A 72,089-nucleotide genomic window follows, 5' to 3' on the forward strand; every position below is an offset into this window, starting at 1 on the left:
TGCTATAGATTGTGACTTTATACGGTTGTAGCGAGAATCGATGTAAAAAAATCCAATTTCTCCATTAGTTGTGGATAGAACCGATATAAGAAAAATTATTTTTTAAAAACTATAATACAACTATATTTCATGTAACGCAAGTAGTATTCCAATTCAAAAACTAAAAAAAAATGAAAAAGAAAAACACAACAATTTTATTTCATATTATATATACTTTTATATAGAAAGAAAACTGAAATTTCCCTATTATAATAACAATTGAATGTATTCAAAAAAAAATTTCATATCAAGGTTATGGTTATAAAAAAATTATAAAAATAAAAAGGCTTCAAAGAAAAAGAAATTTGTTTTAAACGTAGGTCTAATAAGCTTTTTTCTCAACCCAAAGGAGTTTATAATACCCTTTTGTATTGTTTAGTCTCTTCAAAACCTCGTGTAATTAGAAACACATGTTGAAGAACAATGATCTCAAGGAAATAATGACAACTTTGCACCCTTGTCTTTGTAAGGGGATTTTCCAAATAAGGAGAGTAAGTTACCTCGTTCATGAGTGTAGATCAAAATATGGGTAGTAAAATTGATTCTCAACTCTATAAATTTTCATGTTAATTTACTGTTGAGATGCCTTGAATTTATATCTTGTTCGTTACTATTTCTATCTTTATTTGGGTTGTAATGAGGTTGTTATATTTTATCCTTATTATAAGGCTAAAACGCATCTGTATCATAATCTCTATTCATTCAGAAATAAGAAACTCTTGAACTGCCCGTGGACGTACGTCACACTGACTGAATCACGTAAACCTCTTTCTTTTACATATTGTCATAATAATTGGTATTAGAGCTCTAGGTTATGCTAGGGCCTGATTTGAAGAAACGCAATGTCTTTGTACAAATTCGATATTTGATAAATTCAATGGATCGAATGATTTCACTTTGTGGAAATTGAAGATGAAAAGCGGTTCTTGTGCATCAGGGTTGCGCTGCAGCACTCGAGGGTGCGGATAAATTACCCACAATTATGACTGATGATGTAAAGAAAGCGATGTTGGAAAAGGCGCACAGTTTGATTCTCTTGAGTTTGACTGATGAGGTTCTGCGAGAGGTAGGTGAAGAGACAACGACTGCAGGGATGTGGAAGATGTTGGAAGATAAATTTAAGAAGAAATCCCTAACCAATCGGTTGTATCAAAAGCAACGTCTCTATACCTTGCAGATGTCTGAGAATATGTTTGTGAGAGATCATCTTGATAATTTTAACCGAATTATCTTGGACCTACAGAGTATTGGAGTTAAAGTTGATGATGAGGATCTAGCTATTATCTTGTTATGCTCTCTGCCAAAATCATATGAGAATTTTATTGATACTATGTTGTATGGCAGGGATAGTATTACTCTCAACAATGTGAAGAACAGCTTACAATCTAAAGAATTGAAGCGAAAAGTAGTCTCTAGTTCTAATGTGGATGATATAGGTCTGACAGTTAGTAGAGGCAGAAGCATGGAGAGAGGAAATAGTAGCAAGGGTCATACATACAGTAACTCACTTTCAAAGTCAAAGAAAGTGAGATGTTACAAATGCAAAGAGGTGGGGCACATAAGAAAGAATTGTCCACAACTGAAGAAAGACAAAAATAGTAACGCCAGTGCAGCTGTTGTTCGTTCTAGTGCAACTGTCTCTGGTGAGAGTTCAGATGAAAGAGATGGCGGAGATGTTTTGACTGTCAATACTACTGGTTTTGCTAATACATGGGTCATGGATACCGGAGCTTCTTATCACATGACTTTTAATAAGAAGCTGTTCAATTTATTTAAAGAATGGAATGGTAGTGTAAAGTTAGGTGATGATGAAGAGCTTGGAGTAAAAGGTAGTGGCGCTGTACAGATAAAAATGTATGATGGCATGGTCAGAACGTTTGATGCTTGGTATGTTCCTAGCTTACGGAAGAACCTGATTTCTATTGGTACCTTAGATAAACAAGGGTACAGTTTTTCAGGAAATGATGGACATATTACAGTTTCTAAAGGTGCTCTGGTTGTTATGAAAGAAAAGTTACAACATGGAATTTATGTTATGCTTGGCAATTCCTTTCAGGGAACGGTGTCTATATCCCATTCCTTAGAGCAACATGTTGATAATACAAAATTATGGCATTGTAGGTTGGGACATATGAGTGAGCGTGGACTTGCAGTGTTGGGTAAACAAGGACTGTTGGGTGGAGCGGTGACATGGAAATTGAAGTTCTGTGAATCTTGTGTTATGGGTAAACAACGCAAGCTAAAATTCAGTCACGGTAAGCACACTTCAACCGAAATATTGCAATATGTTCATTCTGATTTATGGGGTCCTTCCCCAGTTCAGTCCCATGGAAGGAGCATGTATTTTGTGACGTTTATTGATGACTACTCTAGAAAGGTTTGAGTGTATTTTTTGAAGTCCAAGGATGAAGTGTTTGGCATTTCAAAGAGTGGAAGACTATGGTTGAGAAACGAATCGGGAAATTAGTCAAGACTCTAAGAACAGATAATGGACTAGAGTTCTGCAATGCATTATTTGATATTACTGTAAAGAAGCAGATATAGTCAGGCACCTCACAGTGAGACATACACCACAACAGAATGGCATTGTTGAACGAATGAATCAAACATTTAAAAGCTGGTCTCTCAAAAGAATTCTAGGCTGAAGCAATTAATACTGTTGCCTATTTGGTGAACAGGTCTCTATCTACTACAATTGACTTAAAGACTCCTTAGGAGGTATGGTCTGGTAAACCTTCTGATTATTCTGGCTTACGTATATTTGGTTGTCTTGCTTATGCTCATGTTAATGATGGTAAATTAGAGCCTAGGGCAATGAAATGTATATTTCTTGGGTATCCTACGGGTGTCAAAGGATATAGATTATGGTGTACTGAAAATAACAGAAAAAAAAAATTGTTATTAGCAGAGATGTTACTTTTAACGAGTCTGCTATGTTTGGCCAGAAAGAGGAGGTTGAAAATCTTGCAGGAAATAAAAGTACAAATAAGGGAGTTCATCAAAAGGTGGAGCTTGAGGTTGAATATTCAAATAAAGAAAATTTGAATCCTATGGAACAATCCAGTAATGTTCAAGAAGAGCCTCAAAGCATAGAAACAAGGAGAACAAGGAGGGAAATCAGAAAACCTACGAGGTATGCAAATGTTACTAATGTTGTTGATACTAACTCTGTTGCATATGCCTTGGTAGTTGGTGAAAATCTTGATTCTGACGAGCCTAAATCCTATAAGGAGGCAATTCAAAGTAAAGAAGCATCGAAATGGCTAATTGCCATGGATGAGGAGATGCAGTCACTTAAGAAAAATCAAACCTGGGAGTTAGTAGCATTACCTAGAGGTGTGAAGCTAGTGGGATGCAAATGGGTGTTAAAAAGGTAAGAAGGGATTCCTGGTGTTGAACCATCTAGGTTCAAGGCAAAACTTGTGGCAAAAGGTTTTTCACAGAAAGAGGGAATTGACTACCATGAAGTGTTCTCGCCTGTGGTAAAACATAAGACTATTCGAGTTCTGTTTGCTATGGTGAGTGCTTTGGATATGGAGTTAGAGCAGCTTGACGTGAAAACTGCATTCTTGCATGGAAATTTAGAAGAGTAGATTTACATGTCACAGCCAAATGGATTCCTTGAGGTCGGAAGAGAGATCCATGTGGAAGAGAGGCTTCCTAGTAACATGGAGGGTTAGGAGGCGTGTCTCGCTGTCATGAGGGAGGTCATGGTGGAGCGGCGGTGCAAGCACTCTGAGCGTAAGTGAGCTTTGTAGGTCCATAATCGGATAATACTCGTAGTTTTCGCTGCAAGGGAGGGTAAATCGTGCTCCTTTGTATGAGGGGAGGATTGTTGGGATACAAGCAAAGTCCCACATCATTCAAACAAGAGGATGGACATGGGTTTATATACACGCACTTGTCTTCATTGGTTGAGAGGCCTTTTGGGTGATGTCCAAAAGTAAAACTGTGAGGGCTTGGGCCCAAAGCGGACAATATCTCACCAATGTGGAGACATGTGTATATATGTGTGCAAACCTCCTCCGGTGCACAACAAGTGGTATCAGAGTCGATGGTCTGAAGTGACCGGCTCGACGAGTATGATGGATGGCAGGTGGATCCAAGTTTGGGATCTCTTGTGTCGAAAGTCTTCCTAATGGTGGGTCCATGTGGAAGAGAGGCCTTTTGGGTGATGTCCAAAAGCAAATCCGTGAGGGCTTGGGCCCAAAACGGATAATATCTCACCAATGTGGAGACATGTGTATATGTGTGTGTAACCCCCTAGTGCTCAACAAGTGGTATCAGAGCTTGGTTTATAGTAAACCATGTGTGTTTGCTGAAAAAAAATCCTTGTATGGTTTAAAATAGAGCCCGAGGCAGTGGTACAAGAGGTTTGATGCTTTTATGATTTCTTGTAATTTTTTTCGAAATGAGTTTGATAACTGTGTTTATAGTAGGAAGTTATCAGATGGTTCGTATATATATTTGTTGTTGTATGTGGATGACATGCTAATTGCAGCTAAGAGCAAGACTGATATTGATGCTCTTAAAGCTATGTTGAGCAGTGAGTTTGAGATGAAGGATTTGGGTGCTGCCAAGAAGATTTTAGGAATGGAGATTTGGAGAGACAAAAATGCAGGTCTACTTTATGTATCTCAGAAGAAATACATTGAAAAGTTGTTGCAGTCTTTTCAAATGGAGAATTCTAAGCCTGTTAGTACTCCTTTGGCAACACATTTTAAACTTGATGCTAGCATTCTTCCTAGTACTGATGAAGAGAAGGAGTATATGAATACGGTTCCTTATTCTAGTGTTATTGGGAGCTTAATGTATGCCATGGTTTGTACAAGACTAGATTTGGCTCATGCTGTGAGTGTGGTTAGTAGATTTATGAGTAATCCTGGAAAGGCTCACTAGGAGGCTGTGAAGTGGATTATGCGATATTTGAAAGGTACTAGTAATATCTGCTTAGTTTATGGTTCTAATGATATTGGGTGTGGTCTTATTGGCTATGCAGATTCTGACTATGGTGGAGATCTCGTGATGAGAAGATCTTTGACATGTTATATCTTCACTCTTTATGGTTGTGTTGTTAGTTGGAAAACAACACTTCAACCTACTGTTGCCTTGTCTACCACTGAAGCGGAATACATCTCCTTGACAGAAGGGGTTAAAGAAGGTATATGGTTGCAAGGTCTTTTTGATAGTTTGGATTTGAATGTGCAGAGACGTATACTTTATTGTGATAGTCAAAGTGCTTTATATTTGGCAAAAAATCCAGTCTATCATGAAAGATCAAAGCATATTGATGTCAGATTGAATTTCATACGAGATGTAATTGAAGACAAATTGTTCTCCATAGAAAAGATAGCTACTGTAGACAATCCAACAGATATGTTGACTAAACCTTTGTCTTTTGAAAAGTTTAAGCATAGCTTGGACTTGGTGAATGTTCGCATCGCTTGAGACCCTTTGGGGAGAATAAGCAGGAGAGTTGTTCTTGGTTACTGGTAACTTGGGAAAATTCAAGTCAAGGTGGAGAATTGTTGAGATGCCTTTATGAATATGTTTTTTTGGATGATTCTGAATATCCTAAGCAATTCTTTATAAATGTCTTTATGAATTGATTGAAGTTATTTGATAAATGGTAGTTAGTTAATTATTTGACATTATATATCTTAATGAATGTATCTAATGATTGAATTAGATTGATGAATTTTTATATGTAATTGAAATTATCAAACGCTTCTATAGGTATATTTGTACTATGTGAATATGAGGGCGAAAGATGGGCCAAAACAGTGAGATATGACCCATTTTGTAGAGGAAAACCAAAGGGTCTTCATCGGTAAAAGAAAAATCAGAAAAAATCAAAAGAAAGGGAACCGAAGAAAATTGAACATATTGTGGTCATGAGAAAAAGAGAACAACATGGACATGGAGAGAAGAAAAAACGAAAGACGAAAAAACAAAGGAGGGACAATCCTTGAAATTAATTTCCCCATTCAAATGCAAATGGTCACTAGCATGAGTAATTGAATAAGTGGTTTTAAGCCCTTTGCATCCCCTATTCTTTCTTTTCCCTACCTTATACTATAGCCTTAGCTCCATCAACATATTTTAAAGCCTCAATTCTTTGCATGTAAGTGAACTATTTTGTTTTGACATGATTGATTAACAAGCTTAATTTTAGCAATGTGCTCTCTTCGGGAGATTTGAGTATACTTTTTTTTTTCACTAGACACCGAGAGTGGTAAGATGAGTGAACGGTGATTAAAGGAAGGTTTGAACTTTAAGGGAATTTATGTTCTAATTAGGCATCTTGTTGCATGAACCATATGGAAGGTTGCAATACCCATTTTTACTATTTTTTGAATCGAACAATATTGGTTCTCTTCTTGGTTGGTTTCTTGTTTTTATTGAAATCATCCCCAAAGTTAGAATAATTGCTTGAAGGAATGTTCAAGTGTAGAGAGTTTGATATATGTAGGAGTGATAAATGCATCTATTTATTTATTATTCATTTGATTCATTCACAAGTAAGTTCTTTTAATTCATCAATTACAATGAAACTAAATTATAAATCAGATTTAATCCATCAATTATTTAATTTATGGATGATTAGTGATCCATTTACTAGTTTTTCAAAATCCATTTGATTACAATATAAGATGTTTATTAAATTGAGATTTTAAAAGATTATTTTGACATTAAAAAAAGTCTTGTGAAAATTTTTAAAAGAAAAGACAGCTTATCCAAAAGGAGGGCATGAATTGGATTTTAAAAACTTCTTTATTTTCCCTGGATAAAACCTTTTTAAATACTTTTTAATTGAACCAATTGGTTTAAAGCCAAAGTGAAATGGATTGTTCAAAATACTTATTAATGCAAGTCTAAATTTTACTATCCTACATACAAAACTTAAAATACAAGAAACATATTATCAAGCATGTAATCAATTTAACAAGAAAGTAAATTCAAGTTAAAGGATAAGAGAAACTTGCACAAAAATCTATTATGGTTCAACCACTTCCACTAGTGACTTACATTCAGTTTCCAATCAACTCAATTGAGTATTTTGATTATTCTTTAATTCTTATAAGTTTTACAATCACATAACACATGTAAAACACTTCAAGAAAATTAAAGATACCACTTCTTGAACTCCAAGAAGCACCCTTGTAGCATCCCACTACAAGTAACATTTCTTTCTTGAGAAACCTACTAAAAATCCTATCTACCTTGAGAAAGCCATTCAAGAAATAAAAAAAATTAAGGAAAGATATAACCTAAAGTATAGAACACAAAGAATAGGTGTATTAAAACTAAATCACTTGGCCATAATCCTTCAAGTAGATGATAATGACAATTCAACTCTCTTAATTCATATTAGAGACTCCCAGAAAGGGTTACAGACCTCTCTTTAAGAAATACTTTCTTAAAGCTTACTCAATGATCAATTTTCATAAAGTTTCAATTCTCTACAAGTTTTGAGAATGAAAATTGATATATAGAATTTTCTGTCTAAAATAATCGATTATTTTGCTCTTTGCAAATTTGAAAGTCTACTAAGAACAATTTAATTGGTTATTTGACTAAATAATCAATTATTACAACAACTGTTTCTCAAGTTACTAAAAAAACAAAATAAATAATTGATTATTACTAAAGATATTTGATTATTTTGAGTAAAAATTCACTACTTCAATTTTTCATACCATATCTTTTTTAAATCAATTTTAAAAGGATCATTTGGAAAAGAGACTAAATCTCATACATCATTCCTTTTGAACTAATTAATTCCTCTTTTCATTGCAACTGACCAATTTTCATCTATAATATCTTCTTCTATAGTTTTGGGTTCTATTTGTGACACAAAAATCAGTGTTACAAATATTCCTAAAGGAATGCCTAGTGGCTACTCCTTTCCCAATGTCTCCAATAATATTGTCCATTGATAGGTCACGGGTAGTTTTCCACTCCTTAGGTAGTTTACCACTTGGTTCACTCACATTTTTCTTATTTTTAGGTTCACTATCAATGTACATGCATACCATCTAACAAATCTCCAGTATCATCTATGGTTACACATTTATCTATTTGAGGGTCGGTTCTATCAAACACAACATGCACAAATTCCACAACAAAAAGAGTTCTTTTATTAAACACTGCCTTACTATGCAAATAATATCCTGATTGTTCCTTTGTTATCCTTTCCATGCTATTATTGAGTAACATCTTTGTCGCAAATACATCTTGTTTATTAAGGGTTAATGGATGAGGCTTAGAGTGAATATTTAAAGGGAGAAGAGAAATGAAAGAATGTTATGGCATTTAAAACAGTACTTCCAATTTACACGTGCCCCTTTAGCAAAGCTTGGAGGCCCGGGCATGCCCTGAGTTCATGATTCGTACATAGAGAGATTAACCGAGGTTGCCCCCTAGAGAGGATGGTTGACGATTGGTTGAACTATGTTAGGAATGAATTCCCACTTGCTTAAATGTGAGTGTTTCGACTTCGGTGTCAAACCTTTATAAATTCTTGCTTTCTAAAGGGAATACTCAAGCCGCCTTTACCCTAATTTTTTCCTAGGACCCCCTTTACGGGTTTTCGTCCTAGCGAATTTTTGTCATGCAATGCCTTTATTTTTCAATTGGATTTTGTCTTGTAATTCCCTAGAAGCAAGGATTCGTCCATTCTTGATCATTCCTCCTATCCCGGAGGGCAATTGTCATTTTCGCATGGGAAAGTCTCGGTGTTTGAATCGTCGATTTGGGCGTGTTATGCACCCCAATCTTCTTGCGTAATTACTGGTTTCTTAAGTGCTTCCAATTGATGTATCGAGTTTGCACTTGATTACCAGTGATCTCATTATTTGATTAACACGCACATGTTAGGTTTCCCTTTTTATTCTTATTTATTATTTACAAGGAAGACATATTATCTATATGAAGTGCAAAATAGGATGCAAAGGTGATTGAGAAATTCAACAAATATCATTCTCATTGATTTGTTTGTTTAGAGAACACTCTTTGTACAAATCTTTCGGTGCACTTTGACGATGTTGTAACAGGCTACAAAAGCTAATGCTTGAATAAGTCCCTATAGACATGCTTGCTCGTTCGTTGATTTGCAATTAGTTCTTATTTCTTCTCAGATTCTCTTCTTTCTATTCCCATCAGAAGTAACCGTCAATAGGATCTTCGGGTTTACCACTATTTTGGTGATTGCCAAAATTTTCATCTTTATTGACGAGGTTGATGAGTCAGAGAAGAAAGAAGCAGTTTGTAGTGATTTGATAACGAATTGGAGGTGTAAGGGAGCTTATCATCAATTTTTTTTAAACTCCCTAGGTTCATGATTTCTCTTTCATCAGGGGAGTTTTCTTTAGCTTTCCAAACTATGTTCTTTTGAAGCAAATTCCTTTTTTTTTTGTTTCAATTTACTTTTTTGTGTGCCTCCTTTTCGAAATTTCAAATAATATCCTATTTGAATTGAGGAATGACATCTTTCTAGATTGGAAGAAGTCTGAGAAGATGTAGACTTTGCCTTCTGTTGAAAGGATGTCAAGAGTCCAAAGTCTAGTAGGCCTCCTTAGTATAAGAGCACACGATTCTTGTACTTTAGAATGTTCTCCTTTCTCAAAAATCTTTGCATACTATGTGCCTTCCATTTTCTAATGAATGCTAAACTAAAAGATGCATGATATTTGTTTTCTGCCTAAATTTTATCATTTTTTTACTAAGGTTATGATGCATGATTTTTGCTATATATATATTTATTTGTTTTTTTTTTTTGAAATAAACTATCCTATATGATGTTTTGAGGTTTAGGTATATAGAAGGGAGTTAAATTTTTTTTTCATATTTTTTTTATTAATATCTATTTGTTTGTAATTCTTATCCATTTGAAATAAATAAACATAAACAAATGCAACACACATATGCTCAAACAAATGTACACCCGCGAACAGTCACGTTTAAATCCTTGGTCTGTGGTCCCTACAAGAAAAGTGCATTGTATAGGACAGTTCTAATCTCACTGGTCTTAAGGCCCCCAAGGTGCCCCCATTATAGGGACCCAGTATCTCTGTCACCGTCACCTGGAAAACTCTAAGGTTTGTCGTAGTATTTTGGGCTAGAGTAACCGGTTATCACCTTGAGTGTGATTTTCGACAAGGCTCGCAGGCTCCAAGGCCAAACTTGGGCCAGTCGTACGTCAACCACTCCCTATGCTTATTACCCTCATGCCCCCGGGTGTAGGGGGAACTGTTGTGTGCAAAGGATTGTGTATAATTTTATTCAAACAGGTGCAGAATTTAAACAAGCAAACAAATATTAAAGCCAAACAAATAAAACAAATAAAATAAAGGGGAAAATATTTAAATTATTATTTTTATTTTATTAACTTCATCAATTAAATGGGCCTGACCCTCTTTAAACGTCCCTAGTGGAGTCGCCATCTGTCGCAATTCGAAAATTTTTGATCTCGCGACCTATGGTTTAGACATCCTTTTAAAGATCTCATCAATTAGGGAATGCCCGGACACCAGACTAATCCCTAATTAATGGTTTTGAAAATAGGTTCATGGAGTCGCCACCAATGTTTTACTCAAAATATTGGAAAAAGAAAAGGTTTTTTTAAAAGTTCAATAATGACCTTGATAACCAGAATTGGGTTCGGGGGTCGGTTACGTGTAGGGAAGATATTAAGCACCCCTACAACGCCCTTAATCGGTACCCTATGATGAAGTTAGCATTATAAACAATAATAATATAAATATTAAATTCCCTTTTATTAATGACTATTTACATGCTTGAAATTTAAATTATACAATTGACCCTAAAATGTCTACATGATTGCTTTTATTATAATAATGTTTATCAAATATAAGAAATAAAAGGGAGAGAAGAAGATTGACTGAAATACCTCTTGAATGAGCTCTATTGAATCTTCAAATATGGAGATTTTAGGTGCTTTGTGGCAACCTTTCACACTACAATAAGCCTCACAAAACTCAAGAAATACAATAAGAGAGAGAGAGAGAAATTTCGAGCTCTAAAGAGTTTTGGACGAAATTTGAGATCTTTGAGAACTGTACCCGAGATTTCTATCTATAGGCATCATATGTGGGCCGGAATGGCCCGTTCTGAATTCAGAACGGCCCGTTCTGGATCCGAACGTTATGTCTTAATTTTGCACCCTAGAATGACCCATTTTGAAATCAGAACGGTCCATTCAGGAAACCAGAACGGTCCGTTCTGAAATGAGAATGGCCCGTTCCGGGTACAAATTAACACTAAACTCCCTTCCTAGAATGGCCCGTTCCAAACTAGGTTTGTTAGGTCTTTTAACCTTTTGGAACGGCCCGTTCTAGTTTAGGAATGGCCCATTTCAGACCAAGTTTTTAGGCCCTTTGATTGGTTTGGAACATCCCGTTCTGGTCTGGAACGGCCCGTTCCAACCTACAATTGTTAGGCCTTTTAGGAGTCTCGGAAATGCCCGTTTCAATTCAAGAACGGCCCATTCCGGACTTGGGAACGACCCGTTCTGATTTTGGAACGGCCCGTTCCAGGTCACTAAAAATAGTTGATTAGGACTTTTGGGCCCTCTGATGTCTTATCTTGTTGTTTGTATGCCCCCGAACGAAATTAGGTGTCTACAGGGGGCAAAAATGTCTGCTTACCATGAATTTGCTAAGCTAATTGTTCTCTTATACCTATGTCAACTATATCTAAATGAGCATTTACACCATCCTTTGTCTTCCCATGAATTTTTAGAAGTGCTTCAATAACATTATCACAAACATTTTCCCCCAGGTATGAAATATATACAATGTCTAACATCTATACAATGTTTGACATCAAGTATCTTCCAATATGGTAGATAAAAAAGTAACAACATTTTCTTCCATATGTATTTATCAATTGGTTGTTTTTCATTCTTCCCAATCACCACAATTAAATTCTTCACCCATTCATAAACTTGGTTACCAGTTGAGGGTGTTGGAGCTACTTCATTTTTCTAAAGACCATTAAATGCTTTCTTTAATCCGTGTCAATGATGATTACAACTAAGAAATCTTTGATGTCTTAGGTAAACTAGTTTTCTTTTATAATACAATTGATGGTGACATGTGCCATTTTCACATATAGGGCAAGCTTTGTGTACCTTAACATTGTAATCATTTAAGTTGTCATAAGTAGGAAAGTCATTGATTGTGCAAAACAACATGACACACAGCTTAAAAGTTTTGCCAAAAAAACCATCAAACACATCAACTGCTTCCTCCCACAACATCCTCAAATTCTCAACCAAGGGTCTTAGATAAACACGACTATCATTTTCTAGTTGTCTTGTACTCAAAATCATCATACATACCATCACATATTTACACTTCATGCACAACCATGAAGGTAAGTTGTAAATAACTACCAATATAGGCCATGAACCATGTTTACTGCTTAGGTTACCATATGAATTCATCCTATTTGTAGCAAGTCTAAGCCTAAGGTTTTTTGGATTTATCTCATCATTTCCTGGTTGTCTTGGACCTAAAATTATCATAAATAACATCATATATTTAATCTTCATGCACAACCATGGAGGTAAATTGTGAATCACTATCAATATAGGCCATGAACTATGTTTATTATTTAGGTTTCCATATGGATTTATCCCATTTGTAGCAAATTCAAGCCTAAGGTTTTTTGGATCATTGCCGAAATATGGAAACATCTAATCTATTTTTTTTCATTGCAAAGAATTAATTAGATGCTTCAGTTGTCCATTTTTCTTTCATCCATTTGCATGTCACCTAATGTTTTTGGTATCATGGACATTAGCAAATAAATGCTTCAACCTTGGAAAAATAGGAAGATACCATAATATCTTCGTAGAAGGACCTTTGCTCACCCCACTTTTAGAGTCACTTTCCTTTAGTTTGTATCGTATCGTGATACCCCACACTGTAGACACTCATGTAAGCTATCAAACTATTTTTTGTACAAAGTGCAATTGTTGGGACATGAATGAATTTTTTTTTACACTCCATACCCATCAGACATTATCTTTTTTTGCATTATAAGTATGTGTTGGCAACGTGTTACCTTCGGGAAGCATGTTACTCAACAACTCAAGTAATTATGTGAAATTTTTATCAATCTATCCTTTTTTATTTTAAGATTGATCAATATTAACATGATAGACAATCGTGAAAAACTAGCACAATCTGGATACAATGGTTTCTTAGCATTAGTGCACAAACTATCATGCAAATGTGTGTGTTTGAAAGAATCAGGCCCAACATCACAAATCATGTTCTCTAATCGATCATCGATCTTTAAATAGACTTGTTCTTTTGTGTTTGATGAGCTTCTATGCATGGCATGTCTAATAATTCACCACACCATGTTTATACTATGTAGTTTTTTAGAAACCCATCATACAAAACATGTATAATGTCTATTGGTTGACTTTGCAAATTGAAACAATTTACACAAGGACAGTATAACCTTCCATTACTATCTATAATATTCCTTTGTGCAAACTAAAGAAACTTTTCCACTCCATTCTCATATTCAACACTTATGCGTAAACATTTCATCCAGAAAGATAATTATTTATACTTGATTAATACCTAAAGGTAAAGTCTTATAAATTAAATTTGACAAAGTTTTGATAGTATTTTGCATTGGTCTCTAAGTACACAAAATGAAATTGATGACATCAATTTCACCACAATTAAGCATGTACCCTGAGAACAACAAGAAATATAGTCAATTGAAATCTTATCAAATTTAAAATGAGACTTAACCTCTCTCTCTCTCTCTCTCTCTATCTCTCTCTCTCTCTCTTTCTATATATATATCACTACAAGAAAAAATAGAGTTAACGTGGGTTATTTTTGGCATTACCCGCGGTTAAAACCTCCGGAAAATGCATTTCCTGCAGTTGTGATTTTCGCCGGGAAAGCATCCGTGGCAAGCGATTTACCAGCGGTTTTTAACAACCCCCGGAAATGCATAGAATACCCGCGGTTTTGAAACCCTCGTTAACGACATAGTCTACCAGGGGTTGTAAACCCCCGTTAACACCATCATCAATTTTGACTGTTAATTTACTACGGGCTTTAAACCCCCGTTAATGTTGGCACATAACCTGCTGTTTATATAATTCCATAATTTATCAGGGGTTGTGAACCCTCGTTAATGCCACACTATATTTTTAATATCTTGTTTGTATTTGTAATTTTTAAATCCCTGTAGCTTATAAATGGTTTTTAACCATGTATAATATTTCAATCTATATATAAATTTTGAAATGCACAAGTTATATAAATATTAAAAAATAAAATGAACAAACAATCCACAAATTTAATATATTAATAAGCAAATGTACATAAACAAGTCATCCAAAAAAATTCCTAACAAGCAACATCCATAGTTTAGTAACATTCAAAATGACTTTTTAAGAAGTAATAAAAACATATCCAACAAAATATTGATTTTCCTAAAACAAAAAGGTCAACATCTTTCCCTAACAAATATATCCCTATTTTCTATCTTGAGAATTTGTTGGAGAATGATTAGGGACATTAATTGGTTGTGCACTTCCTTGGTCAGATACCTATAATTAAATATAAAACTTAGTTAGAAATATAAAGTATATTTTAAAATATTTATAAAATTAATTCAAATTTAAAATATTACCGGTGAAGATTGAAATACAGGCAAGTCAGGAAGCCTTTGCCTTGATAATTCTGTGCAAAAAAATTCATCATTGTCTCAAATCTTTTATTTTGTTCCTCTATTTTCTGATTTTGTTCAGCCATTTGTGATTTCAATTCAATAACCTGTTTCAAAAGAAAAATCAACACAAATAAAAACATAAGTAGAAATGAAAATCATACCAATATTAAACGTGACATTTTATTTGTTTTCTTCAAAACTTTAAACCACAATAATGTTTTAATTATACAGATAGTTGACAACATGAAAAAAAGTCTCATAAATTCCAACAAGATCACCAAAGTATACCTAAAATATTACAAACTTTGTTAAAATTGACTTCAAATTAGATCTACAATGAAAAATTCTTATTATACAAATATTACCTTTTTAGGAATCAAAAGAAGCTAAAGCACAACTTGGGAACAATAAATTAGGTGATTATCAAGGAGCACAACACAATCAATGATGTTTATCTAGATATTATTTCAAGAAGAAAGACAAATATGAAATTAGAAAGCAAGAATTATAGAATGGGACATAAAACTAATCTTTATTTTAATGAATAACATCTAATTAGTTAATGATAAATGATTTATGCAAGTAGGTACCATTCAATATTCTAATTTTTTGAGATCCAAAGAAGCTAAAACAACAATTTAAAGGAGTTAAAACCTAACATTGAAATTCTAAAGGAAATTGTAGCATACTACTAACCTCATTTTGTAACTCTCTACAAGAAGGAGAAAATGAGGATATCCCACTATATGAGCGTACAGTGTGTCCAAACACACGGGATGGGCAAGGTCCTAATCCTAATCCTCGAACACGTCCACAATGTTCTTGACTTCCTAAAGTTTGAGCTAAGGAATCTTGACTTGATATGTCTTTTGAAATGCTTCCACTCAATTCATATGATTCAATTTTTTCCTACATAAAACACAAAGAAACATGTTAAGTTAACCTCAAAAAAATATTGAGCATTTTTAGCATTAATATAGTTGAACTTACTCCAATTTCTTTGGCTTCATCATTCACGAATTCCCCATTAGCATGTTTATGTGTTGCTATCCATATTTCTCCCCTACTAACTTTGCGGCCACACTCTAATTCCTACAAAATCCAAAAAAAAACAAGAATTATATTTAAAAAAGAGAAAGTATTATTTCATTATTAAAAATTAAGAAGCATATGCTTACCATCTTTTGCTTCTTGCGTGCAATGCTCATGGAACCACCTGTGTGGGGAATTGTTTGCTTTTTTCTATTCTCTTTATTTTTTTGGGCTTTTTCCTAATATTTGACATAAAAACAATTTGTAAATACAAGTAAAAATCAAACATAAATTAAAATTTAATTTTACCTTAGTTTTTGAATCTAAACGATAGTCTACAAAAGATGCCCATTGATCTTTATTTAATCCTTCTGGGACCATTGCAATCAATTGATCTCTATTATGAGTTCCATCATCCCTTTGTTGCCACAATTCTTAACGATGCTCTCTCTATTTTATGTTAAGTGATTTGAAGATATAAGCCACGTGAAGATCATGCTCAACTTCAAACTTAGCCTTCAAAGTATGCGACGATCAAAGTTAGAGACAATTTGTAGCACAATTGAATATATAATGTAAGTAAAATGCATAACCACTTACTTGAATGATGTCCTTAAGTACATTTTGCTTGTAGTCTTTAGGAATCTTCTTCCAACTAGTATAACTGATAGGGAATACATCAGAGTCTCTTGCAAGGTGACCTAAGAACCTATTTAACAATGCTCCACTATCTGCAATTGCTTGGTCTTCATCATTCCATTCTACAACAACCCTTTCATTAGAAGGCAACGACCAAACATCATTCACCGTAAGTGACTTTGTGTTCTTTGTGCCTTGGTCATCTAACAAATTATCAAATATGTTAAAAAAAATTAATTTAATGGTATATTTTTATTTATTGACCCAATTGATTGAATAAATGTTGCTAAACTAGGTCATACAATAATCTTGTAAAATGCTTACCAATCACATCAACTGTCTAGGCTCTCTTACGAGCTATAGGTTGCGATTTTTGAATTTCAATGTTTTCATTTGCTTCCACTTCACTATCAAAGTCAGACTCTGGTTCATTACTAAGTATAGGCTGAGAACCAAATGGTGATGCAAGTGAAGGTTGAGAATCAGGCTTAGAAGCATGTGTCGGTTGACTATGAGATTGAGGTGGATGTGTAGGATGAGAATCAAATTGAGATTCAGGTGGAGGTGGCAGATTTAGTTGAGGTGCAGAGTTAGTTTTGTTGGTGGAAAATAACCTCAACTTTAAGGTTCCTGTAAAGCCATGAGAATAATAAAAGTTAAGAATCATATCACATGCAATTAATGTAACTGAATATTGAAAACTAAATTAAAATGTGACGTGAGATATCTTACGAGGTTGACATGTCGGGGAAGGTAATGTTCTACATTGATGTACAAGTGGGGGTGGAGGTTCAATACTAGGTTGTGGATGATGTGCATGCAACAAAGGTGTTGAGTTATTTTTTTTTCAATGTGTTAGGCTTCTTTAAGGTTCCTAACAACCAATAAATATTATAAATAAAATATTAAGGTGTTGTATTTAAATGGAAGTTTTTAAAATATTAATAATTAGTAAGGAAACCTACTTGTGTGAAGTGTGGAGGAAGGGACTGATCATGTAACGGATAAATCCAAAGTTAACCAGCATGGTGATCCAGCTATGTTCCGTCAAAAGAAAAGGCAGCTGGCTGGTGAAGCAGCTACTGATTCAGCCACTAAACTGGCGCAGTTTGGTACAGTAGGAGGCTTGGATGATGTGCATGCACAGCATGTTGGTGCAGCAGGAGCTGGACTGTCTCCACCGAATGGAACAGCTCATACTGCACATGCACTGTTTAAAGGGACTTCTAATTCCAATGCTGGACAGCAAGGGCGTGAACTAGCTAGTTGGTGCTTCTCCAGCTCAATCATGCGATGATGCCACAAGTAACCAAGCTGCTGATGTAGCTGTTGTTGCAACCTCAAAGAACGTCCTGGTCAAGGCTAATCAATTAAACATATTATCTCTTTCAAATCAATTATCTTTCCATTCATTTTTCTTTCCGAGTTTACTACTTTTCTTTAACTTTTTTAATTGCTTTCTTTTTTTACCTATCCTTAAATTTTTTTTTTCAATTTCACCTACCAATCAAATGCTTTCTATGAGTAATTGGAGGACCCACGATTAGTTAAAAGGCATATTTCCCTTTTTGACAGTTGGATCACATGATCTAATGCTTAAAATTTAGAATTGTGTTGGAGAATTTAGACTAGTTTAGTAGCTAGGAGCCAAGAGAAAATATTCTGAGAGGACAATATGCAGCATCACCATGTTTTAGTGAAAACAGAATTGAAAATGACAAGCTTAACAATATTGGTAACAAACACTGTATCAAAAGTGTTTACAACAGCTCACACACTTTGCTCAACCAACCAAGCTAGACCCCTTAGATTTCAATTGCTCATTTAAGTTTTAATGAGAAAAATGGTGAACACAAAAAAAAAAGTATATATTTCTTCAATTTATATTGACCTATCAATAATGGAGAGAATTGTTTAACACGTTTTATAAATGAATAATTTGCTAACTTCCAAGGCAAGATAAATGAATAATTAACTCATAATTTTAATAAAAGCTTAAAGTTGTGCCTTGAGATTGGGGACTCTACTGTATTTTTTTATCTCCCACTCTCTCTCTCACTACTGTTGAAAGGTTTTGGGGTTCTGAGTTTTTTTCGGTTCCTTCTCTTTCTCACGTTTGTGAATGCTGATAGGTTCACCAATTTCTGAGTTTCGAACAACAAGTGCAAAACCATCTCCTGAGAAACACAGGTTCAAAACTCACTGTCCAATTTCAGCAACCCGGTGCACAAAGGTACTACAAACTGATACTAGCGAATTGGCTTGCAGTTCCCTGATGAAATGTGTGAACTCTGTTTCTATGCACACAATACGTGTTTAACCGATCCAAATGGATCAACATCGTGTGATCCATGTGGCCTACCCCATCTAGTGTGATAAGGCCTTTTGTTGTTTGTATTGTCACTACCCACAATTATATATCAAACTCTTAAGAAAGCGAGTTTGAGCATAACTCAAAACCGGTTTCTAAATTGAGGATTACCCTTACAAACCAACGTATACATATAACTAACCAACAAATCGAGAACGCTGAAAAGAACAACATCTAAGCAACACATATATCATACTCAAAAAAGTAAAAACTAAAGCATAGGGTTTGCTGATGAAGTAATACCTGCTGCACTAATAATGCAAAACACTTTCACATTCCACTCTCACAAAGTTTGGCAATTAACAGTATTGTCACATCCCCCTGTTTCTTCCTTGTACATGAATGTGCTCCCCTGTTTGAATACCAAACAAGTATAACAGGGCTAAAATATAAATTAAAACTTGGAGACTTTGGTTTCTTTTTATAAAATTAGTAAAAAAAAAAAGATACATATATTATTGCCACCCAACTTCACACACTAAGTCTGAAACCATATTGGTAAAGAATCTCTTAGCTAAAAATATAGATTCTTTTTGTTTTCGCATTTTAATGACATTAAAATATTTGAGTATGTCTAAAAAAGAATGATGTACGTAAAAATGGAGCAACAAAGGGCACCAACTATTACCTTCTATGTTGCATCTCCAGCAAAGCAAACAAAGGTACTCTCGTTTGTTGTACCGTGAATTAGGATCGTTCACCAGCTAGGTCAAAATGGAGCAACAAAAGATTATGAAACTGAAAGTGAAAATAATCCGAAAAAACCCCAAATGAACAACGATCAGGGAATTTTTCCAATATTAAATCTCAAGAGTGTGAGTGGAAAACATACCTTGTTCGGTGCTATAGAAATCGCAGGCAGTCGGAGAACGTCGAAGAGCGTCGGAGAGGGAGGCTAGGTCATTTGCATTTTTCTGATGAAGGAGTGTTCTTAGTTACAAAGCCTTACGGTCTTCAAATGATAAAAGATGAGCGGAAAACATACCTTGTTCGGTGCTATAGAAATCACAGGCAGTTGGAGAGCGTCGAGGGAGGCTAGGTCATTTGCATTTTTCTGATGAAGGAGTGTTCTTAGTTACAAAGCCTTACGTTTTCGTGAGAGAGGGAAACCAAAAGATAAGTGAGAGGGAAATGAAAAAAAAAATTTATCATTACAAAAATAAAAAAATTAAAAAAACAATATATTATTAAAATATACCAACGGTTTTAAATTTTAACCCCTGTAACTTAATAATACTTAACAAGGGTTATTGAAACCCCAGTTAATTACTTATGTTCCCGAGGGTTAGCATAACCCTCATTAAAAAACCCAGTTAAATACATATTTTTTGGTAGTGTATATATATATATATATTAATCAACTATAAAAATGTATATCTTTCCATACTGTCCAAACGAACAATTCAAAATTCAATACAATGATTATATATTAATTATATTCAATCTCAAAATTCAACACATTGTATCACAAGGCTTGAGTACCAAAGCACAAGAACAAACTTGAGAGCAAGACAATGGTTCAACATTTTTGCTCGTGTTGGCTATTGGACGCGAATAAGAGTGTTCGTCTTAGTCATGGTGGTCACTAGAACCATCAAAAGTGTCAATTGAAGGAAACGTTAGAACAATAAATAGTAAGAACGTGTACAAGTTCATCAGAGAGAAAGAAGAAGAGTAAATAGTGAGAATACGAATGGGTCCATGCCCTCTTGTGTCCTAATAACAAAACATTTTATGGTGGGTGACGATTTATCCGTCATAGAATGTCAACTTTCTATGATGGATAAGTCAACACTCGTCATAGAATGATTGGAATTGTGACACCAATTCTACCCAGACAAATAATGTAATTAAATGAGGACGAAATTCAATTAAAAACTTGCAGGTAAAATAGGTTCACATATAATCTGCCGCTAAACCTCCAATCAAATTAAAACAAAATTATGAAACATAAGATTTGCAATTGTATCTAAACAAGAAGGAAAAATTAAATGAAAATGAATTATAAATTCCTACACTAATCCCATTGCCCCGATGTCATATTATCAGAGCAAACCCATCACTTCAACTCTCAGACCCCATTACGTACACAATTACTTAAAACAAACATAAAGTACACGGGTGAGAAAAAGAAACATTCACATGTACGATACAAGGAAAGAACTCAACTCAAACATAGAACCAACCCTTATGAAATTCATAGTAGAAACCAATCACAATAATATTATCATTTCACATATCCATCAACTAGTATCATCATACAACTCATGCGTAATGCTCATGTTCATGTCAATGCATATGCAATGCAATCTTCTAAGAAGCATCAACTTAAAATGGCACACAATGGACAAACTTTGTCAATCGATCTCCTCAGGTACCGCCACACATGGCCACACTATTTACACCACTTATGATTGGTGTCACAAAGTTAATCACCAGTTATGGTTAGTGTATAAATATTGCATCCCACACTGTTTACATCACTTATGACTGGTGTTACACTGTTAATCACCACTTATGACTAGTGTATAAGGATACATCCCCTTTGAATCACTATACTTATGGCTAGAGTAAATGTGTATGCAACGTACACCAATGCTCATGCCATGTCACCTCATACTTTCATCCTTTCTATCAATGCCAATGCGCACAATTGATAATAATAAGCCACATTCAGCCACACTCGTACATCAATTCATCCAAACACACACCATCCATACTTAATCGTACCATAGCCATCTATGAACACCACACAACTCACAATCATCATCAAACACATCAATACACATAGCACATATATAAATTGTGTCGGGCTTCACCAAGTTGTGCCCGACTTTAAGCCAATATAGAGGGTACATATATAGTTTTACACCTGGAGAAATTATAATTTTGCCCGACGCTAAGAAGCCACAAAGAGAACTAGGTCTCTCTCCTACCCGGCACCAGGAATTCACACCCGGCACTAAGGAGCCACAAAAGCACCACCACATTATCATGCCCGACGTGATTCTATCTGGGCTTCGTATTCATCAATATGAATGTAAGCCTGACACTAACGCATTTTCCAGAAAATGCAGTACGAACAGAACATCCCCAAGAGATCATAATCAAACATGGATGCATCCTTTTTCAATCCAATTGGTTAGAAACATTTATTTTTACACAAAAACACATTATGTAACATCAATTCATGGATTCACATATTGATTAACAAGATCCTAATTATTTAAGAACCTAACCCATCGAGACATTCCAGTGAATTCAATTAACTGTCAAATCTTCAATTTTACCATTTCATATAATAAACATGTTCACAAGTTAATATAGAACCTAATTAAATTGTCAATTTCAACTTTAGGGATTTCTCCCACTGCCCATTCTCTCTTATAATCCCACATATGAAATACTCATTTTCCCTCGTACCTTATTATGTTGATCTAAAACAATTGATGCAGTTTTGGGATGATTTGAATACTTCTCCTTAGAGTTCCTTCCTTCTCCTCCTTCTCTCTCTCTTAATTCTTCCAGAATGCCAAAATGAGACAGATTTCTACTCTGCCTAATCCTTTCTCATAAATTCACTGAACCAGGTCAACCTGCCCCATTTTCCCTTCTCTCATTAAATTAAATAAATAAATATAATAAATAATTTTCCATGTATAAAAATAAGAATAATAATTCTCAACGTAGAAAATAACACTTTAATAATAATATTATTAAAAAATAGGACGTTATAGGAATAAAAGACTAATTAACACATTATTCTATGATGATTATTGACTTATCTACCATAAAAAGAAATTTTTATGAAAAGTAAATTAACACCTTTCATATAATATTTTAACATATGTACAAATATGTCATCACACTACTTTCTATGTCGTGTGGATAACACTTGACATTGAAAGTTTATCAAGAAATATATATTTTTCACTAGAGTGAGATATGTCACGAGTATGCGACATGTCACTATAAAAAATTCATAAAATAAAGACTGGTATAGGGTTTACATTTATTAGAACACTATAGTATCTAATTTTAAAACTCCTTTAGAGATTGAATATTTTTGTTCCTAATTTTGTCTGTATAGTCATTGAAAAATACGAATCTAATTAAAGGCTACATTATCGGTGGCTAATGAACTAAAAAAATATTTATTTATTTGGATACAAGTTTTTCAGTCTATGACTAAAATGCTATTAGAGGCATAGTTTTCGGTAACCATTTGCAAACTTAAGACACATATTTTAGTCTCAAGATGCAATAAAATTAGAGACAAAGTTTTTAGATTCTAACTTCTTGCAACAAGAGACTAATTTTTGAGCATTGTTAACTTGCTTTGTATAGCATGCTTTTAATGTCTAATTGCACACATTAGAGATCAGTTTATCAGTCTCAAATAGAAATATTAAAGACTAACTTTTAGTCACTATTAATTTATTAGGTACCAAAAAAATTGGTCTCTAATTGGAATAGTCTAGAGACAAAATTCTAGTATTAACGGAATTTAGAGATTAAAAATTGAAAATAATTTTAAAGAATAGTTCAATGATCTCTAATTAATATATAGTTGTAAATTATTAAAATAATATTATAAATACTTTATAAATAACTAGTATTTCTTTAAAATTATTATTCTATTAAATTATATAAAAAATAATATTAAAAATATTTTATAAATAACTAGTGTTTTTTTAAAGAATTATTATTCCTATTTTACGTCCACTAGTTTTTATCATTATTTTATCTTTATTTTATGAATCAACTCTATATATTAAATACAAATCTTTATGTTGTGTAAGAGATTTTTTTAATATTTTTCTTTGATAAGAAGAGTTTTTAGAGACTTTTTAACTTCTTATCTAATTTAGTATTTATTTATCATTTATTTATAAATTAAATTTTAATATTTTAAAATAAATTATCAATAAATAAAATAATATTATACTATAATATAATTTATTTATCATAAATTTAAAATATAATTTATATTTAAAAACATCTATTTATATAAATTTTAAATATAATTTATATATTTAAATATAATGTTCATTCACATATATAATTTATTATAAATTTTAGTTATATATAATAAATATTTAATTTATATATTGCACATATTAAAATAGTAGTATACTTTATCACCAAAAGTTATTTATACTTCATTATTCATGTGGACCCGTGAGTTCAATCTGAAAGTTATATCTACTTTCAGTATTCTTCTAAATCCACCCATTATTATTATTATTATTATTATTATTATTATTATTTAATATATTAAATTAAAATTATAATAATTATCTTGAATCAGAACATATAAGGTGTCGTTCTTCAATAAAAATTTATTAAATTTTATAATTTATAATTTTTATTTAGTTTTTAAATTAAATTTATCCCAAAATATAAAATATAATTTATATGTTTAAAATATCTATTTGTATAAATTTTAAATATGTTAAAATATCACATATATTTATATACATAATTTATTATAAATTTTAATTATATATAATAAATATTTAGATTGTGTATTGAACATAATAAAAATACTAGTATTTAAAAAATAAGTTATTCAGAAATAATAATTATTTCTTTTACCATAATATAATTTGTATGCCTGATGATTACTTTTAGTATTTATAATATTAGTAGCATAACCTAGTAATATATAAAATTTAAAATACTAACATTAAAAACAATAAATAAAATTTAAATATATTAACGTCTTAGTTAACCCGCAAAATATGAGTAACACTTTGAGAGTCAAATACACTCTAGTTAAATATGACAACTAAATTCGAACCCGCAAGTATTTTTTCAACCTTAACTTGATTTTGATGGAAAAAATTCACTTTTATCATGTACGAATTTTCTTCGACTTTAAAAATCTAAATTCCAAGTCCTAAACACACATATATAATACAATATACAATACACACATAAAAATATAAGATATAAATTAATTATTTTAATAATTAAATAATTTGAAATTATTGTAATAATTAAGTAACAAACTTCAAATTATACATTTAATTAAATTTTATACTTCAGGAATTATTTAAATAGTTTTTTATCACTTTAGAGACTATTTAAAAGAAAAAGTAATATTTTCAATAACGGTTTATTCTTTTCTAAATCTATTCAATTGAGAAATTGGGCAAAATTCTTCTCTTGGAAATTCCATCTAATATAATAGAAATTGTTGATAGCAAAACACTTTAAAGCTTATGCATAATCTATAACAAATAGGTCAGACCAAGAATTAGCTTACGTCAACACCCTCTTAACCAATTACAGTAGAAACTCTTTAAATTAATAATGTCAGGACTGGAGAAATTTATTAATTTAGAGAGTTATTAATTTATTGATAAATTAATAATTATTAATTTAAAGAGGATGACAACGAAGATGATACAACGAAGATGATACAGTGTCTTTAGAGTCTGTTACGCGAAAGGAAGCACTTAAGGCGTCGAACACTTTTCACAACTTTATGATACAATACAAAAATACAACACCTGAGCTATTGGATGCAATAAGAAAAGTTAGAGATGAGCTCCAAATAACTTGAACTTTAAAGAAAAACAGATAACTATTGAATCATATTTCAATAGAGTGTAATATATTTTTTTTCAGTTTCTATGAATTATTAATTTATGATTTTCTTGGGACCGAAAATTATAAAAGGATCTCCCGAAAAATTATTATCTTATTATTTTATCGAGTTTTTCAATTTTTTACATTGGCCCAAGTCGAGACCGGACAAATTTATTATTTTAGAGAGTTTATTAATTTACCGAGTATTAATTTAAAGTGTGACACCCTTACTACCCCAACCCCAACACATATATTGTAATAATATAAACTAAGAAAATCAAATTTTCAAAATAGGTAAAAGGGTTCACATGAAACCTTTAGAAACATTCTTCAATATCCAAAATATTCTGAAAGTGAAACTTGGAAAATAAAACGTAAGAGGTTACAAAATATTTTCAAAATAATAGGTTCAACTCCGTATTCAAATACAATTCATGTACTAGAAATTCACTGCCCCGATGTCACAATATCAGAGCATACCCATAAATCAACTGTTGACATTCTAGATGCCACTCATAGCCAGATCTTCCTCACCTAAAATATCCACAAATTGTACGGTGAGAAAAGAAAATATCTATATGTAAAACACATAAGGAAAACATAACATAATCTCATCATTATTCATTACTTAATGAAATATTCACAAGCATTTATGTATATCATAATTAACAATCCTTTATCATCTTCACATCTCAATCCACAATTTCATCAATCCATCACAATCCACACAATCTTACACTTCACACTATGTCAAGGTCACGCTACCCATTTAACAATCTCAGGCCATGCTCGCCCCTGATATAACACTGTGCCAAGGTCACGTTATCCCTATCCCAGGGCCGTGCTCACCCCTGACATGTTAACCAAGGTCACGATATCCACGTAACAATTCAGAGTCGTGCTCACCCCTGATATAACACTGTGCCAAGGTCACGTTACCCCTAACCTAGGGCCGTGCTCACCCCTGACATGTTAACCAAGGTCACGATACTCATGTAACAATCTCGGGCCGTGCTCACCCCTGATATAACACTGTGCCAAGGTCACGTTACCCCTAACTCAGGGCCGTGCTCACCCCTGACATGTTAACCAAGGTCACGATACCCATGTAACAATCCCGGGCCGTGCTCACCCCTGGTCATAGGTGTGAAGAACCACAATCACATTTCATTCACATTCCACACAACATCTCACAGTTCAATTCCATACCACATACATAACAGGCAAGTCCAACAAAATAAGGGTTTACACACCTTTCGAGCAATTTACATCTAGATCATCAATTCTTATCAAATAATATACCAATAACATTCATAAATTAATATTATAAATAATGGAATTATCAATTTAATATAACTTTAACATAAACAATAAAACCCTCAATTCTTTCAAAACTTACTCACAGGCACTTTTCTACAGTTTCGTTCTCCCTCTCAGATCATCATTCTTATAAATTAAATATATATTTCTAATCCTCAACACATACAAAATCTAATGGTATCATTAATTCCTCAAACAGAAATATTTCAATTTTTCCAAAGCCTAGCCTACAGGCACTTTTCTATAATTTCGTTCTCTCTCCTAGAGCATCATTTTTACAAATAAATCATATATTCATAATCCTAAATTCATACAGAATCAAATAAGACCAGTAATTCTCCAAATAGAAATAATTATAAAATTGCTCATAATCCTAATGGATTCTTCCTCTACCCAATTCTCTCATGTAACTCTACATATAAATAATTCCCTTTTTCTCCCGTACCTGGATAAGCAGCAGTTGAAACTACAACAGGGATCTCTTGGTCTCCTCCTCTAAGTGCCCCATGGTCTTCAGAGAAGAAGAGGGGAAGAAGAAAGAGCAGAAGAGAATAGGAAGAGAGAATGAGAGATGTGTGAAAATGAGAGGTGAGGGGCGCTATTTATAGGATTTTAGGCTCACCTACCGGAACGGCCCGTTCCAAAAGTGGAACAACCGTTCTGGACCCTTCAAATCTACGCAAATTTTTGAACTGGAACGGCCCGTTCCAAAACCAGAACGGCCCGTTCCCAATCCCAGCAGAACGGCCCGTTCTCCCTCCGGAACAACCCGTTCTCCAAACCAGAACGGCCCGTTCTCCCTCTGAAACGGCCTGTTCTCAAAATCGGAACGACCCGTTCTCCCTCCAGAACGGCCCGTTCTGCTTCTCAAATTTTGGGCCTTTAACTTATTCCAGAACGGCCCGTTTCACTTTTGAAACGGCCCATTCTGGGCAATGAATTGGGCCTACGGCCCATTGAAAATTGGGCTGTTACATAAAGAGTTTCTACTGTATAGAGAATCTCCAACAAACAAGGGCAAAAAGCATACATACTGAGCGAACATGTAAAAAAAAAACTGCTACAAACCAAATAAATGCAACATAGATATAGAATCAATAAAGAAACATACATTATGAATGTCTTCACAGTAGAACCACCCGATTCAAACTTCAAAGCCTTCAATATATTAACATCCATGTTAACAACTTTCAATACCAAACAAACAAAAGTTACAAAAATCAGCAAAATCAAAGCTAAAGTCTGCACAACATTACAACCATCATCAACTCGCTTGAAAGCTTGAACTAATTATGTGGCAGTTACATTAAGAGTTAAGGACAAGGGTTATGGGAAGACTTTTTTCTTTCCTTTCATTAATTGATGTTGACTTTTGCCGTATTGGATGCTTTGGACACGTGGACCCTTGGTCTCAAATTCTTTGAACTAGTTGATAAGAATATCATATCCTTAATTGATGAACGTGCCTATATGTTGGGGACATATATTCTTAAAGGCACTTAAGAGTATTTATATATACCAAGGTTATTTATTTGAAATAAAAAACCTAGAGCAACAAAATTTAGAAGTGTTTTCAAGGATACTACTACTAGTCTTAAAGTGTGTTTGACAAAGAGAAAAGAAGTATATGAGAAATAGAATGAAAAAATAAAGAAAATAAAAATAGATAAATAAAAATAAGTTAAAAATAAGGTAATTACTACTGTTGAGTAATTGGACATATGATTCACTTGAGCTATAGTGAATACCAAATATCTCTAGTAAAATTAATTTTATCGGTTAAATTATTTTTTAATAAAATATGTTAAATTATTCACCTCGAACACGGAGATCGAGCTCGATATCCAAACACTACATGATATCGGTTAACACGCATGCCCACGGTCCATTGGACCACAAGCAATCATAGGCCCAGATCAACCCTATTCTCGTTTAGGGAGAAAACCCTAATTCACACCAAGGTACGTGTATTATATAAGAGACCCACACATCTACAAAGACTAACTTTAGCATCGTAGTCTCTTTTGCAAGTACCACCCCCATCTCGGCATGACCGACGCACCCAGTAGGAGAGGCTCATCAATCTCATCGGAGTGGTCGCCCCTTGACCAATCTCAGGTGAGAACATCTGGCTCCCACCGTGGGGCAGATCAAGAATTCTCTTTTCGGCCAATCTTATAGTTTTCACTCGAAGCCATAACAGAAGAGTGACAGACGAGGAAGATCTGGACGTATCAAGAATGGAAGGAGAAGCGACGCTAGTTGTGACAATTAATCAAGCAGGTCGACCAACTGCAACAACAACACACCGCGGACCTGGAGAACATGCACACCCAACATGAAGCCAGGTGGCGCTACGGGAAGAGAACGAGCACATCCGCGCTCAGCTCCATAAATGACCTCCAAACCCACCTCCTCAGCCAAGCAACCACCATGAGGAGGAGCACCAGTCGGTTTCCCCACCACTGACAGCGCACATGACAACCACTCATCGGTCAACGACGCATCGGTCACGCGTGCTAACACAAAGATCAGACCACGAAGTCAGCAACACGCTGCCAGGCTCTAGCACATCAGACAAGCGTCCTTCGTCATCCCTTCGTTGATGGCATTATGGAAACACCCCTTCGGATGGAAGCCCCTGAATATCGCTTGTATGATGACACCACTAACCCAGACGAGCACGTCGATATCTACGTCACACAGCTGAACCTATACACTAATGACGATGCTATCCTGTGTCGGGTCTTTCCGACCTCATTGAAAGGCCCGACACTTGCTTGGTATACCCAGTTGCCAACAGGATCGATCAACAATTTCGATACCTTGGTAAGACGATTTACGGCACAGTACGCAACAAGCCAGCCTCACCACATTACATCCGCTGCCTTAGCCAACCTCAGACAGGGCGATGACAAGCTGCTACAGAAATTCATGGAACGATTCGACAATGTCTCCATTCAGATCCGTAACTTGAATCCCGAAGTCACCCTACACGCCATGCTCATGGCACTGAAGCCGGGCCCCTTTGTTGACAACCTCTGCTAGCGACCTCCTTCTGACATGGATGAGTTATGCGCTCGGGTCACTGGATACATCCAGATGGAAGAACATACTAAGTTTTACAACCAAGTCTGTGGAATGTCGTAGGGGAAACAAGACCAAGTTCACAAGGATAAGTTGAGAATCTCCAACGACAACCAATTTAAAAAAGTGCGACAAAACAAGGGCGAGAATTACGACTTCTACACTCCCCTAAACACACCTCGGGTGCATATACTGGAAGAAGCCAATAATGTCGACCTGATCAGCCTACCACCACCCGGGCATAGTCCCAATAGTGTTGACAAGATAAAGCATTGTCGCTACCACAGAAATTACGGCCACACCATCGAGGAGTCCTAAACACTCAGGGACCGCATCGAAGAACTTGTCCAAGGGGGACACCTCGGGTAGTACGTCCAGCGGTCCCAGTCTTAGAGAAGCAGCTACTAGGGGCAGGGTAGAGGACGAGGGCGAGACTCCAACTCCATAGTGGACCAACCTTCTAGATCCCAGAAAAACATCGGCAGGATAGTACAGGCTGAGGTAAGTCATGACACAGAAACCCCTCCCTTACGAGGAGTAATTAATACAATCATAGGTGGATTCGCTAAAGGAGGCCCAAGCAACTCGGCATGCAAATGACACCTACGGAGTATCAACATCGTTCACCTTGACACCTCAACTCTGTAGCGCAACACATTGCCTGTTACCTTCACAGATGATGATTACACCAACATTTGTGCAAACCAGGACAATCCCATGGTCATCGCGGTTGAAGTAGCCAACTAGGAGGTCCACAAGGCATTGATTGACCAAGGAAGCTCGGCTGACGTCTTATATTGGCCAACATTTCTGAGGTTAGACATCCCCCATACTCTTATCTAACCTCATACCGAACCCCTAGTCAGTTTTGTAGGCGAACGAGTCGACACTCGTGGCTACATAGAGTTGTTGACAACCTTTGGAGCACCCCCCAACTCCAAAAGAAGAATGGTCATATACCTCCTCGTCGACGCCAACACATCATACAACATCATCATAGGCAGGATGACGTTGAATCAACTCGAAGCTGTAGTGTCCACCCCACATTTGGCGATGAAGTTCCCGAGGACCAACAGACAGATAATCTCCATTAAGGCAAATCAAAGAACAGCTCAGCAGTGCTACGCCGAAAGTTTGAAAACGTCGCCACCAACTAAGGAGCGGCGCAAAGGTGACACCCCCATCGTGGTTCACATAGCTTAGGCTAAAGTCACCAACCTCGATCCAAGGTCAGAATCCAATGAGAACTGCTTAAATCCTATTGACGATTTAGTCGATTTTCTAATCGGCAAACTACTAGAGCAATGCACAAAGATAAGCCAACGGCTAAACCCAAAGCTGCAAAAACAACTTATGGCTGAGATCTCTAAAAATGCTGACCTCTTCGTATGGTCAAGCACCGACATGCCAAGCATAGATCCTAGTCTTATCTGTCACAGGTTGGCGATCCATAAAGAAGATAAGCTAGTGGGTCAGAGAAAAAGAAAAGTTGGAGGAGAAAGATGAGAGGCTATCACGACCGAGACATAGAAACTGATGAACGCAGGCTTCATTCGAGAAGTCAGATACACCATATGGCTGGCCATTGTAGTACTCGTCAAGAAGAGCTCAGGGAAGTGGCGTATGTGCGTCGACTACACCTACTTGAATAAAGCCTGCCCGAAAGACGCGTACCCCCTACCAAGCATTGATCGGTTGGTTGATGGAGCCTTCGACCATGCTCTTCTCAGTTTCTTGGACGTGTACTTGAGGTACAATCAGATCATGATGTATCCACCAGACAAGGAAAACACAGCTTTCATCACCGACCAGGCCAACTTCTGCTACCGCGTGATGCTATTTGGCCTCAAGAACGTAAGAGCCACTTACCAGAGGTTGATGGAAAAGGTCTTCGATCAACAAATTGGGAGGAACCTAGAAGTCTATGTAGATGACATGGTCGTAAAAACCACATCGGCCGAAGCTCACGTCGCCGACCTTGTCGATGTGTTCAACAAGAAACGGAAGCACAACCTGCGCTTAAACCTCGAGAGATGCATCTTCGGGGTCCAGGGAGGTAATTTTCTCGGGTTCATGATCACCAACAGGGAAATTGAAGCCAACCTAGAAAAATGCGAGGCCGTCATACAAATACGAAGCCCCCAAACTATCAAGGACGTTTAGAGATTGGCATGCAGGTTAGTCTCTCTCTCACGTTTCATACCCAAGTTGGCAGAAAAGGCAGGACCCATCTTCACCCTACTACGGAAGCCAAAGAACTTTGAGTGGACTGACCAGTGTGAAAAAGCTTTCAAAAGTTTCAAAAGCTTCCTCCCCACCCCACCGGTCCTACAAAGGCAGACCATCATTTCGACCTCCTACTCTACTTGGCTATAGTAGAGGATGCTATCAGTGCAGTGATAGTGCAAGAGCGCCACAGTGAACAAATCCCCATATACTTCATCAGTCGAGTTCTCCAGGACATAGAAAGACGGTACCAGACGATTGAGAAGCTAGCATTGGCACTAGTCACTTCCGCCCAGCGTCTTCGACCTTACTTCCAAAGCCACTAGGTCGTCGTAAAGACGGACTACCCAATTAAATAGATACTAAGAAAACCAGAACTCGTGGGATGCATGATCCATGGTAAGTCGAGCTATCTGAATTTGGCATCAGATACGAAGCCCGAGGATCCCTTAAAGCTCAATGCCTAGCAGATTTCGTGGCCGAGCTCACCCCGACCTCTACAGATGCAAACCTAATTTGGACCTTGCACGTCGATGGATCCTCCAACACTAAAGGTGTAGGCGCGGGAATTATCCTTGAAGGCCCTAACCAAGTCACCATCGAATAGTCTCTCAAATTTGGATTCAAAATCACCAACAACTAGGCAGAGTATGAAGCATTGTTGACAGGACTGAGGTTGGCATGAGACATCGGAGCGCAAAGGGTAAGCTGCAACAGCAATTCAAAACTCATGGTAGAACAGCTCAGCGGTGCCTACTAGACCAAAGACGCGCTACTACAAAGATACTACCACCAAGCATCCTAGTGGATATCATCCTTCGAGGAATTCACAATACACCACGTGCCTCAGGAGTAGAATGTTAGGGCCGATCTCCTATCCAAGTTCGCCAGTACGAAGCACCTTGCACAACATCGGACCATCTAAAACTATCCACCTCGGACACGGAGATCGAGCTCGATATCCAAACACTACATGACATCAGCTAACATGCATGCCCATGGTCCATTGGGCCATAGCCAATCATAGGCCCAGATCAACCCTATTCTCGCTTAGGGAGAAACCCTAATTCACACCAAGGTACATGTATTATATAAGAGACCCACACATCTACAAAGACTAACTTTAGTATCAGAGTCTCTTTTGTAGGTACCACTCCCATCTCGGCACGACCGACGCACAAAGTAGGAGAGGCTCATCAATCTCATTGGAGTGGTCGCTCCTAGACCAATCTCAGGTGAGAACACATGTAATTTGGAAAATTTACCCCTATAATATTATTTAGTTTAAAGTAATCAAAAGTGCGTGTCTAGATGTAAGGGTTTTATCCCCTTTCGCGAGCACATGTCTGATTAGGTTGCAATTTGTGCTGCTTGTAGTCGATGAAGGAGCACGACGTTGATGAAGGAGCACAACCATGATAAAATTGCACGGTTTGAACCACTTAATATGTTGATAAAGTAAAATTTTGATTATTTAGTTTAATGATATATGAATTGTTCTTAGTCTCTTTCACCTTTGATGTAGTTGATCAAGTGACCATGAATTCCTTTTCTATTTGAAAACTCGTTGTTTTTCAAACCTTAATAACTATTTGAGAGGTATTAATCGAGGTCTATACAAAATGAGGCACTAGACTTCATTTAGACGAAAAAAATATATCATTGAATTTCTTTAATCTGTACATAAAACACGCTATTAAAAAAATGTTATTTTCTTGCAAAAAAAAAAAAAATATTCGCAATTTTTTTTTGCAAATTTTCCTGCAAAAAATTATTCACAGAAATTTTTTGCGAATTTTCTTGCAAAACAATATTCGCAATTTTTTTTTGCGAATTTATTTACAAAAAATAATTTACAGATATTTCTACAAATTTTCCTACAATTTTAATGATCATAGAAATTTTTTTCATGGTAAAAATTTGCAGAAAATATTGTAAAAATTTTATTTTATTTCTTGCAGATTTTCTTGCAAAAATAAATTCGCAAGTAATGTTTACTAAATGATAGAAAAATTTTGCAGGTAACTTTTCTTGCGAATTTTCCTGCAAATTTTAATTTGTAGGAAAAATAAAAAAATATATTTAAATTTATAAGTTTAATATTTTAAAAAAACTTCAAATCCCACATCGATTAAAAATAAAACAATTAAATAGTATATAAGTTGGGGCAACACAAGTTGATTAGTATGGTTGAGTGTTAGGCTTATAATCTACAATCTTAGAATTTAAAAGATTATGTATCACATGTTGGAGGCATGAAAACAAATGCTTCGGATGAATTTATTGTGAACATTTAAAATTTGAAGAATTATTAATAGAATTTATAGTAATTTCTTTAATTTTTTTCGTAAAAAATATTCATGCAGAATATCTTGGAAAAAAATTCACAGGAAACTTTCCTGCAAATTTTTTTTTGCAGGAAACTTTCCTGCAAATTTTTTTTGTAGGAAACTTTCCTGTGATTTTTTTTGCAAGAAATTTCGCAGGAAAATTTCCTGCGAATTTTAAAATTCACAAAAATATATTATCCACGAAAGTATTACCTACAGATAAAACGCAGAAAAAATTTGTAAGAACAACGTTTCCTGCGAATTTTTTTAAAAATTCGCAAAAAAAATCGCATGTAATAAGAGAAATTCTAGTAGTGACAATATTTTAATTAATATTAATTATCCCATTTTTTTTTATAGGGCTCCTTATTCACTTTGATTTTCTATAGTACACTCCAGGATACATAGGAGTAAGAGACCACTTGTGTAGTTAAAAATATTTCTGTAATTTTATGTTTAAAAAATATTATTCGTTTTAAATAATAAAGATTCTCTTGGGAGAAATAAAAAAATATTTAATTTTTTAATTAAGTAATAAATTTTTAAGGAATTTCAGTTTTTTCATTGAAAGGATATTAATAAAAAAAGCACTTGTGATCTTAGAAAAGTTTTATTGAACCTAAACATGATTTTTTTTAATTTCCATCGAACATGTTTAAACATTTCAATAAACATTTATAGCTAACTAATTAATTTTTAATCATTTCTTACAATAATATCCAAAACTCATGATTCTTACTATTCCGGCCAAGGGGTGCGCTAGGGTTTCGTCCTAGGTCGAACCTCAAAGCTATAACATTCAAAATTGTGATCTGCCTTCTCAACTCTAGGATTTTGGGTTTTATGGTATGTCGTTCATGGGCCTCTTGGGCCCCGAGAATGAAGGGATTTCCCTAACCGTTCTTATCTTGATGGCGCGGGGTTAAAGGGAACAAGTCTAGTCGGGTTCTGACCGACTGGGTCCATGCCGAGGACCTAGTCGGATTAATGCCGAGTAGTCTCCTTAGTCCTTATAGGTGAGAGGAATCGAGTTCGCAGGTCGAGTCGAGTCATGACCGACTAGGCCTGTGTGTGAGCCTTCAGTCGGGTTAATGCCGAGTAGAAGACCATGATTGCCCTACTGCCGAATGGAGGTGTAGGTCCGATACATTCGTCGGGGATTACCCGAGCGGAAGGTCAAGTCGGATTTTGACCTGGACGGTACACTTGCCTTCCAGCCTTGAGCCTATAAGGCGAGAAAGCTTGTGGCCTGGTAACCTAGTCGGGTATTATCCGAGCAGATCTTCAAGTCGAATTTTGACCTGGACGGTACACTTACCTATAAATTTTTTTTCTCCCATCAAACATTCTCTTAAAGATATTTTTTTTGTTGATTTATAAAAAAAAAAACTAGTATTGAATTTCTGAAGCTTGTCGAAATGAAGACATGTTTTAAAGTTCGTATATATATATATATATATATATAATATTTTTAATTTCTTTTATCAATGAAATTCTCACATCCATATTAAGGTCTAAACTTATATTTTTACATGATAACTTTTTAATCCTTACAAATTATACTTTCAATGACTTTTAAAGCATCATTTTATTTATGAGGCAACACCCAAAAAACAAACCCTTGTAGAAATGGAGTTATTTTTCTTTTTATAAACGGATCTTTTTCTTTCTATTCTAATAATATTGAGTTTTTATTTATATTTTTAATAATTTCCTTCTCAAATAAAAGACCATGATTTTATCATCCCTTTCAATGAAAGCCATCATTTTTTAGTCTATATATTGAGAAAAACTCAAGTCCCACATCAACTAGAGATTAGGCTATTAAATAGTATATAAGTGGAAAGTAACCCTCACCTTACAAGCCGATTTTGTAGAGTTGAGTTAGGCTCAAATCCACCATTCTAAGATGATATCAAAGCTATTATAGATCCTTAAAAAGGGCTGCCTATCCTAGATCATTCAAAAGGGTCACCCACATGTTATCCATACCAAGCCTAATAGTACTGGACGTGAGAGGGTGTATTGGAAAAAATCAAAGTCCCACATCGACTAGAGATTAAGCTAAAAATAGTATATAAGTGGAAAATAACCTCCACCTTACAAGCTGGTTTTGTAGAGTTAAGTTAGACTCAAATAAGGGTCGAGTTAGACTCAAATTCACTATTCTAAGAATATATAAGTATTCAATAATGACCTTAATTAAGTTTAGTCATATTCTAGATATTTGCCGCTCCATTGTTAGCTTAGGATAATGGTACACTTTGCTTGACTTTCATATATATATATATATATATATATATATATATATATATATATATATATATATATGTTATCAAAAAGGCTTTTAAATTTTATGTATATAAACTCATTGTTATGAAGTCTTTTAATACAAGTGCTTTTATGTCTAGATCACCAATTTCATTCCCAATGCTTGTAAAATAGCCCCGTTGAGACCTGTATCGTTTATAGAACTAATTCCTAAAATTAAATTATTCTTTTTTTTAAAATTATGTTGACCAAGAGATGATGAAGCTGCATAGATTATTTGAATTGAACCTAATAGCATTAACCAGGGACAAAATATAGAATAAGCGCGAGATAATAATTCCATATTAATTCGAATCAACCCATATGCTCGCATTTTTAATAATATTCCGGCTAAAAGCATACAAGTGCTGTAATGTGCCTCTCCATGGGTATCTGGTAACCATGTATGTAAGGGTATAATTGGTAACTTAACAGCAAAAACAATAAGAAATCCTATATACAATATTATTTCCAGCAACAACAAGTGTTGTTTGGACTATTAGTTGAATCATTTGTTCTAATACCACTTGTTATATGTAGGATTTACACACATATTTTCATATTAATATAATATTATTTATTTTAAGTTTAAACATGTTTTTGAATCCCTATTCCCAATAAAACACGTATATTTGATTCCGTATAATAGAAGTAGATTAAAGAAAAATGTTATTAAATTTTTAAACAAATTATACATATAACATTAAAATTAAATTTTAACATATTTATTTATAGATAATTTTACCTTACAACTACTCATAACCCGACGCAGGGTGCGCAACTGTTAAAATAGAAAAAACTTTTAAAATACAAACAGCAGCAAAATCAAATATCCAAACGTGAAGATATTTGTTAGAAACACCTTTTCATCGATTTATCTAAAAATTTTATTTTTATATATATGTAACCTGAAAATTGTAAGTAGTTCATTACAAAATAAAGCGATTTTTTTTATTTATTAAAAACACATTAAAATTTTTGCATATAAAAAAGGAAAGCTAGGGAAAAAAAAAAGATATCATAAAATTGAAGGGAAGATTGTAATAATAATGCATGTAATTTATCTGAAGCCAAATGATATTCAAAACGAATGACGTTTCGTACAATATAATAATACTGGATGGGATCTGTCGTATGACCCATATACTTTTCTCGTCCTTCTTCCTCGTTGCAACCATTGTTGAAGTTTCCGAATGGCATGCTCTAGCATTGAAAGGTGGTAACCTTCTCACATTATTAAAAAAAAAAAGGAGAGATTTTATTTATTTATTTCCAACTCTTAATTAGCTATAACTTATGTTTTTGCTCCATCACTCTTCTAGCTTAATGCATAGCACTATATATGCTATCAACTCTTACCTTATTAATACATAATACCTAAGATATATTTGATGATATTTGCTTATTATTATATCTCTTGTCGCATTTGATCTCTCTAATGAACAAGAATGGAGGAGTACTAGAATGATCTTAGGAGTATCTCCTTCCACCGCAACCACGCTCAGGGACGGAGCCAGGATTTCAATACTGGGGGGCCGAGAATAAATAATATATAATTTATAATAAATGAAAATTAAAGTATCAAAAGCATATTATCTGACAAAACTAGATAATAATTAACATAATTTAATAAAAATTATTTCTCATATTTACATTTGATAAATATATCGAACATATTGCAAGATCAAGTTATTCAAGTATGTACCTTTATTTCTTAAGTTGTGCCCGTCGTTGTTTCATGAAGTAAAAATCATCAATTATCATATCAGTTGTAAATCTTCGTGCAATCTCCTTCTCAATATAAACAATCATGTAGTCAGTAAGAAAACCATCTTCCATCTTGTTGCGCAAACTTGTTTTTATAATCTTCATAGCTGAAAAAGCACGTTCTGTAGTTGCTGTTGACACGGGCAGAGTAAGAACAAGTCGTATCAATCGATCAATTAAAGGATAAACATTTGATTTGCCAACCTCTACTAGTTTTTGACATAATTCACCAAGAGTTGACAAATTATGAAATTTGGGATCCTTTGGCACATCAAACTCATAATGTTGCAATTCATATTCCATATGAATCATTTCTTGGTCAGAAAAATCTGAAGAGTAAAATTTCTTAGCTAGACTACAAATATCACAAGCATTAAATGATTTGAATGCATCTTTAGGATCCAAAGCTACACTCAACATAAGAAGTTCAGTTGATTGCTCGCTGAATCTACTATTCAATTCTTTCAATTGATAATCTATCGCTGCAGTAAATATATCTACACGATAATGATGCTCAACTGTCACAGAATCCTTTTTAAGCCGAGTTCGAATTATGTCAGAGTAAGTAGCACTCATATCAAGAATTGGTACACCTCGGCTATTGCAAAAAGAGTTAACATTTTCTAAAAGAGAATCCCAACCAAAATCCCTTAACTTTTGAATTAGTGACTTTGTGCTAGAAACCAAACACATAGCATTCACAATGTCTTGATTCTTTTGCTGCAAAGCTTGACAAAGTTTGTCTGTGATTCCCATAATTTCTTTCATAACATGTAAAATGAAAACAAATTCAAAAGACATCAATACTCTGAAAGCATAAGTAGCATCACCTCGTTGAGAGCCAGTTCCATTAACCACCAAATCTTCAAGAACTGAAGTAGTTGCATTAAACATGCGTAGAAGGCTACATATTGAATTGAAATGAGAACTCCATCTAGTATCTCCAGGTCTTTGTAGTGTGCCAATTTGATTAGCTCCCCTCCCAGTTTCAATCTCATCATTTGCAACCAAACGTGCAATTTCAGTCTCATAAGCATCATGTAACTCATCATTGCGTTTGCAAGAAGAACACACAACATTAACAATCCTACTCAAGTTTTGAAAAAAAGCATGAACATCACTTGAATCTTTAGATGCAGCAACAAGAGCTAATTGTAACTGATGAGCCAAACAATGTACATAATATGCATAAGGACATTCTTGAAGAATAAGAGCTTGCAAACCATTCCACTCTCCACGCATATTACTAGCTCCATCATATCCTTGGCCTCTAATATTTTCAATGTTGAGATTATGATTAGACAATACTAAACAGATTTCTTGCTTAAGAGTGGATGATGTAGTATCTTTCACATGTACTAAATCCAAGAAGCGCTCTTTAACAAATCCATTCTTATCAACAAATCTAATAACAATAGCCATTTGTTCTCTCTTAGATTCATCTCGAGCTTCATCAATAATCAAACAAAATTTTGCATCACCAATCTCTTCTCGAATTTCATTTTGCACCCTTCTAGCAAAAACATTTAAAATTTCTTTTTGAATAGTAGGTGAAGTGTATTTTGCATTTTGAGGAGCATTCTCCAAGACAACTTGATCTACTTCGTTATTATAAGAAGCTAAGAGTTTAATCATTTCAAGAAAGTTACCTCGATTTGTTGACCACAAACTCTCATCACGTCCTCTAAAAGCACAAGCTTGAAATGTCAACCATTTAACCACATCGATGGATACTTTAAGACGCAACCGATTGCTTAGAATTTGCTGTGAAGTTTGCTTGTTCAACACTTTATCAATGTGGCATGATTGATTCTTGAAATCTTCTAAACATCTAAGAGCAGCATTGTGAACAGAATTAATATTTTTCCCCATGTGAGATAAAAATGCACAATCTTTTCCATTATTCACTTTCTTCCAATTTCTAAATCCTGCCGAAGTGAATGGACTTGGTTTTTTAGAAAATAAAAAACATGGAAAACAATAGGCAGCATCTTTTTCCGGTGAATATTCTAACCAAGAAAACATTCTAAACCAATGAGCTTGAAATCGGCGAGGATGATCTTCAAGACCTGAAAGTGGATACAAATCCATTAAAAATTGATATGGTCCAAACTTCACATACGCCCTACGAATATCATCTTGTTGATTAATAGGATAGTTCCAAATTTGTAAACGTTTTCCAGGATCGCGAATCAAGGTACCACTCTCAATTGTTTCTTGTTCAGTCCTCAAAGCTTTGGGAGGAGGTGGCTGTTGCTCATCAACTTCAGCAACATCATCAACATTTGTATCTAAATTTGAAATTGGTGTATTAGACAGTGTTTCTTCATCATCTCTCTCTTTTCTTTTGAAAAATGATTCAATAGTTGTCTTCCTCATCTTCATTGAACCTAAAAGAATTTAAAACTATAAAAATCATACGAAATAGGCAACAACACTAACACAGTAGTAACACTCTTAACAAATTCTAATTAAATTGAGGGGAAAAGGGTTTTCAGCATAATAGCAAAGGGGAAAATATTAAAACAATTAAAAGAAAACATTCATTAAAATATTAGTAACAAAAAAGAAGTGTTAATTTACCTTTTGAAGAACTAAAATAAAAAGAGAGATTGAAGACGCAAGGAGCCAAGGAGAGATTGAAGAACCAATGATGCGGTGCAGGTGTTGTTATGAAATAAGAATCAATGACGAATTGATGATTATTGATTGACGTGGTGCAAGCTGTGAATTGTGATGCTAACTAGTCAATAGTCACTACCCAATCCTATTCCTATTGCCAGTGTTACTTGAGAATTGAGAAGGCAAGAATTGGAATGATCAAATGAGGCGCTACATTTTTTTAAAAAAAAAAAAATTCCAAAGTGATACCACATAGCAGGCCGTACCAGAAGTCCAAAAGTTGAATAAAAAAATAAATTTGGGTTATTCATTTAATTATACATATGAGTTTATATTAAAAATAGGGGGTGTCATATAGTAATATATATGTATATAAAAAAAAATTAAAATTGTTGGGGGGGCCGTGGCACCCGTAGGTCCCCCCTTGGCTCCGTCCTTGACCACGCTCTCTTTGGCAGTTGACATAAGCTGCTGAGACAGGTGCAAGGTTATTATTTCCAGCAAAGTTTCTGCAATTGAAATTATGACGCCATTCTGGGGTTATCACAGTGTCTCTTCCCAATTGCTGGAATAACACAAACACAAGTCGATGAATCCCTACTGAAGGTTGAGGGCTTTCATAAACCACAACCTCTCTCCCTGCATAAATTTATATCTAATGTCACCAAGTTCACTGAGATATACCTAAACATTTAAGATCATGTTCCGATACAAATTATAAATAATTTTGAGAACTTCTTTGTTAGAAATAAAGAGCATTTTTTAGTATAGAAGTTCTAAAACAACATTTTTAAACTTGTATTCAAATACATTCTAAATTTGTATCTAAACAAATTAAACTCTAAACTTGCATCTAATAAACATATTCTAAATATAATTGATTTTTTAGCTAAAAATTCAAGAATAAGCAACATAATTAAAAGAAAGAAACGATACATTTGTAAGAAATTAAAGAAAATATATTTTGTTAAACTGGTCTATAAAATATTATAATTATCATGTACATCTTTTGTGAAAATAGAATGATTTATGAAATATTAATTTGAGTGGTTGATATATATTCTAGGTTTTGCATATCGTGATTGTTGTAGATGAGAAAATAATAAGTTAATGTAAAATTTTATATATACACACAACCTACAAAGTCCAACGCAACTTACAAAGTTTAATATAATTGTATATGATAATGGTCTGCTAGACATATTGATTATACTTGTATGGAAAAAAATGTTATTAGAAGAGACGGAATTCATTTTGATACTTTCTAATTTTGGATGGATTAATTTGTAACTAATTGAAGAATACCATTGATTATCTAGGACATTTTCTTCATTTCTTGATCATTGATGTCAAGTTTTAAGAAGAATTTTTAATTTACATTCTTATAATGGTATAATAATCCTGGTCTTTACATCTGTCCTAAGATACGAAGAAGGAAGTTTGTATGGTGATGATAAATAAATTTACGTGTTCAACTTATATTTTCTATGTTTTTTCCTATTGTAAATGAGTTTATGGAATTCCTTGTACTTGATTAATAAATTTCTTTTGCTGATAAAAAAAAAAAAAGAATACCATTCATTAATTCAACGAAGAAAAAAAATAATAATTCCCCACCCACACACTGAGCACAATGTTACTAGGTATTTGTTTTTAACTAAGAATGTTAGAAATTAATTGACTAATATGATGACGTATATAAAAGTAAAAGACACCCTCTTCTTTCTGCATGAACTAACTTTTAGAAATTATCCCTAAATTTAAACTTTAAATCAAAATTTTTCTCAATTATTATGATTGGATCTATATATCATGCTACTTATTAAATCACTGATAGAAGTTCACTTCTACTAACACTACTTGAAATATTAAGCCTTCAACATATAATAAAAAGGCATGCTGAAAATCACACATTATTTCTTTTGATACATATAATTTAAATAGTATATATAAGTATTATATAATCTTCACGTTAATTTTTGGAGTTGAATAAAACCTAAACATAAATGAAAATTAGAAAAGAAAAACTCTGCATGTGTTAAGCTGGACCCTTAGTAATATATAGTAATGAAAGAAATGTATAAATATTACAAAAACTAGTAGGTTTCAAATATATTTGTTAAACAGTATGCAAATTAAATAATGGTCATGACTTTAACCATTTTCTCATTTTTAAACATTTCAGCTAAATGATAGATTCAAATCTACAAATATGGCATTGGCACTTTGGCAAGTTATAGAGAGAACATTTCTAATTTGTTTAAAAATCACATGCAGCAATTACTTTCTTTTTGTTAATTATTATGGTGTCAGCTATCATAAAACATAGAAGGAAAATTCATAATGGTACGAATAAATACCGCATCAATCTGACCAAATCAGTATACGATAACTTACCCACATGATTTCTGCCAAATTTACTTTTATTTTGTATTTGTATTTAAACTCATCCAATAAAATATCGACACATATATTCGTCCGTAGTTCGTCCTTATTATCTTCGTACTAGTTAGTAGTACTCAAGTCTACATGGAAATGTACTATAGCATGCCAATGGTTTATCTGGCTTACGAAAAAAAAAAAAATCCACATACAGTTGCAAAATACTTATAGAAAACTTACAAGAAAGACTTACTTAATACTTTAAGATTTTGTGTTATATTATTATATCAAGTTCACTTGTGTGATTTACTTATTATTCAATAGTTTAATCAAGTGATTAATGACCGGCTCAAATAAGTATTAATTAATAGAATTAATTTTGGATGGATACCTAATAGTTCAATCAAGTAGCAAATGATTCTTTCAAACAAATATTTTGGATAGATACTTTATGGGATGGATACCCAATGGTTCAATCAATTGATCAATAACGGGTTCAAACAAGTATTTTGAATGAATATCTGATGGTTCAATCAAATAACCAATGAATGGTTCAAACAAGTATTTTGGATGGATGTCTGATGGTTCAATCAAGTGACCAATGACCGGTTCAAACAAGTATTAATCAATATAATTGATTTTGGATGGATACCCGATAGTTCGATCAAGTGACCATTAACTAATCAATAGAATTGACCATGAATGGATACTCGATAGTTCGATCAAATGACTAATAACTAATTCAAACAAGTATTAATTTGGATATGGATCCAAGAGTGGAATCCAAAATAATAAAGTTGGAAGGAGCTCTAAGAGTGTGATCATAAGTTTAGTAAGTAGTTTCTCTTTTGTTTTCCCTCATAATAACACTAACCCTTACTCATCATTTAATCCACGCACGCAACAGGTAAATTAATTTCAAATTGATAGCTACATCAGTATACGTGCAGAACAACTTAATATAGTCATGGACATGGAATTCGTACTTACCAAAACTAGCATTTGTGGTAGCTGGAATATCAGTTACCATCCTGCCATTTGTCAAAGAGAGAAGATTAATAACCATTAAATTTTTATTTTTTTTAATAAAATTTGAGCATGCACATATATTTCAACGTAAATTTGTGTACATGTATGCAATTAATTTTAGGCTTTACTGTATAGAGTATAGACCTAATATATAATCATTCCTCATGAATTTTGGAATTTCATCTATGCTTGTACTAAAGACAGATAACTAACCAGTGCAGATATTCCCTCAAGACAGGATTACTAGGGCTAGGTGCATCTGCGTCCACCATAACCTGAAACTCAAATAATTTTTTTTTATGTAGAACAAAAAAACATGCAGTTGTCAAGTGTTAACAACCTAGTCATACTTACCAGTGTGTAGAAGGTCCTTAGGTCCTCACCACCAACAGTAACCCTTGGTCGGTTAACAACATGAGAGGGCCTCAATTCCAAACCATTGCTAATGGCTCTATTATTGAAGACAATAGTGAGAGAAACTGAGCCTGTGAAAGGGTTTAGAACATCCCCAATCACACTCCCAGCAATCACAAGAGGGTCCCCATCTCGTGCCATGATTTAGAGAGTTTAACTGCACTTGTTTGGTTTCTACTTAATAATGCATGCATGACACATCCCTATATATGTTTTCCTCCTTAGCATCTGCTTTTGCTTCTATCCCATCAATAGATTCTTCATTTTTTTCCCTTTTGTCTTTGGTGTGGTTTCTTTACCTCGTACGATGAATATTGTTTTCTTTGGTGTGGTTTCTTTATCTCGTACGATGAATATTGTTTTCTCCATATACTCAATGGGTGGTCTACACTTTTCTTTCCCTTTCAACAAGCCAAGTTATATATTCTGATACGGTCGGAAATTTAAGATAGAAAATGGAAAACATTTACAAATATATTACAAACATTTACGAATATTGTTTTTTCCCTTTCTTACATATTTTTTAAATATATATTTTTAGGCTAAATTGATTTGCAAGTTCCTAGTTACAGTTTTATTAAATTTTTAATTAAGTACTAATAGGAAAAAATATTTTTAAAAAGTGCTTATAATTTTAAAATTTTGTAATGAATTAAATTTCCAACTAGTAACATCGTATATATCGTTAGTCTATGCTGATTGTATACCAAGACATTACAATAATTTTTTTTTTCTCTTTTATGTTTGATATGTAAATTTAATATAATAATTAACTTTTAAATTCCTAATCACTTAGACTAACTAAATTCTTTTTACTGAGTATTTACAAAACTACATTCAGTTTTCTACTAATTAGTTTAAATGGTTCGTTGGTTCTTATTACACCGTCCCTCACAAACAATCGCTGGGTGCAGAGACAATGATTTTTCTAGAAGGAAAATACTGTGAAATACTTTATTAGTAAAGATTAGAAAAATGTTTTAAAAGTAGCACCAATGTGTAGTGTGGCAAGAATCTAAAGAATAAAGATGAGCCTCTTGTCAATAGAAGAATCTCAGGAAGATGAATATAGCTTTGTATTTTACCAGGTGGGAGTTTTTGGTCATAAAGTAAACCCTTAAATAAAAGTTGAAAAGGTTTTTAACTTTATAAAGAAATGCTTCTTACTTGGTTGTAATTTGTATTGGTCCTAATTAATTTACGTTTCTATTGGTTTACAGGGAACAAGAACGGACTTCTATAGCTTAGCACTTCTGTTGAAAAAAAATTTGGTTGAAAAGACTTTTTTAAAGCTTATGATCTATTTGCACGTGTTGGACTGATATATCAGGTGGTTGAGGCCTGTTATATTGATTGAAAGAGGGTTGATATGCTCGATAATGAGGTGTTTTAAATTACCTTAGCTTTGTGTACCATGTTTTTAGAAACATGTGATGAATTTAGTGATAATTATCAATCTTGGTAGGTTTTGTTTTGTGTTAAAAATCAGAAAGTGATTACATTTATCTTATCGTTACACCTTGATACTTATCAAACTTTCCTTGTTGTCTCAACTAGAAAAGGGGAATATCTGCAAGTTTGTATAGGCTAAAGTCAATGGTTGCAAGTCGCATACTAAGTGCGCCAATTTATCCTTGTCTTGTCTCAAATAACTATGTCTCGGTGCTGCCTATATAGCTTAACTCACGTGTTGACCCTTATGCATTATTTTTATTTTCTTATTATTGTGCCCTAATGTCAAATCCCATGGATTTGAGGTCCCGTGACTCCTTGCGATGTTATTTATTTATTTTATTATTTTTGTAGTCTCACATAATGGAAAATTAATTATCTTGTTAATAAATTGAATCGTTAAGTTGTATTTGAGATCTTATGCTAGTATCAGATAATTTAAAATTAATCACCTTGCAACATTTGCCTTATCTATAAGATAATTTTGTCTCATATGGAACACATGTAATGATATAAAGGAACTAATAATAATTAAAATTTTAAATATAAATATATTTAATGGAATAGTTTTGAGAATAATTATTATGTGATGAAAATAATGATCTTTAAGTGATTATAAATATCTACTAATGTGAAACAATGTCTACATCCTTAATAGAAAATATTTTCTTAAATCCTAGTTACTATGGAAGATAGAGAGAGTAGAAAAAAGAGTCAAAGAGAGCGAAATCTCGATTCTTTTCTTTTTTCAAGAAGATCAAAGTATTCTAAGAATCAAATAAGATTTGTATTATGGAGAAATGTACACATTATTCCTTATATGTGAGAATCATGAATTTCAAATTCTTTTTAATTTTTTTTATAATTGATAATATTAAAAAATTATAACTCTTACATGTAGTATATGTATTGTAAAATCGTATGATTCTTTACTAATGATATTTTCCTAATTATATATAAACTCTAATTATGAATTTAGGGATTCATTTTTTTTCCGCTGCATGTATCGATTACATTTTAATGGAATGTTTTCATGGTTATCAATTAAGGAATTAAAGTTTTGATCTCACTGATTTTTAGAATCGATATTAAAGGTTGACGTCGTTGAAGTCATGCATGCTTCATGTAAATCTAAATTCTTTATTATTTTTCCTTCTTTTATGTTTTGTGATCATGATTACTATGGCTTTTATATTATAATTGTATACCCTAATTTGCATTGCATATGGAGACAGCCTCTGTACGTGATCCATATATCAAAGGAAGTTTTAAAACTTTATATATGAATTCTTACGAAAGAAACTAAAATGATTTTATTGCTTTTTCCATCAAAGAACGCACAAAGTTTGTTATATCTTGTATGATATAGGAACTAATATTAAAGTTTTATGTCAATTGCAATATATGTACTATTATTCATGATGTACGAATTTTAGAATTAAGTGTGAAAAATTTGTTAGTCATTAAAGTGTCCAAATTTTTATATTTATTTAATTTCAAATTAATGATGGTTTGATTCAATTATCCATAGAATAATGGATATTAAATAATATGATTGTTTATTTATGAGTATATTGAAATTCATTATTATAAGACATTTATGTATTGTCCAAAGATTGATTAGTTGTTCTTATAATTAATGAATATAATTGTGTGTGACTTATGTGTGCTATTATATTATTTATATACCCAAAGTTATTAGATGATCTTAATTGGTGTATGTTGCAAAATAAAGATTAAATTTATTAGCATCATTATATTTGTGTGTTGTGTGTTGATGTATCACCCAAAGGAGAACATTTATATACTATTAATTAATGTTTGAATATATTATATGTGTAGCATGTACTTTATGTCTCAATTTACTTATGTAAAATTTTATTATGTAGTATCTGTTCCCAATTCACTGAATTCTCTTGTAGTGTCTATTCCAATTTTTAATGGGTTTAACTTCTCTGATTGGAATGAGCAAGTCCAATTTCACCTCGGTGTATTGGATCTAGACCTTGCTATATTGGAAGAGAAACTTGCTGCTATTATTAATTCTAGTAGCGATGAAGAAAAAGTCTATTATAAAGCTTGGGAAAAGTCTAACAGACTTTGCCTAATGTTCATGAGAATGACTATTACTTACAGTATTAAGACAACTCTCCACAAATTGAAAGTGTTAAAGAATTTATGGGTTTTGTGGGAGAACGCTCTCAAACAGCTGATAAGTTTCTTGTTAGGACACTAATGAGTACATTGACCATCATGAAGTTTGATGGTTCACGTACTATGCATGAGCATGTCATTGAGATGACAAATATTGCAGCAAGACTTAAGTCCTTAGGAATGACTTTGAATAAGAACTTCCTTGTACAATTTATTCTTAACTCATTATCGACTGAGTATGGCTCGTTTCAAATCAGCTATAATACCATAAAAGACAAATGGAATGCGCATGAATAACATATATATATTATGCTAGTTCAAGAGGAAACGAGGCTTAAGAATCAACGAAGTTACTCAATTCATTATGTAAGCCACTAAGCACTAGTACAAAATCTGTTATTTACGTCACTGTTTTGTAGTCGAAAAATGAAAAATTCGACGTAAAAAAATGCGGTGACATTTTTGAAATTTAAACCAACTTTTTTAGTCGGACACCACTAGGTCTGACGTAAAATGTAAAATCTACGTCGACCCTCTATATAGTTCGATGTAGATTTAAAAATTTACGTCGGACCTCGTGGTGTCCGACGTAAAAAACTTGTTATATCCCCTTCCCCTCATTCATTTCTTCGCGCGCGCTCTAGGGTTTTATTTGCAGAACGTTTAGGCGACCTCCGACGACGAGTTTCTATGCATCCTGGGTGTTTTCAGTGACGTTGAATGGCGGCGGCGGTGGTGGCGACGTCCATTCATCATTGCAGATCATTTTATCCGATTGCATTGAAGTTTTGGTGCGCGTCTTGCTTAAGTTAGCGTTTAAGGGTACTCGATGGTGTTGGGATTCAAGGTTAGTGCAAATAGATTAGATTGGAGGATATTTTTGAACTTAAACATTGTTTGTGTGTGTTGTTTTGGAGGATTTACAGTTATTCCGTAGGTATATTTTTTAAAAGAAAACATACGTATGTCATGTGTTAATTTTACATTTGGAACGACTTGTTTTCCAACCAGAACGGCCCGTTCTGATTGCACTCGTTGTGTGTTAATTTTGTATCTGGAATGTCCCATTCTTAAACACTCCTCCTAAACCCATCCTTGCCTAAGCACTCCTCCTAAACCCATCTTGGAAACTTCATAATACACTACAAAGGTCTCACTAGGGTTGGGTAATATCAGGATCATGGCACTAGTTAAGCTTTTATAATTAAGTTCTTGGAAGCTCTCGTTACGTCTAGAGTCCCACATAAAAGGTTATTTTTCCTAGTTAACTTAGTCAAAGACAAAGCTAACCTAGAGAAGTTCTCTATGAACCACCTATAATAACTAGCTAACCCTAAAAAGCTCTTAATCTCAAACACTGAGTTAGGTGCTTTCCACTCAAGTACAACTTATATCTTAGTAGGATCTATATATATCTATACCTCCCTCAAAAATCAGATGTCCTAATAAGTTAACCTTATTCAACCAAAAATTACACTTGGACAACTTAGCATGACGTTATTTATCCTTAAGGGTTTGTAACACTACTCTAAGATGTTCTGCATGTTGCTCCCTAGACTTAGAGTATATAAGGATGTCATCTATATAAACTACCACAAACCTATCAAGGTATGGTTGGAAAATCCTATTCTTGTATTCCATGAAAACTCCAAGTATATTGGTAACACCAAAATGCATAACTAGATACTTGTAGTGCCCACAACGAGTCCTAAAAACAGTCTTCAAAATATTCTCAGAATTCACCTGAATTTGGTGGTATATTAAGTCTATCTTACTAAACACACATGTCTCAACCATTTGATCCATAAGACCATCTATTCTAGGCTTGGGATATTTATTCTTAATAGTAACCTTATTAAGTTGACAATATCTACACATAATCTCATGCTTCTATCCTTCTTCTTAACTAGCAACATAAGTGCTTTCTAGGGTGATACACTAGGCCTAATAATAAATTATTTCTCTTGAAGCCCCTCTATCTGTTTCTCAAGCTCAACTAATTCCTTAGGGGACATCCTTTAAGGTACTATAGATATGGGGGTTGTACTAGGTATTAATTAAGTCTATAATAAACTCAATTTCCCTCTTTGGTGGTACACTAGCTACATCTTCAGGAAAAACCTCTAGGAAATCTCTCATTAAAAGAACCTCACTCAACTCACTTTTCTTCTCAAGTTTCAAGAATACAAGTTTCATGTTTGCCTTATCATTTTCTTTTAAATAGAAATTAAATTGATTGATAGAAATAATATCTACTTTCTTACACTCACCAAAATAAATTAATTTTTCAAAGCAGTTTAATAGGACGTAATTGGAAGATAGCCAATCCATCTCAAGAATTATCTCTAGTTGATTAAGAGGCAAACAAATTAAATCAACTAGAAATTACCTTTAAGAGATCATAATAGGACACTATAAACAAACACTTAACATAGATATGAGACAATCAATAGGAATGTCCACAACCAAATCATACTTTAAACAAGACAAAGGCTAATTTAACTTTTGGACACACGTATAAGAAATAAAGAAATGGGTTACACCATAATCAAATAGCACAACAAAGGGTTTCTTAGCTATGAATCATATACCTTGTATTAGATTTTTTAGATTGAACTACTTCAGCACCATTAAGAGCGAAGACCCCCCAATAGCCTTTAGTTGCCCAGCTTGGGAACTCGCCCCAAGAATCTTTTCCTTCCTTGGATATGGTCATTGCATATTGATATGACTTTGCCCTTGATAGTTGAAGCAAGTAATCTCTTTGTCCGAACACTTAATGATGTCATGCCCCAGACATCCACACTTCTTACAACTATGTTGAGGTGTAAAATAGACCTTCCAACACTAGCAACTCCACTCATAGCAAACAGTCCAAAAAATTGAATTACTTCCACTCCTTCTAGCTTTATTACCTTGTAAGTTTATCGGTGTAAAGTATGGCTTGCTCCTACTTTAAGCACCAAGTTGACTTCTTGTCTCTCATAGAACCCACACTCTTGTAGTATGCAACATGTGCTCGGTTGTCACGGTTATAGATTCTACATTTGTTCACAAGTGTAAGGTAGTGGTAGATCTCCTAATAGTTAACCATTGTCTTCACCTTAGAAAGGGAACTATTCACGAACTTCATGTACTTTCACTAGTGGAGAATTAGCATATTACGTCACCCCTTTTACGTCAGAAATACGAAAATCCGACGTAAAAAAATGCAGTGGCATTTTTGTAATTTTTGCAAACTTTTTTACGTTGGACCTGGTAGGGTCCGACGTAAAAAAGGACGCAAATTTGAATAAGAGAGCGCGAGGCACACCGCGCGCATTCACTCTTCATCACTTTTCATTTTTTTCTCTCTAAACCCTCTCCCTCTCCTTTGTTACTGAATCGTTTTTTTGTCTTTTGCAGAGGGATGAACTCTTTGTTACTCATTTGCACATTATTGTTGCTCCTCAGGTATGAATCAAGGTTTCGTTAGCACTTTTCTACTTCGCATTGCTACTCTGGCTATCTGTTTTATTTGATTTTTTGGTTGTTCTATTTGTATAGGTAGTAGGCGTTTTCTTTTGGGTTGTTATACGAAGCTGAATGGCTTGTTCTGCCAGCAGAACGGCTTGTTCTACAAGCAGGACGGCCCGTTCTGCAAGCAGGACGGCCTGTTTTGCTTGGAGAACGGGCCGTTCTACAAGCAAAACGGGCCGTTCTGTTGGCATTTTTATGTTTTTTTTAATTTTTTTCCTACTTTTTTACGTCGGATGTCGTAATATCCGACGTAAATTTACGTCGGTTTTGCAGATCCGACGTAAAATTTATGTCTCCCGCTTCTACGTTGGTATGTTTTCTGACGTAAAAAGCTGAAAATGTCCGACGTAGTACACCTCTTTTGTACTAGTGTTTGCCTTTTCACCATTCTCACCATGATAATGAGAGCAATACTACACCCAGCTTGTTGAACTTGGTAGCATACTCTACCATAATGCTATCTCCCTACCTCAACACCATTAACTCCACCTCCTTTTAACCCTTCACATTATTGGGGAATACTTCTCCAAGAAAACCCCTTTGAAGTTATCCTAGTTAAGAAGTGTACCAAAAACCATCATTTGTTACAAGGCACCTTCCCATAAGTAGTTTGCATCACTAAACAACATAAAAGTAGCGAGATTAACCTTCTGATCATCAGAACCATATCTCCCCTTAAACATAGGTGGACTATGGTGCTATAACCTTTCTAACCAACTAAGTGTAGTACTAACTCTATTAGCTCTTATTGCTTGTGCTAACACTTGAAGAGAATCAACAACAACACGGTCATTTTTACTAGCCATATGACTTATACACAAGAACATATGAATTAAATAACAATTCAAAATAAAATAACATAATACAATACAACATGCTATCAGAATAAACACTGAACATATAGTCATGACACATAAGAACCAAGCTTTGATATCACTAAATATGACATCCTCTACTCCATATATAAACATATGCATATAAAATAAAGAAGACAAAAAATGTTAGAAAATAAAATTTATTGAATAAATGCGACTCACAAACTCTCCTCGGATAGAAGTATCAAATAATGATGCGTAACTAAATAAAATGACCATTTTTCCCCTTTCTTCCAAAATCATTTCTCTTTAGTGACCACTTTTCTTCTCTTCTTCTAGAAATGTTCCTTTTTGTTTTTGGATCACGTTTAGTGAATCTCTCTTTCTTTGACATTAGACCTTTTAAAAGACCCTTTGTTATTAGTTTTTTAGGAGGTAGATGAATTGAAGTTGTTTTATGAAATATTAATTCATGAAATTTATCGTAAAAAGTAATTTTTCCAACATGATCAAATTATTCAAATCTCTTTAGCAAAGCATCTACCAAAGGTTGCAATAATAACCCAAACTCTTTTTTTTTCTTCCTTTGCCTCTAAATCTTAACCTCTCCAATAAACATGAATTTTATGCAAGGGAATTGGGTGACACATTGTACTCTACCTAGTAAAGTTTACATGCACAAGATAGAGCTATTGTAGTTCTAATTGTCCAGCCACATATACAACTATTAATACCAATGGTCTTAACTTGATCATACTTATTAGCTAGTAGGTAGTATTAGGATTTAAAGAATAATGAATATGGAGTAAAGACAAATCTTAAACAATGGATTGGAGCCTAACTCAACCCTACAAAACTGACTTGTAAGATGATGATTGCTCCCCACTTATATACACTACTATGGCATTATCTCTAGTTGTTGTGGGATCTCAAACACACCCCCTTATGTCGAGGATTGAACATCTTGAACGTGAACTTTGCAGGATTAGGCATCTATGGGTGGTTTGATAATGACCTAATAACGGCTGACCTGATAAACCCAATAACACTTGCTAGAATAGCTTTGCTATCATCTTAGGAAAGTGATTTGGAACTTAACTCAACCTTACAAAATTAGCTTATAAGATGGGGATTGCTCCCACTTATATATATATATATATATATTATGATCTTATTCCTAATTGATGTAGGATCTCCAAACACCCCTTCACGTTGAGGATTTAACATCTCGAATGTGAAGTTTGCAAGATTAGACATCTATGGGTGGTCCGATAATGGCCCAATAGTCAATGGCTTGATAAGTCTAATAACATATGCTAGAATAGACTCTAATACCATATTAAGAAAGCATTTTAGAGTCGAACTTAACCTTACAAAATCAAATTAAGATAAAGCCATAATAGTATATATAAGTAGAGAACAATTCTCACCTTACAAACCGATTTTGTAGGTTGTATTAGGCTATTAACCCACTTTCTTAAGATAACATTAGAGTCTATCATAATGAGTTTTGTTGTACTTATCAAATAATATTCGCTATCGGATCGTTATCAAATCATTGCAATTGTCCAATTTTTTAAACTTTACGTGCAAGATGTTCATTCCTTAACGTGAGAGGTGGTGTTGGAGATCTCACATCATTTCGAAATATGGTCAAATTAGTTTATATACGTGAGGAAAAATAATTTTGTAAGTTGAATTCATCTCTTAACACACTTTTTTTTTTAAGAATAACTATTCAAAACTAGGGTTTCAAGAATAAAAAACATGGAGTGTAAAGACATGATGTATGTATAATAAATATGAAGTGATAAAAAGAAATTTATTAGGGTATATTTGATAATAAAAATTAAAAAAGAAGAAAATTGATGTACTTACTATATAATGGTTGTAGGTATATTACAACATATATTACAAATATACCTGCATGGTATTTAAGGTGAACAAATGATGGTGCCTGGTATTTTATGTGACTTTTATGATTGATGGGCTGAATTGTTTGCAATTTATACATTAAAACAAACGTTCAACCCTCATCTTGAACCCATACAAGATGGCACCCCTCGATTAGTCTCTAATTTGAACTTAATCATAGGCAAATTATCTCTAACCAGATGAGTTGTTAGCATGAGATTACTAGTAGATCATTTGTATATGGGTTAAGGTAACTTGTACCTTTTTTAGGAGAAAAAAATATATAATGGGTGTAAAATAGCTCAAGCCGATTTGTAAACTCAAGAATACCTCGGTCAAAGCCGAGATTGAATGAGAAATCTTTATCTTATGTTGAAAAATAAGGTGTTTCATGGTAATGCAGGATATATTCCAGAACAACTTTCATACGATTTTTCAAAAAAGTGCTGCTATTAACCATTTATTGTGGTCATTTTACAACGAGTCAAATATTTGATTATTTCCCTTTAATATATTTATACTCACTTAGTCACCTTTAAGCAATTCTTTTGCTCTTTATTATTTGTTTGTGTTATATAGGGATCTGACATTTTACAACACGGATGCGAAGTATTAAGAAATGATACAAATAATTGAAAATTTTAAAATATATAAAGAAAGAGAAGAGAGAAGGAGAAGAATGACGTAGCTATTAATTAATTCTCTGTATATCGCCTTAGGGCATTTCCAAAATATGGTTTTACTAGTAATTCTGTGTGGTCATTTTAGGATTTTTTTCTTTAAAATTTCTCAGGTTGAATATCCCATTCATAATAATAACGAAATTACAATATTTAATGGTTTCCTTGAAAACTCGTATTAAAAATGATTAAAATTAAACCAAATCACAGCAAAATGTTCCCCCGAAACACTTGATAACACCTGTAACAAAATATCCATATTCGGGAGAAAAGACAGAATTTCAAATCGAATATATGAACTTTTGCATGTCTCTTTCTTTCTTTAGAATGTCTTCCTATAGCAGTTTATGTGAACGCAAATCTCCATTTCATAGAATCTTATTCTCCTCTTTGTCCTTACGTAAGCATTTTTTTAATCCTTATGTAAGTTCTATCCCGTTGTATATACATTAAAATCCTTGAAAATGTGGCCCATACAATGAAATTGATATTGAACCTGAAATCAATGAACTTTAATATGTAAAGTGGAAGAGGTGGGACTTTCCTGAAAATGAATAATTGTAATATGCCCACTCATGTGTAATGCGCTAGCTTTATTTATACTAGAATATATCGTTTTTTTCGGTGTATGGTTATACTAGAATATATGTACAGATTTTTATGTCAAAGAAAGACTCATGAAGATTAAACGCTCAAGATGTGGACCAGTTTGTCGCTGCTCTCTTGTTATATGCCCTAACTGCAAACACGATGATGACGAACTAAATGAATTAGTGAAACAAAGTTTAACTTTAATATGTACGTTCTAGTTTTCTACGAATTATACAAACTTTGAAATTTATGATTTTTATATCACAAAAAAATAGAACGTACCTTTTATTTATATATATATATATATAATAAGAATTCTCTTAAACTTTAGAGCAATTAGATCAATTTGATTTTCATTAGAGGAGGGAAATCGAGATTCCATTTTCTTTGATTTTTTCATCTACTCTCTATTTTTTGGGAGGACTAGAATTTGCGGGAATTTTTTTTTTATTAGGGCACACTTATTTGATGTTAGTGGATATTTATAATCTCTTAAAATTATTATTTTCCTGAAATAACAATTATCTCTGAAATAACAATTATCTCGAAAAGCTACTCCATATATCTCATTTACAATTTGATCTTTAATTATTTATTTATTAATTCTTGAATACTTTCACATAGATATATGTGCCAAATAAAAGTTTATTCATTCGGGAAAAAATATTTGAATAAACTCATCTAAAAAAGAACTTCGAAATCCATTTTGTTTTTTTGAAAATGAATTAAGCGTAAAGAATGTGTCAGTACCTTATCACGTCTTCTTTTAAAACTTGACACTCTTAACTAAATATGCAAAATACTGATACTTTTATGACATTCTTACCCTCGTAAAAAAAATTTGTGAAAAGAAATAAAAGTTACTTTTAAATTTTATTTATTTATATTAATATATTTATTATTATTAATTGAAAGAATGTGCACGTTTTATTATTTTCTTTATATAATTCTTCATCTTGTAAAAGTGAAATTTTTATTTCAAGGAGTTATATTTATAAAGTTAATTTTGAGGGGAGACATATGCTCTTATATATGTATACATATATAATGTATAATTCATATCCTAATAATATAAAATTCAAGACAAGTAACATTTTAAAATAATTCAATTCATAACTAATTTTTTAAAAGAACTATAGGCAACTTTAACCTTCGAAATATTGAAATAAGAAAGTGCCGTGCTCAAATTAACCCATTTCTATACAATAAAATAATTTTTGAAGTCAATATTTTCGGATTAACCAGGTCTCACTGCCAATACATCCACAAAACATGATTAAAGAGGTGTCATTCCTGAACTTATACACTCTTATAAAATAAATATATTTGAATTTTGAAATGAAAATTTTGGGGTTCACTAGTATAAAAAAAAAAAAAAAAAAGGTTTTTCACATCAATTGTTTCTTACCTTCTGGATTGGTTTCTGGATGTAGAATTAGCTGATTAAGAGCATATGTAATAGTTTCTAGGTATTGGATTCTGGAATTGCTATAGATTGTGACTTTATACGGTTGTAGCGAGAATCGATGTAAAAAAATCCAATTTCTCCATTAGTTGTGGATAGAACCGATATAAGAAAAATTATTTTTTAAAAACTATAATACAACTATATTTCATGTAACGCAAGTAGTATTCCAATTCAAAAACTAAAAAAAAATGAAAAAGAAAAACACAACAATTTTATTTCATATTATATATACTTTTATATAGAAAGAAAACTGAAATTTCCCTATTATAATAACAATTGAATGTATTCAAAAAAAAATTTCATATCAAGGTTATGGTTATAAAAAAATTATAAAAATAAAAAGGCTTCAAAGAAAAAGAAATTTGTTTTAAACGTAGGTCTAATAAGCTTTTTTCTCAACCCAAAGGAGTTTATAATACCCTTTTGTATTGTTTAGTCTCTTCAAAACCTCGTGTAATTAGAAACACATGTTGAAGAACAATGATCTCAAGGAAATAATGACAACTTTGCACCCTTGTCTTTGTAAGGGGATTTTCCAAATAAGGAGAGTAAGTTACCTCGTTCATGAGTGTAGATCAAAATATGGGTAGTAAAATTGATTCTCAACTCTATAAATTTTCATGTTAATTTACTGTTGAGATGCCTTGAATTTATATCTTGTTCGTTACTATTTCTATCTTTATTTGGGTTGTAATGAGGTTGTTATATTTTATCCTTATTATAAGGCTAAAACGCATCTGTATCATAATCTCTATTCATTCAGAAATAAGAAACTCTTGAACTGCCCGTGGACGTACGTCACACTGACTGAATCACGTAAACCTCTTTCTTTTACATATTGTCATAATAATTGGTATTAGAGCTCTAGGTTATGCTAGGGCCTGATTTGAAGAAACGCAATGTCTTTGTACAAATTCGATATTTGATAAATTCAATGGATCGAATGATTTCACTTTGTGGAAATTGAAGATGAAAAGCGGTTCTTGTGCATCAGGGTTGCGCTGCAGCACTCGAGGGTGCGGATAAATTACCCACAATTATGACTGATGATGTAAAGAAAGCGATGTTGGAAAAGGCGCACAGTTTGATTCTCTTGAGTTTGACTGATGAGGTTCTGCGAGAGGTAGGTGAAGAGACAACGACTGCAGGGATGTGGAAGATGTTGGAAGATAAATTTAAGAAGAAATCCCTAACCAATCGGTTGTATCAAAAGCAACGTCTCTATACCTTGCAGATGTCTGAGAATATGTCTGTGAGAGATCATCTTGATAATTTTAACCGAATTATCTTGGACCTACAGAGTATTGGAGTTAAAGTTGATGATGAGGATCTAGCTATTATCTTGTTATGCTCTCTGCCAAAATCATATGAGAATTTTATTGATACTATGTTGTATGGCAGGGATAGTATTACTCTCAACAATGTGAAGAACAGCTTACAATCTAAAGAATTGAAGCGAAAAGTAGTCTCTAGTTCTAATGTGGATGATATAGGTCTGACAGTTAGTAGAGGCAGAAGCATGGAGAGAGGAAATAGTAGCAAGGGTCATACATACAGTAATTCACTTTCAAAGTCAAAGAAAGTGAGATGTTACAAATGCAAAGAGGTGGGGCACATAAGAAAGAATTGTCCACAACTGAAGAAAGACAAAAATAGTAACGCCAGTGCAGCTGTTGTTCGTTCTAGTGCAACTGTCTCTGGTGAGAGTTCAGATGAAAGAGATGGCGGAGATGTTTTGACTGTCAATACTACTGGTTTTGCTAATACATGGGTCATGGATACCGGAGCTTCTTATCACATGACTTTTAATAAGAAGCTGTTCAATTTATTTAAAGAATGGAATGGTAGTGTAAAGTTAGGTGATGATGAAGAGCTTGGAGTAAAAGGTAGTGGCGCTGTACAGATAAAAATGTATGATGGCATGGTCAGAACGTTTGATGCTTGGTATGTTCCTAGCTTACGGAAGAACCTGATTTCTATTGGTACCTTAGATAAACAAGGGTACAGTTTTTCAGGAAATGATGGACATATTACAGTTTCTAAAGGTGCTCTGGTTGTTATGAAAGAAAAGTTACAACATGGAATTTATGTTATGCTTGGCAATTCCTTTCAGGGAACGGTGTCTATATCCCATTCCTTAGAGCAACATGTTGATAATACAAAATTATGGCATTGTAGGTTGGGACATATGAGTGAGCGTGGACTTGCAGTGTTGGGTAAACAAGGACTGTTGGGTGGAGCGGTGACATGGAAATTGAAGTTCTGTGAATCTTGTGTTATGGGTAAACAACGCAAGCTAAAATTCAGTCACGGTAAGCACACTTCAACCGAAATATTGCAATATGTTCATTCTGATTTATGGGGTCCTTCCCCAGTTCAGTCCCATGGAAGGAGCATGTATTTTGTGACGTTTATTGATGACTACTCTAGAAAGGTTTGAGTGTATTTTTTGAAGTCCAAGGATGAAGTGTTTGGAATTTCAAAGAGTGGAAGACTATGGTTGAGAAACGAATCGGGAAATTAGTCAAGACTCTAAGAACAGATAATGGACTAGAGTTCTGCAATGCATTATTTGATATTACTGTAAAGAAGCAGATATAGTCAGGCACCTCACAGTGAGACATACACCACAACAGAATGGCATTGTTGAACGAATGAATCAAACATTTAAAAGCTGGTCTCTCAAAAGAATTCTAGGCTGAAGCAATTAATACTGTTGCCTATTTGGTGAACAGGTCTCTATCTACTACAATTGACTTAAAGACTCCTTAGGAGGTATGGTCTGGTAAACCTTCTGATTATTCTGGCTTACGTATATTTGGTTGTCTTGCTTATGCTCATGTTAATGATGGTAAATTAGAGCCTAGGGCAATGAAATGTATATTTCTTGGGTATCCTACGGGTGTCAAAGGATATAGATTATGGTGTACTGAAAATAACAGAAAAAAAAAATTGTTATTAGCAGAGATGTTACTTTTAACGAGTCTGCTATGTTTGGCCAGAAAGAGGAGGTTGAAAATCTTGCAGGAAATAAAAGTACAAATAAGGGAGTTCATCAAAAGGTGGAGCTTGAGGTTGAATATTCAAATAAAGAAAATTTGAATCCTATGGAACAATCCAGTAATGTTCAAGAAGAGCCTCAAAGCATAGAAACAAGGAGAACAAGGAGGGAAATCAGAAAACCTACGAGGTATGCAAATGTTACTAATGTTGTTGATACTAACTCTGTTGCATATGCCTTGGTAGTTGGTGAAAATCTTGATTCTGACGAGCCTAAATCCTATAAGGAGGCAATTCAAAGTAAAGAAGCATCGAAATGGCTAATTGCCATGGATGAGGAGATGCAGTCACTTAAGAAAAATCAAACCTGGGAGTTAGTAGCATTACCTAGAGGTGTGAAGCTAGTGGGATGCAAATGGGTGTTAAAAAGGTAAGAAGGGATTCCTGGTGTTGAACCATCTAGGTTCAAGGCAAAACTTGTGGCAAAAGGTTTTTCACAGAAAGAGGGAATTGACTACCATGAAGTGTTCTCGCCTGTGGTAAAACATAAGACTATTCGAGTTCTGTTTGCTATGGTGAGTGCTTTGGATATGGAGTTAGAGCAGCTTGACGTGAAAACTGCATTCTTGCATGGAAATTTAGAAGAGTAGATTTACATGTCACAGCCAAATGGATTCCTTGAGGTCGGAAGAGAGATCCATGTGGAAGAGAGGCTTCCTAGTAACATGGAGGGTTAGGAGGCGTGTCTCGCTGTCATGAGGGAGGTCATGGTGGAGCGGCGGTGCAAGCACTCTGAGCGTAAGTGAGCTTTGTAGGTCCATAATCGGATAATACTCGTAGTTTTCGCTGCAAGGGAGGGTAAATCGTGCTCCTTTGTATGAGGGGAGGATTGTTGGGATACAAGCAAAGTCCCACATCATTCAAACAAGAGGATGGACATGGGTTTATATACACGCACTTGTCTTCATTGGTTGAGAGGCCTTTTGGGTGATGTCCAAAAGTAAAACTGTGAGGGCTTGGGCCCAAAGCGGACAATATCTCACCAATGTGGAGACATGTGTATATATGTGTGCAAACCTCCTCCGGTGCACAACAAGTGGTATCAGAGTCGATGGTCTGAAGTGACCGGCTCGACGAGTATGATGGATGGCAGGTGGATCCAAGTTTGGGATCTCTTGTGTCGAAAGTCTTCCTAATGGTGGGTCCATGTGGAAGAGAGGCCTTTTGGGTGATGTCCAAAAGCAAATCCGTGAGGGCTTGGGCCCAAAACGGATAATATCTCACCAATGTGGAGACATGTGTATATGTGTGTGTAACCCCCTAGTGCTCAACAAGTGGTATCAGAGCTTGGTTTATAGTAAACCATGTGTGTTTGCTGAAAAAAAATCCTTGTATGGTTTAAAATAGAGCCCGAGGCAGTGGTACAAGAGGTTTGATGCTTTTATGATTTCTTGTAATTTTTTTCGAAATGAGTTTGATAACTGTGTTTATAGTAGGAAGTTATCAGATGGTTCGTATATATATTTGTTGTTGTATGTGGATGACATGCTAATTGCAGCTAAGAGCAAGACTGATATTGATGCTCTTAAAGCTATGTTGAGCAGTGAGTTTGAGATGAAGGATTTGGGTGCTGCCAAGAAGATTTTAGGAATGGAGATTTGGAGAGACAAAAATGCAGGTCTACTTTATGTATCTCAGAAGAAATACATTGAAAAGTTGTTGCAGTCTTTTCAAATGGAGAATTCTAAGCCTGTTAGTACTCCTTTGGCAACACATTTTAAACTTGATGCTAGCATTCTTCCTAGTACTGATGAAGAGAAGGAGTATATGAATACGGTTCCTTATTCTAGTGTTATTGGGAGCTTAATGTATGCCATGGTTTGTACAAGACTAGATTTGGCTCATGCTGTGAGTGTGGTTAGTAGATTTATGAGTAATCCTGGAAAGGCTCACTAGGAGGCTGTGAAGTGGATTATGCGATATTTGAAAGGTACTAGTAATATCTGCTTAGTTTATGGTTCTAATGATATTGGGTGTGGTCTTATTGGCTATGCAGATTCTGACTATGGTGGAGATCTCGTGATGAGAAGATCTTTGACATGTTATATCTTCACTCTTTATGGTTGTGTTGTTAGTTGGAAAACAACACTTCAACCTACTGTTGCCTTGTCTACCACTGAAGCGGAATACATGTCCTTGACAGAAGGGGTTAAAGAAGGTATATGGTTGCAAGGTCTTTTTGATAGTTTGGATTTGAATGTGCAGAGACGTATACTTTATTGTGATAGTCAAAGTGCTTTATATTTGGCAAAAAATCCAGTCTATCATGAAAGATCAAAGCATATTGATGTCAGATTGAATTTCATACGAGATGTAATTGAAGACAAATTGTTCTCCATAGAAAAGATAGCTACTGTAGACAATCCAACAGATATGTTGACTAAACCTTTGTCTTTTGAAAAGTTTAAGCATAGCTTGGACTTGGTGAATGTTCGCATCGCTTGAGACCCTTTGGGGAGAATAAGCAGGAGAGTTGTTCTTGGTTACTGGTAACTTGGGAAAATTCAAGTCAAGGTGGAGAATTGTTGAGATGCCTTTATGAATATGTTTTTTTGGATGATTCTGAATATCCTAAGCAATTCTTTATAAATGTCTTTATGAATTGATTGAAGTTATTTGATAAATGGTAGTTAGTTAATTATTTGACATTATATATCTTAATGAATGTATCTAATGATTGAATTAGATTGATGAATTTTTATATGTAATTGAAATTATCAAACGCTTCTATAGGTATATTTGTACTATGTGAATATGAGGGCGAAAGATGGGCCAAAACAGTGAGATATGACCCATTTTGTAGAGGAAAACCAAAGGGTCTTCATCGGTAAAAGAAAAATCAGAAAAAATCAAAAGAAAGGGAACCGGAGAAAATTGAACATATTGTGGTCATGAGAAAAAGAGAACAACATGGACATGGAGAGAAGAAAAAACGAAAGACGAAAAAACAAAGGAGGGACAATCCTTGAAATTAATTTCCCCATTCAAATGCAAATGGTCACTAGCATGAGTAATTGAATAAGTGGTTTTAAGCCCTTTGCATCCCCTATTCTTTCTTTTCCCTACCTTATACTATAGCCTTAGCTCCATCAACATATTTTAAAGCCTCAATTCTTTGCATGTAAGTGAACTATTTTGTTTTGACATGATTGATTAACAAGCTTAATTTTAGCAATGTGCTCTCTTCGGGAGATTTGAGTATACTTTTTTTTTTCACTAGACACCGAGAGTGGTAAGATGAGTGAACGGTGATTAAAGGAAGGTTTGAACTTTAAGGGAATTTATGTTCTAATTAGGCATCTTGTTGCATGAACCATATGGAAGGTTGCAATACCCATTTTTACTATTTTTTGAATCGAACAATATTGGTTCTCTTCTTGGTTGGTTTCTTGTTTTTATTGAAATCATCCCCAAAGTTAGAATAATTGCTTGAAGGAATGTTCAAGTGTAGAGAGTTTGATATATGTAGGAGTGATAAATGCATCTATTTATTTATTATTCATTTGATTCATTCACAAGTAAGTTCTTTTAATTCATCAATTACAATGAAACTAAATTATAAATCAGATTTAATCCATCAATTATTTAATTTATGGATGATTAGTGATCCATTTACTAGTTTTTCAAAATCCATTTGATTACAATATAAGATGTTTATTAAATTGAGATTTTAAAAGATTATTTTGACATTAAAAAAAGTCTTGTGAAAATTTTTAAAAGAAAAGACAGCTTATCCAAAAGGAGGGCATGAATTGGATTTTAAAAACTTCTTTATTTTCCCTGGATAAAACCTTTTTAAATACTTTTTAATTGAACCAATTGGTTTAAAGCCAAAGTGAAATGGATTGTTCAAAATACTTATTAATGCAAGTCTAAATTTTACTATCCTACATACAAAACTTAAAATACAAGAAACATATTATCAAGCATGTAATCAATTTAACAAGAAAGTAAATTCAAGTTAAAGGATAAGAGAAACTTGCACAAAAATCTATTATGGTTCAACCACTTCCACTAGTGACTTACATTCAGTTTCCAATCAACTCAATTGAGTATTTTGATTATTCTTTAATTCTTATAAGTTTTACAATCACATAACACATGTAAAACACTTCAAGAAAATTAAAGATACCACTTCTTGAACTCCAAGAAGCACCCTTGTAGCATCCCACTACAAGTAACATTTCTTTCTTGAGAAACCTACTAAAAATCCTATCTACCTTGAGAAAGCCATTCAAGAAATAAAAAAAATTAAGGAAAGATATAACCTAAAGTATAGAACACAAAGAATAGGTGTATTAAAACTAAATCACTTGGCCATAATCCTTCAAGTAGATGATAATGACAATTCAACTCTCTTAATTCATATTAGAGACTCCCAGAAAGGGTTACAGACCTCTCTTTAAGAAATACTTTCTTAAAGCTTACTCAATGATCAATTTTCATAAAGTTTCAATTCTCTACAAGTTTTGAGAATGAAAATTGATATATAGAATTTTCTGTCTAAAATAATCGATTATTTTGCTCTTTGCAAATTTGAAAGTCTACTAAGAACAATTTAATTGGTTATTTGACTAAATAATCAATTATTACAACAACTGTTTCTCAAGTTACTAAAAAAACAAAATAAATAATTGATTATTACTAAAGATATTTGATTATTTTGAGTAAAAATTCACTACTTCAATTTTTCATACCATATCTTTTTTAAATCAATTTTAAAAGGATCATTTGGAAAAGAGACTAAATCTCATACATCATTCCTTTTGAACTAATTAATTCCTCTTTTCATTGCAACTGACCAATTTTCATCTATAATATCTTCTTCTATAGTTTTGGGTTCTATTTGTGACACAAAAATCAGTGTTACAAATATTCCTAAAGGAATGCCTAGTGGCTACTCCTTTCCCAATGTCTCCAATAATATTGTCCATTGATAGGTCACGGGTAGTTTTCCACTCCTTAGGTAGTTTACCACTTGGTTCACTCACATTTTTCTTATTTTTAGGTTCACTATCAATGTACATGCATACCATCTAACAAATCTCCAGTATCATCTATGGTTACACATTTATCTATTTGAGGGTCGGTTCTATCAAACACAACATGCACAAATTCCACAACAAAAAGAGTTCTTTTATTAAACACTGCCTTACTATGCAAATAATAGCCTAAAAAGATTATCTCATCAACTTTTGAGTCAAATTCACCAAGTTATTCTCTCCCATTGTTTAAAATAAAACAATTTGATGAAAACCTACTTCCCAAGGTTTCCTTTGGAAGAGATAGGACCAAAAATGGTGAAGGTTGATGGAGGACCATCCATAGGGAGCTCACACTTGAAGGCCATTGAACCTTTAACAAGGTCCATGATTAGGAGGCTAGAAAAGGCTTCTACAGAGGAGGTGATTTTTAGACCTATGCTCTATACGAGAATTGAGTATGATTCCTCTTTTTAGTCTCATAGTCTCTATTGTACATACCTTGTATAGTTTGAATTCTTTTACTTTGTATATAGTAGATACTTGTATAGGCTTATTTTAGCCTTTGTACTTGTAAGGCAACTTTATATTTCTTTGTAGGTCATACCCTTAGGATTTTAGGATATGTTGCTTGGAGACTTTTACTTCATTTTACCTTGTATTAAGGGTCATTGATTTTAATATTCTTAGTTTTAGTGGTGGGGTAACAAGTAGCAAATGTGTAGATGAAGCTAGTAATTGGGCCTTTAGTGGGCCTAGGCCAAATTTTATATATTAGGTTTGTTTTTCACCATTTAATCCAAGGAATTGATTTAGTTAGGTCTCATCATCATTTGGTGAACCCAACTAAACCAATCCTAAGATTTTGGATTGGATTAGATGAAGCAAAACAAGCCTTGGCTGCCCACCTACTCCATGGCCAAAATTAGTAGCTTTTCCAACACACCTTGTCTTTTGGCTTGCCAAGGGGACAAGGTGACACTTGTTACTCTATGATTGGTTTTTCTAGATTTAAGTGTCTCCTCCTTGTCTCCTAAGAGAAAAAGTGATACTTGGCACTCATTGAATGACTAATCTAGATCTAAGTGTCCCTGTCTTGTCTAACTTGCACTACAAGTTTCTCCACCACTATATATAGGTTTTTTCTCTTGTAAAACTCGATGATGGAGGACCATCCTTGAAGCATCATATAGGGCCTATCACAAGGTCCATGGCGAGGAGAGTAGAGGAAGATGAAGAACACACCACACCAAAGGCCATGATCATCATGTGTGTGGAATTTTAGCCATCTCCTTAATTTGTTGCTTCCTTTTCCCATTCTGCCCTTGTATTTTGGGGTACATTAGATATTACGATTTTATTTTGTATTTTTATTTAGCCTTTGTATTATGGGGCAAAATTAGTCTTAGGATTTATTTTAGGACTTAAGCCTTATTTTTAAGGTCAAAAGTCCATTTCTTTCTTTTTTTGACCTAAGGGTACTTTAGTCTTTTAGGAGGGATGAGACCCATTTCATTTGGGATGCATTTAGGGTTCATTTAGGGTACATTTGGACACAAAAATTTCGGCCAAATGCTCCCAAGAAACCCTAGATGCTTTTCTTTCCCTATAAGTACTCTAGGTAACCCACCTTGTAGCCACTTTGGAAATTAATGAATTTGAGTGAGCCTTTGTGCCTCTTCATTCCTTCCTTAGTCCCCTAGGAACTCCATGGCCCCCTATCCTCTCCTCTCTACCTAGAGTGAGCTTGGGTCTTCCTTGGTTGGCCTTCATCATCCTAAGTGAAGTGAGCTAGCCTAAAGGAGCTACACCACCAAACACCATCCATTTCTCTCCTTCATTTTGTGCGTCACCCTTCACCTTCCCAAACACCAAATCCTCCACTTCCATACCCTTGAAGAGATCATCCTTCACATCATATCAACCTTGGAGAAGAGAAGGAATCAACCACTAACTCTCATGGAGAAGTTGGTTCCATCACTTTTTATGGATATATGAGACTTGGTCGGGTATTCTCTCTCAATTCTCTCTAAAAAGTCCTAAATTCTCTTTGATTTACTTCCAAATCTCTTATCCTCTTCTTAAGAGTGTGGTGAGAATTGAAGTTGTGTATCTTCAACCTAAAAGTGGCACCACTTGAAGAGGGTTCTTCACCTTCTAGGGTAAAACCAGAGGTATCTATCTCCATTGGAGACCTTGAAGAAGCTTTAAGAGTGTCTAAAAGCCAAAGATCTAGGGAGGAACTTGAAGGAGAAGCCATATCAGTCTGGTTGCTCCATCAGGTTTCCATCACACTTGAATCCAAAAATCTTGAAGTAAGATATATTATACTTTCTTCCTTTTATAAAGTTCATATGGAATCTTTTTCAAAATATCCATAATCAATAACCGATTCAAGACATGACATGCAATATTTATGGTATCAACCCAAAAATACTTTAGCATGTTATTTTCATATAACATTATTCTTGCCAACTCTTCTAAAGATCTATTTTTCCTCTCCACAACTCCATTTTGTTGAGAGGTTCTTAGAGTAGAAAAATTATAATCAATGCCATGTTTTTCACAAAGATTTGGAATAAATCATTATGGAATTCTCCCTCCATGATCACTACTAATAGATGCAACCTTAGTGTTTTTCTCATTATGAATGTCGCCACCGGCCCGAAACGGGCTTTCGGCATTCGCGAAGGATGGTTGGACTCTTTTATTTGTTTAAAAATATGGATTGCTAGAATGACTTATTCTCAAACTGAGACCTTGTCAAACGAGCAATTTTATTAAAAGGCTCACCAATCCATGTTAATCCCAAGCGGGACCCTCCATGGATTAGCGGTTTTCATAAAAAGGAAGGGTTCATGGAGTCGCCACCAATGTTTTACTCAAAACATTGGAAAAAGAAGTTTAAGGCAATCGATTCAAAAATCGACTTCGGCCATTACAACCAGAGTCGGGTAAGGGAGTCGGTTACGCGTGGGGAAGGTGTTAGCACCCCACAGCGCCCCTTTCGGGTTCCCTATGACAGATTATTTAAAAAAATAATAGTGCGAAATTACTAAATTACCCCTATTTATTCTAAGCAATTATAAATTAACTATCTACATGATGACAGTTTAAATATGCACACAGAAAGCAGTAAAAGGAAGGTCTTAAGAAGAAACCTTTGAAGCGTGCTTTTATATTCAAGTAAAACTGGGAAGCTTTTTGGCGTTCCCTCGCTCTACAAGCCCGCTCGCTCCCTCCTAGAAAATTTTAACTATGGAAATCCGGAGGATTTCCCTTCGACTCAGTTCGAGACTCAAGCAAAAAGCTCAGAACTCGAGAACTTTGTCGGATCAACTCTCCGAGTGATTTCTAGGCAGAGCACTGCTCAAAAAAAACCCAGAATACTCAAGAAGAGGGTTAAAACTCAGTGTAAAAGTGTAGAATGACGTCCCATTGACGTCATATTTATAGGGATGAGGCTCAATACGGTCTCTGGGGGTCAATACGGTCCGTATTGAAGTTTTGAACTACAATACGGCCGTATTGAATTCAATACGGCCGTATTGAAGTTCAAAAACCTCAATACGGCCGTATTGAAGTTCAGTGCAGCCGTATTGAATTCAATGCAGCCGTATTGAAGTTCAGAAACTTCAATACGGCCGTATTGAGTTCAGTGCGGCCGTATTGAAGTTCAAAATGTTCAATACGGCCGTACTGAACCTCTGGGAGGCCGTATTGGGCTTCATTCCTCCCACTTTTCTTATTTTAGCTATCCTAAGACCTCTAGACCTATAGAGAACCCTCCTTGGGCCTTCTGGAAGTCCTTCCTGCTGATCTTCCTTCAGTCTTCGAGAGTCTTCAAGCTTTATTTCCGACCCGGACAATTTTAGGGGTCTACAATGAACAACTTTGATAAACTTATTAAAAGCACCCAAAACATCACTTTTTATGGCTAAAATGAAACCAATTAAATTTAGATAAATCATCAACCAACACAAGACCATTATAGTTACCACATATGCTCAATGTTTTAGAAGGACCAAATAAATCTAGGTGAATTCATTGCAAAACCTTGTAGTTGAAACTATATTTTTTCTTTTAAAACTAGTTTTTACTTTATTTCACTACTACAAAAACACTATTCTACGTCACTATATCTACATCGGTTTTAATAAAACCGATGTAAAACAAAAGTGCGGTGGCATTTTTGTAATTAAATAGAAGATGCAAGTATAATTACATCGGTTCTGGGAATAAAAGATGTAAATATGAAGTAGTTTTACATCGGTTTTTGTGGTAACCGATGTAAATATGAAGGGCATTATTATTTTACATTGTTTAGGTTCGTGACCGATGTAGAATTTGAAGACATTTCCTAACACCAGCTTGATCTCGTGCTTTCTCGGTGCGCGCTTCTCCAACTCCATCGATCTCGTGCTTTCTCATCTGTGCGCGCTTCTCCAACTCCATGCGTAGGAAGCTCTTTGATTGGCGAAACCTTCTTTGAGTGTTCCTCAACTGATTGTCTACTCTCGGGCAACAACCGTAGGTACTCGAGAACTAGGGTATTCCATTTTCTTTGTGAATGCATTGAATCCCTCTTCTAATGAATGTTTCTTTTATTTTTCTGGGTTTGTTTTGGAAGAATTGAACGCATTGTATTCTTTGAATGCACTATTAGAAGCCTTGTCGGATCCTCAAAACTACGTTCATCAAAAACTTCGGAAGCTGGTAATTTATTTTTTCCAGAAGTGGAGCGCATATGCACTTTCTTCTAATTCCTCCATGCATTTGACCCATTCTTCTGTTTCATTTTTTGTTCTTCACTTTTTTCTTTAATTATTGTCCTGCTTGCTCTTACTTTTATGGTGTTTTGGAGTTTCATGAAGCTTGGAAGAAAAACTTTTGATGTTAATTTTGAGGTTTTTGTTTTTGTGATAATCTGAAACCGGTTTTGTGAAGGGTAATTATCGTATTGCTAGTTTACTAGGAAAAGAAAAGGATTGTGCCTACAAGTTGAGTATCAGAAGTTAGATCTACTTTGTAAGGATCAAAGGGAAGCCTCTGATTTGATTTTAATAAAATCTATTTTCTTTTTATTGTATTGTTTAGTGATTTTTGGAACTCTTAATTCTCACTGTTCTTCGTCTTCTTTTTCTCTTCTAGACTATAATTACCTCTTTTTAGCTTTTGATTGTTTTAAATCTTCCAATTACCTGTTTGGTTTCATGTTTTGGAACTGTTTTTGGGTGGTTAGTTAGTCATCCATAAGAAATGATTTTGCGTAACTTTTTGCATAAATGATTTTTTTTGATGTGTTTGTCTAAACTTTTTTTAAAATAAACAACTTTCTACAATTTTTAAGAAGCAACTACTATCTACTTCTTAAAGAATTGTTTTATTTTTAAAACACTTGTTTAGAAACACTTATTATTACTTACTAAACAAGATTGGAATGAAACACGATACAAATTTTAAAAAGTTGCTTTGATTCCTCAGTTCTCCTTGTTATAAAAAAAGAGACATCAACTCAATCCCAAGAGGAGTAAAGGCCTCAACACTCAACACCTTTTAGACTTGGAGTTTATAGTAGTATTTCCTATGAAAGAAGTGACATGTTGATGGTGAACTCTGTTTACACTTCACAGGGTCTCTGTGGACAACACTACATGCCATAATTGTACACTGGTCAAGGTATAATTTCTCAAAATAATTAGTTAGAACTTTTTTCCATGACCTTATTGCGAGTCGTGGTTTGTGATTAATTTAGCTCAACTCATGTCTGCTTGAGTAGCCTTGTGACCTTAAAAGAAAATTATAATAGATAAACACGTCAGATTTTGATCTATGATTTGAAAAGTTGAACAAACTTATTTCAACCCAACCACTTGCTAACTTAACTGCACTGATAATTTTCTGCAAAACTTGCTAAGAATTTGCTGCAAAACTCCAATCAGGGGTATTTCCTCTCAATAAATGGTGCACCTAAATTTTTAAGAGATTTTCACGATTTTTTAAATTTGAGAAGAAAATGAGATGGTGTGCGTTAACGATGTTGTGTTGCTCTAGTTTTAACATGATTTGAACTAATTCTTTGCTATTTGTTGATCTTGGCTTGAGTGGTGCTGACGTATTCTTTTTGAATTTTTGATCTGGATCTTTTCCAGCTTGGTGCTGGTTTGAACCTTTTATGTACTTTTTATAAGCCTCAAACAGAATTGATCTTTGGAATGCATAACGGTAGATAATTCTAGCTTGCTATTTTGTAAGTGCTTTTATATAATAAATATTACTATCTATAGATTTGAGGAGTTTCATTTTAACATATTACTACTGTTATTGCAAAACTTGCTCGAGACTACCATTAAATGATAATAAAATCAATCAGATTTATTATTCTTTTATGTGAAAGCAGCAATTGTTGGTTTGAGTGGTAAGATTCATCTTTGTGTTAGAAGAGGAAGGATCAAATTCTAGATATCATATTAAAAATGGTCTGGGCCTAAGTTAATGAAAATGAAGGGGGTGGTCAACTGGAATAAGAGTAGTGAGTGACCTTTGGGTTTAATTT

The 72,089-nt window shown here is 34.0% G+C and overlaps 4 protein-coding genes across 6 annotated transcripts; 1 reads left to right on the plus strand and 3 right to left on the minus strand.

Moving 5' to 3' along the window:
• Positions 1–12,003: 12,003 nt before the first annotated feature.
• LOC145956705 (uncharacterized) lies at positions 12,004–24,068 on the minus strand. 2 transcript variants are annotated; one of them, XM_083072245.1, is made up of 11 exons: positions 22,238–24,068; positions 19,647–19,898; positions 19,443–19,518; positions 19,058–19,166; positions 16,768–17,795; positions 16,405–16,646; positions 15,951–16,320; positions 15,763–15,864; positions 15,469–15,681; positions 14,734–14,876; positions 12,004–14,650 (listed from the first exon to the last, which is right to left on the minus strand). In XM_083072245.1, the coding sequence occupies exons 7-11, from the start codon at positions 15,978–15,980 to the stop codon at positions 14,548–14,550; spliced, it is 591 nt and encodes a 196-aa protein (XP_082928371.1). In that variant the 5' UTR covers positions 15,981–16,320; positions 16,405–16,646; positions 16,768–17,795; positions 19,058–19,166; positions 19,443–19,518; positions 19,647–19,898; positions 22,238–24,068; the 3' UTR covers positions 12,004–14,547. The 2 variants fall into 2 exon arrangements, with proteins under 2 accessions (XP_082928371.1, XP_082928370.1); XM_083072244.1 differs by having other exon boundaries at positions 19,058–19,898.
• Positions 24,069–29,344: 5,276 nt separating this feature from the next.
• Positions 29,345–29,779, plus strand: LOC145957162 (uncharacterized). Its single transcript, XM_083073379.1, has one exon. It carries the CDS (start codon positions 29,345–29,347, stop codon positions 29,777–29,779), a length of 435 nt encoding a protein of 144 aa, XP_082929505.1.
• A 7,964-nt stretch (positions 29,780–37,743) lies between these two features.
• LOC145956706 (uncharacterized) lies at positions 37,744–41,344 on the minus strand. Of its 2 annotated transcripts, XM_083072247.1 has the most exons (3): positions 41,035–41,344; positions 39,282–40,841; positions 37,744–38,582 (listed from the first exon to the last, which is right to left on the minus strand). In XM_083072247.1, the coding sequence occupies exons 2-3, from the start codon at positions 40,834–40,836 to the stop codon at positions 38,392–38,394; spliced, it is 1,746 nt and encodes a 581-aa protein (XP_082928373.1). In that variant the 5' UTR covers positions 40,837–40,841; positions 41,035–41,344; the 3' UTR covers positions 37,744–38,391. The 2 variants fall into 2 exon arrangements, with proteins under 2 accessions (XP_082928373.1, XP_082928372.1); XM_083072246.1 differs by having other exon boundaries at positions 37,744–40,841.
• Positions 41,345–41,353: 9 nt separating this feature from the next.
• On the minus strand, positions 41,354–45,091 carry LOC145956707 (protein VERNALIZATION 3). The gene is made up of 4 exons (XM_083072248.1): positions 44,839–45,091; positions 44,698–44,759; positions 44,446–44,486; positions 41,354–41,712 (listed from the first exon to the last, which is right to left on the minus strand). Exons 1-4 carry the CDS (start codon positions 45,037–45,039, stop codon positions 41,408–41,410), a joined length of 609 nt encoding a protein of 202 aa, XP_082928374.1. The 5' UTR covers positions 45,040–45,091; the 3' UTR covers positions 41,354–41,407.
• Positions 45,092–72,089: the final 26,998 nt, after the last annotated feature.

This window comes from Cajanus cajan, chromosome 4 (assembly GCF_000230855.2).
Source record: "Cajanus cajan strain Asha chromosome 4, NIPB_CcT2T_4, whole genome shotgun sequence".
Lineage (NCBI taxonomy): Eukaryota > Viridiplantae > Streptophyta > Magnoliopsida > Fabales > Fabaceae > Cajanus > Cajanus cajan.

Excerpts from the sequence above, each read along its gene's own strand:
- LOC145956705 (XM_083072245.1), bottom strand. The coding sequence starts at position 15,980 with ATGAGCATTGCACGCAAGAAGCAAAAGATG. Across the intron at positions 15,865-15,950 it reads CACGCAAGAAGCAAAAGATG|GAATTAGAGTGTGGCCGCAA; the intron begins GTAAGCATATGC and ends TGGATTTTGTAG. Across the intron at positions 14,651-14,733 it reads CTGTATTTCAATCTTCACCG|GTATCTGACCAAGGAAGTGC; the intron begins GTAATATTTTAA and ends ATTTAATTATAG.
- LOC145957162 (XM_083073379.1), top strand. The coding sequence starts at position 29,345 with ATGGAAACACCCCTTCGGATGGAAGCCCCTGAATATCGCTTGTATGAT.
- LOC145956706 (XM_083072246.1), bottom strand. The coding sequence starts at position 40,836 with ATGAAGATGAGGAAGACAACTATTGAATCATTTTTCAAAAGAAAAGAG.
- LOC145956707 (XM_083072248.1), bottom strand. The coding sequence starts at position 45,039 with ATGGCACGAGATGGGGACCCTCTTGTGATTGCTGGGAGTGTGATTGGG. Across the intron at positions 44,760-44,838 it reads TAAGGACCTTCTACACACTG|GTTATGGTGGACGCAGATGC; the intron begins GTAAGTATGACT and ends TTTGAGTTTCAG. Across the intron at positions 44,487-44,697 it reads TTGAGGGAATATCTGCACTG|GATGGTAACTGATATTCCAG; the intron begins GTTAGTTATCTG and ends GACAAATGGCAG.